The sequence below is a fragment of the Zeus faber genome (assembly GCF_960531495.2).
Source record: "Zeus faber genome assembly, chromosome: 3".
Classification (NCBI taxonomy): Eukaryota; Metazoa; Chordata; class Actinopteri; order Zeiformes; family Zeidae; genus Zeus; species Zeus faber.
The window spans coordinates 13011643-13083731 of record NC_137190.1 but is presented as its reverse complement, the minus strand read 5'-3'; the positions used below and the strand labels follow the sequence as shown (position 1 = coordinate 13083731).

At 44.0% G+C, this 72089-nt stretch overlaps 2 protein-coding genes across 2 annotated transcripts; both read left to right on the top strand.

Annotated features, from left to right (window-relative positions):
- Positions 1-844: 844 nt before the first annotated feature.
- fbxo22 (F-box protein 22) lies at positions 845-7492 on the top strand. Its single transcript, XM_079997627.1, has 7 exons — positions 845-977; positions 1187-1319; positions 1738-1825; positions 2666-2764; positions 3337-3489; positions 3579-3744; positions 5459-7492. Exons 1-7 carry the CDS (start codon positions 847-849, stop codon positions 5850-5852), a joined length of 1164 nt encoding a protein of 387 aa, XP_079853753.1. The 5' UTR covers positions 845-846; the 3' UTR covers positions 5853-7492.
- Positions 7493-22145: 14653 nt separating this feature from the next.
- On the top strand, positions 22146-63125 carry LOC307228361 (transmembrane protein 266-like; the record flags this gene model as incomplete). Its single annotated transcript, XM_079997999.1, is given in 10 exon segments — positions 22146-22333; positions 46808-46962; positions 48115-48188; positions 49704-49760; positions 50451-50589; positions 56654-56764; positions 56767-56768; positions 58786-59020; positions 62276-62338; positions 62428-63125. Coding segments are annotated over 10 exon segments (1722 nt in total).
- Positions 63126-72089: the final 8964 nt, after the last annotated feature.

Below are 72089 nucleotides of genomic sequence, written 5' to 3'. Positions count from 1 at the left end.
TAGAGGTTACTTCTCGCGAGATTTAGTAAATTGTGGCACAGGCTGCATCAGAACGCTGCCCAACACCAATCCTCAGTTCTCTGCACCGGCTTCCACCGTCACAGAATTGATTTTAAGAAACCGCTGCTGGGTTAAATCTCTCAATGGCTTAATGCCAAAATACATCATGGTTTTGCCCTTACGATATGAACCATTCAGACATGTTGACTCGTCTGGGATGGGTCTGTTAACTGGGCCTAGGGAGGAGACTGAAGCAGCATTTAGTTCAATGCCTTTTTTTTTTTTTTTGGGACAAACTCAGAATTGAGACTTCACGAATGCTCACTGCTTTAAAATCCCGACTCTGAATGTTTGTTTATGCCCCTTCCATGCAGTGAATAATCAGCCTGTTTTGTTTTTTTTTTGTTTTTGTTTTTTAATTGCACTCTGACCTTATTGTTTTTTTCGGTTTCTTAGATATTTGATTCTCATCCCTTTCTCATCCTAACAACCAAAGCATAGTTGCGGGTTTGCGTCGGGCTGTTTTTTAAATTGCACTTGAGCGCCTTTTTTTTTTTTTTGTTTGTTTTTAGATTTTAATTCCTCTACTTGTATCCTCCTTGGCTTTTATGTCTTGGGCGAATCCCTTTTTTTGAATTTCCCCTTTGTGCGTCCGACGTGACCGACAAAACAAGCTCGCCTCGTCCAGCGCCGCCATGATCCTCCTGGAGGCCGCTCGAAAACGCCCGCACCCGCCGCGAGGGGGCGCTGCGGCCGGCGACCAGGGGTGAAAGGTCACGGGCCGACAGCCTCCCTGGCATCCGCGGGTGCGACTCGAGGAAGTCGGGGGGGGGGGAGAAATAAAACATGGATGAAAGTCCCAACTGCTCGGCGTCTTCCCCGGATGGCAAGGTCGAGTACATACTCAGCAATGTGGCCGAGGTGGTCGAGAGGATCCTGCTGTTCGTGCCGACCAAATCCCTGCTCCGCGTCCAGAGGTAACGTCCCGCTGCAGCGGCTTGTTGTTAGCATTGGCGTTAGCAACAGCCGGTGAGCTAAAGCCGGCTACATGCTAACCCGCGCTCCGCGGCCGCCGTGTTACTGTGAGCGCCTTGTTGCCGCCGCCGCCGCCGCCGGCGTTGTTGCTTTCGCATGTCACGCCGACGTTCCCGGTTAACCGCCTGTGCCCCCCCCCCCCCTCCTCCAGTGTGTGCAGGCTGTGGAGGAACTGTGCCCGCAGAGTGCTGAGGACCCAGCAGAGGCTCACCTGGGTGTCCGCCTGCGGTCCGTCCAGCTCCGGGGTCCATGCCCTGTGCAGCAGCCTGGCCCAGGAGGTGGAGGTAAACCGCTGCAACCCGGCTCGATAACCGGGTGTTTCGAACGCTTTGTTCCCCGAATGTGGTCGAAAAAAAAAAAAAAAAAAAAGTACTCGAAACGCGTTCCGTCGGGGTACGCTTCAGCAACCAGCCGAGTGTCGGCGCGGAGCAGCGGTATTGAGAAAATATTCAATGAATTCTAAACGTGACGTGGCGCTTAGTACGAAATATTGATTTATATACAACAAGCAAATTATGTTCATACTCATTCACTGCATGTACAGTAGCAGAGTGTGAACCTATATTACATTGCACATTTGGAGAGAGCTATACTCATCTGTGTCCCCATAAAATGGGTTTATCTTTGATTAAAATGTTGAATGTGAATATGTGGAACAAATTAAATAAAGATTTTAACGTCCTTGTTGCTTGTTATTTTCAGAAAGTGTTTCTTCTTCCTAAAACTGTTCTGGCAATGGTAGACTGCGACGCCTTCAACGGACATGCATATTGCTACAGGCAAAACAAAGGTACGCCTGTGTTGGATGATGCTGTGTTCCATCCCAATACCGAAGGGTCGAATGTTAAAAAAAACAAACATATATTCCAAATTGCCACGCCCCTCTTCTGTGTGAAGGCTGGACCATTTTTATTCACTAATAAGATTTTTTTTTAAAAAACGGCAATGTCTGATGCCGTTAGCCTTGAAGCAGTTATTAAATTTGGTGGAAATCCCTTTGCATGTGACACATCAATCCAGACCGCAATGGTAGTACCTTAAAAAGGTTAACAGCAGCAAAATAGTATTGTAGTTTTTTAGGAACTAAAAAAGAAATGGAAACATTGGTGCATGCAACAATGCATTCTTTATTTCAGACATGGTATTTTTCCTGTTTGCAAAGCCGCCAGGCGGTACTTCGTCGATAGTTCTACATCTGAGCATTTTAGGCATTCTTGGCTTAATAATATCAGGGTTTGTTTGGAAAAAACTGAGAAATATTTACATTAATTGCAAGTACAGAAAAACTGATATTGATATATGCGTACAGATCATATGTAAGTTTGCACACGGCCCCTGTATTTATTTTATTAGTAGCGAAAAAGTAATTCAATATTTCAAAGGCACTTACGTACATTGCAGTAGTGTTACGCCAATTTAAAATGCACATATGAAACCGTTTCCCTAATCTAAGGAGACTATAACTAAGTGGTTATGTAAAGGAAATGTCCCCTCTCTTATTGCAAACACCTGCAGCTTCTATCGAAACTGTAGTTGTATTATCTTGAATTGTTGTTTTATTATCTGTATACTTGATGATTCGGTGATGTTGATGAACTGATGTTAACGCGTTTTCTCTTCAACCCTGAAGCCAAAAAGAGTCGGCACAGTCCAGACACGGTGGAGGAACTGAACCTGCTCTTCCCTAAAGGCTGTAACATTATGGGCATCGCAGCTCCGGGAATCGTCTGTGAGTTGTTTTCCTGTCGGTCGTCACGGTTCCTCCTGCGAGCAGCAGAGTCACATGTCTGAGGACGTTCTGCTTAGCCAAGCAGAGTTCAAAACTGTTTCTTACATTATGTCACATCCATTAAAAAGTCATATTAGTTCAATGACAAGAAGGCAAAATATACCTATTTGCATGTCCATGTTGGGATATGATTATTTCTTTATCATATTTGGATTTATTCTTGCTCCCTTTCCCACTGACTTTAAAACTAAATAAATAAATAAATAAATAAAAGCTCTCAAATAAATAAAATATGGTTTGAACCTTCTTCAAGATTTGATCAGAATGGATGTGAATGATCTAATCTGGAATACAGCTTTTTTTGTTTTGTTTTTACCAAATATCTTCATGGAAACATATCAAACTGATTTATTCCACAGAAGATATGTAAACATATGCTACAATACGACTGCACAAGTTTAATACAAACTAATATCCATCACAAGGACAAAAGTAAAGACTGGGTATGAGTTAAGCTGGACCTATTCATCTAGAAATTGTATTATTCATTTTTGGATATATTCTCTCTGCAGTGACCCCCAGCGGCTCCTATTCGGGCCTCTCGCAGGAGCACCAGGAAGGGGAGGCGGGGTACGCCATCATGTTCCCCAGCATGGAGGGCGTCCAGATCAGCTCCTTCCACTTCTGCAAGAAGACAATCTCCCAAACCAGCCTCCAAGAAGCAGGCGGGTGCTCAGGACTTGTTTTATAGCTTTTAAGCATGACTGTATTTCACTAACCCTTCCCTCCCCTCCCTCCTCCCTGCTGTCTCCAGGTCTGGTGGACAACCCAGAGCTGCGCGTGGTGCTGATGTTTGTTTACGAGGCGTACAAGTCCGGGGCAGCCCGCTTCCTCAACCAGGTGCTGGAGCCGCTCGCCAAGAGCAAAGCGCTCATCGCCGGAGGACTCGTGGAGAGCGTGTTCTCTCCGCCGAGACAATGGTGATTCATCATCCGTCTGATTTGTCGTTGTTTTATTTAGTGTTGCATGGGATGGGGCGGGCGGTGTTGGCAAAATCAGATATTACAATGTTTCTTTGAATACCTCAGTATTGATACTTTGGCGATAGTGGGGGATAGCAGTTGGCGCTGTCCCAAAATATTCACAGAGGAAATATTTAGTTAACAACCATCGTTAGTGATGTGGCCGATACGAGCGTTGGTCTGAACAGCTGGAACAGTCTGAAGCTGAGAGTTACTTTACTGTAATGTAGCCTTAATTGCAACGTTGGGCTTATATTACATTGACCAAAATCCCAGACAATATCTAGCCTCGTATCACAATATCAATATTGTAATGATATATTGCACTTTTTGAGTTAAAAATATTTAGCTTGACTTCCCTAAGCATAGTTTTATATTATATTGCATGGGTTACGTAAAATCAATAGTCAATGATATGGTAGTCAATGAATAAATAAATACAGTCAATAATAGGCAAGGCCATAATCAAGAGAACAATCCTTGTTTTCCAGGCAACCTGTTTCATGAAAATACACATAAATGTCTAGCTTTAACTTTGCATAGTACAGAAGAAATCAGAAAGATGAGACCCTAAGGAATAATTTGAGATGCAGCTTGACACTATACCTGAAAGAAAAATGACAATGTTCTATTTTTTAATTACGCCTGATAAAATTGATATTTTGAGCGTAAAGGGGCTTTGAACATTATACTCATGCCTATTGACGACCATTCCCATGCTCAATTATGTGTGATTAGTTGCTGCACCAAGTTGTGGGTTGATACCATTACAGAGTTACAGAGTATTGGTTCAACTTTGAGCCATTTTTGACCAATCGAGAGTGGATGGAGGGGGTGATTATCCCAGAGGTCACAATAGGTCATTTTATACAATAAGTTAAAGTTAAAAAAATAAAAAAATGCTGTCATCACATTGAAATGGTAACTGGGAGGCCATATTTCATCACACATGAATGCAATCTGGCTGTTTGGATTCGTTTGAGTCTCAGCTTTGTAGCCACACCCGATTTCTACAATTCCATGACTGTTTAGGTACCACAGTGTGAAGAAAAAAAAAAAAAAGGGTGAAAATAAAATCTTTTCAGTGCATGGCGAACAAGGTGTGTTTAGGACCCTGGCGCTTATATAACCTTTGTAGCTGACATGGCAGGCATGGCGGTAAAGGTGAGACTCTTGCTGTTCTAATGAGCCCAATTTCATTCCGATATATTTCCGGTAATGGCCGGAACCTTAAACTCATCTTAAAAACTGAGCTTGTCAAACACGGGCGGCACTGGGGACCCGCTGGCGGGTCTGTCGGGCTTACCGGGTTAACCTGCGATTTGTCATATTATATTATTAATGTCGCCCACTCGGCATCCACTGCAGCTTGATCGCACTGGAAGGGGGATTCCTCCCTCTGTGGACCCTTCTCAAGGTCCCCCCCCCCGTGGCTTTCTGCCCGGGTGGTGCTCAGTGGTGTTCTGCCCGGGTGGTGCTAAGACGAGGGGATGCTGTTGATTTCTGTGTGAAGGGGTGTGAAGCCCTCTGAGACTGGACGGTGATTAAGGCCTGTAAAAATAGGCGTGACTATTCCGGGAGTTAAATCGACCCATTTTGTCCTACGATTCTCCTCTCCTTCCTACGCGTCTCTGTTTTACCTGTCGTTCTCACTCCCTCCCCCCCCCCGCAGCTGTAGCCACGGTGCGTACGGGGTGGTGGGGCTGACGCTGAGCGGCCCCAGGGTGCAGGGGGCGTCGGTGCTGCTGGAGCAGGACGTCAGCAGCCCCAAGGAGGCGGAGGCCACCATCCGCCGCCTGAAGGCCGCCAAGCTGCCCGAGGGCAACACGCTGGGCTTCATGTTCGCCTGCGTGGGGCGCGGCCAGAACTACTACAACAACCAGAGCAACGTGGAGGCGGACGCCTTCCGCAAGGTCTTCCCCAACACGCCGCTCTTCGGCCTGTTCGGCAACGGCGAGATCGGCTGCGACCGCATCGTGAAGGACGACTACACGCTGTGCGACGCCGACACGGACAGCCTGCAGCACGAGTACACCACCGTCATGACGCTGGTGCACCTGGGGTGACCGCCGGGCGCCCGGAGCGACGGAGACGGGAGGAGAATACTGACCACGGAATTCTGGGAAAGTGTGTGACTGGCCTTTTGTCCAACTTCCAAGTAACGCCCCGACTCCTGCTACGAAACGGCAGGAGAACGGTCCGAGCCGCGACAACGTTGGAGAAGACGGCTCTTCACCGAGAAGACTGAAAACAAAGCCTTGACTTTTCAGCTCAGTTTTATTTTCTTTTTTGCAATGTTCTGAAAATCCATCACATATAAAATAGCAGTCTTGTATATATGTATATAAATATATATATTCCCCCCCAAATTTATGCACATTCATATCTTCCGTTGTCGACCCTGTGGGCTGTCGGCTTTGCAGTTATGTTAATTGAAGTTTTTATTCATTCAGTAATCAACGGGTGGTGGTGGTGGTGGTGCCCCCCCGCCCGTTTGGAAAGTTACAGCCGCCTTGATTTAAAGCTCGTCTCCTCTGCGGAGGCACGTCAACATCATTTTGATAAACATGATCCAATACCTAGTTGGGCCTAAGTAATAAAACTGTAATGAGCTCCACGCGGTGGGTTCAGCTGGGTGGGGCTTTCTCGAGGACTCGGGGGTTTTAATTCTCGCGCGTTTCCTATTCCTCCCCACGGTCCTGCCCGCTCCGCCCTAACGGAAGACTGCCGCTAAACTTCCCTTTTCAGGTTGCGCTCCGGGGAGGAAAAAAACAAAACACACTCGAATCAAATTAGTAGTTTAAACTTCCAATCAGTATTAGTTGAAGAGAAACTCGTCAGCGAGTGGTAAACAGACCCGGCTATTGTCTGTTGACAGTGTGTGGGGAGCGGCCCGTCTACAAAATTAGAACAAATTCTCTCGAGTCGACTGGAAGTGATGTGAAATCCGTTTTTAACGGGCTGATTTTATTCCCTAACAGGGGTTTCCAAACGCTGAGCGAGAATACCAGGAAAACCAGGTCCACGCTTTGTCATCTATTACATTTCAGACATTGCGGAGGAATATCTGTGGGGGGGGGGGGGGGCTTTGAGAGCCCTGGTTTCCTTGTGCTGCGTTTGTCGCCTGTTTGACCCGTGAGTTGGAGTCATGTTGAGATTCAAGAGGTGCCTTTTTGTTTTTATTTATAAAACAGTTTCCCTCTGTCAAACGCTGTTGGGTGTCCAGCGTTTATATTCAGACCAGACATAATTGTGACGTTTCTTTTTTTCCCCCCATTCTCTTGTGAACATACGTTTTTTTTAATTTTTATTTTTTATTTTATTTTTTATCTTTTGGAGATAAATGTGCAATTTGAAAAAAGTTTTTGATTAGTTGATTTTGAAATTGATCGCACAACAGGAAGCGTTTCCAACCTGGGAAAGCTGTTGCAGCACCCGCCAGCTCTGGTCGGCTCCTTTGTTGTAGTTTTAAATGGCAAATTATTTACCATCAGAAAGGTACTTCTGGATGCGAGAGCTTAGACTTCTTTCATAGTATTTCAACTTTAAGATGTTCCATCTTCAAATTTCTCGCTTGATTGAGCAACCAGTTTTTTTTAATTAGTTTTTTTTTTTTTTATGTACATGCACTTTTGTGTAGGATGTGCCAAATCATATCTCTTCTGAATTGATCATGTTTTAATTTTCTCAATAAACTGCAAAAAAAGACCCCCAAAATGAGACGGATCTTTATTTTCCTCTTCTAAAATCCCGCTGGGGCACAGAGTTGTCCCTAAATCACTGCTTCCCTTGTATCAGCCGGTGTTTTGCTTGGAATAATGGATTCAGATCACCCATCTTCTGTTCGGCGCACACCCCCAGCATCCAGGAGGAGCCGCTGCGGAGTGATGGATGCGGCTCCGGCCAAACACTGGCTCTTCCCGCTGAATGACACGCGGTGCAGCCAATTGCTGGGAAGGCAAATTACACTGCCATAGTAGGCCAAATTTTTTTTTTTCCCATTTTTTTGTTTTTTGTTTTTTTTGTTATCATTTGAAGAAGCCATTAAAAACTCATGAGGAAGCGGGGACGCTGATAGATCTGTAAGGGTAATACGCGCACACACACACCAACACACACACGGAGCGTCATCTTCACGCTGCTGCGTCGTGACCGAAACGATGCAAATGTCACTCAGTCTCCGGCTTCATCACGTCCACGATGATTTGATGGCGTTTGGCTGAGAGAGGGAGAGAGAGAGAGAGAGAGAGAGGGAGAGAGGGAAGGAGAAGAGAGAAAAAAAAAAAAAAGCAAGCAGCCTCCTCTCTCTCCGTCCCCAGACCGCTGCAGGAGGACCGAGCTCCGCTCCAGGACCCAGGACAGCTCCTCCCGCAGGGATCCCCCGCTGGGAAAGCCCCCGCTGCGTGGAGGCAGGCTGCGGCCAGGGACACCCAGGGCCACCACGGATGGACCCGCACCCGGACCTGCCGGAGCGCCGGGCTTCCGTCCGACCCGATCGGAGCTGAGCCGCGCGGCGAGCCCGCACCGGAGGCTCCGCACTGGAATGCTGAGGAGGAGGCTGAGAACCAGGAGCCGGACCTCTACCCATCTCCACCAGGAACCACAGGAGCTCGGTCCGTCTCCCACCATCATCTGCAAGGAGCCGCAGGAGGCACGACCCCCCAACATGTAAATCCCGCACAGGTAAAGGTAATGTCCCAAAATTCACTATTCTGACTGATAAGTGATTCTATTACCTGGTGCCCTGTCCTTATTTGGTGTTGCCTTCTTGAAGGGCAGAGCAAATAAACTTAGTTCAGATCTGTGCAAATATCACCCCAGGTGCAGACATGACAGCCTTCCAACTTTTCTGTTTTCATCTGCATTTGGTTCATTTCGGTTTTCTCCCATGCAAACTAGTTAGCGTTTTATTTTTTTTGCATGCATGAATTTGCTGCTTGCATGCATGTGCACATGTATGTGTACTGTACATGTGTGTGCACATGCTTTAAAGTTTTTTTTCTCTCTTCTCTGCATCACATTGTAAAGTTATAACGTTTTCCTTGCGTCCCTACTCCTTGGAAGGAATCCTCCTCGGTCTGTGTGTGTGTGTGTGTGTGTGTGTGTGTGTGTGTGTGTTCAGTGTGTGCAACAATGTGCTTTACTATGCGTGTGAAGAGACTTGATTAAAAGCTTAAGAACCATATCAAGAGTTCATTATAAGTGACTTGATGGAGTTACTTTCTTCCCCATCTGGTAAAGTTAGGTCTCTTGGAACATCGAAAAACACCATTTTATCAATCCAATTTTTGCAGTACAATGCATTAATTTTCTTTTTGCATCAAAATTGCCATGATGTACAGTTTGCTAAACAACAAAAAAAAAAAGAAATAGCTGACTATGTCATCGAAAACCTCAATTAAAAGTCATTGAAAAGGTCCCATTGATGACTTGGAGCTTGGGACGCGAAATAATTTCAACCGGAAAGTACATGAGGTGAACTATGTATGCACATGTTCCACCACCCGATGGTTTTCAGTTCTTAGTCTTAGTTTAGTATTTACAGTAGTACAGTGGTAGATTTTTCAGTGTTATGTACCGTGCAGTAATTTTTGATCTGCCGGCCTTCATTGAATATAAACTTCCTCCAGGTTCAACATGAGAACGGTGTCTCTCCGGTGGAACAGTCAACCGCAGCAGTAAGAGGCAGGAAAGCGACGACACACACACACACGCACACACCTCCGAACCTCCGCCCAGTGCTCCATCATCAGCACCATGGCCAGCGCTGAGTAAGTGGAACCCAACCAACAAAACTATATGATGTTTCCACTTCCATCCCTCATTTCCCGTCCACACCACCGTGATCATTTATTATTTCAACTTGCTGTGTGAGTGTGGGCTTTGTTTGTGACGCCGGGACGAGGTGAAATAACTTCAGAGGGATTTGTGTCCGAAATTATGAATTTGGAGCCTTATATGGTGTGTATAATCAATCAGGAATCCATAATAACTTTGTAAAAAAAAAAATCAATAAAATAAGTATGGTAATTATTGGATTTTTTTTAGCTCCAGCAATTGTTTTTATTTTGTTTACCTCTAATGCTACACTACATTATTTATATTATTTATATGATAAATAATTGAATATAAACAATAAATAAAACATTTATATATATCATTATAGTTCATAGTTTTGTTCATTCATGTTATAATGTGATTAATACGTGGTTATCGGTGGGGAAAATCCTGAAAACTCTTTGTTCAGTGATGGAAACATTCGGCAAGTACTCTCTTCTATACTTCCCTCCGTCTTCATCCTTAAACCTTCACCTTACAACGGATTCCCCTCTTCTTCTTCTTCTTCTTCTTCTCCTCATCTTGTCCTTCATACTTTCTACGAGCACAGATGCTCCAACGCCAAATGTCAGGCGCACACACACGCACACACAGACGTGTGCAGCACGTTCTCCTTGAATTACACCTTCATGTCATGATAAAGTTGTAGATTCCAGGTGAATGTTGGACACAGCGCTGGCTGAGGACGTGTAGAGAAGCTGAGAGGACGTTTCAGGACGGTGTGAGGATGATGGAGTCACCCCTGTCCATCCCTGCCAGCTCCATCCCTCCCACTCAAACCTTCTGAGTTATTCGTTTTCTGCGTGAGAGTTGCAGAATTAAACAAAGAGATGAAAAGTGAAAGTTTTTAAAATAAAATGAGGGAGGATTTCGACTGGTTAAAAGTGTAATGAGGGAGGATTTAGACTGGTTTTATGTGAAATGACAGTTGATTCTGACTGGTTTCAGGTGATATGAGGGAGGAATTTGACTGGTTTTAGGGGCAATTAAGGTGGATTTAAACTGGTTTTAGGTGAAATGAGTCAGGATTTAGACTGGTTATAGGTGAAATGAGGGAGGATTTAGACTGGTTATAGGTGAAATATGGTTTGATTTCAACTGATTTTAGGTGAAATGAGGGAGGATTTAAACTGGTTTTAGGTGAAATGAGGGTGGATTTAGACTGGTTTTAGGGGAAATGGGGCAGGATTTCGACTGGTTTCAGGTGAAATGAGGGAGGATTTAGACTGGTTTTAGGGGAAATCAAGGTAGATTTTGACTGTTTTTTAGGTGAAATGAGGGTGGATTTAGACTGGTTAAAGGTAAAATGAGGGAGGATTTAGACTGGTTTTAGGGGAAATGAGTGAGGATTTAGACTGGTTTTCAGTGAAATGAGGGTGGATTTAGACTGGTTTTAGGTGAAAAAAGGGAGGATTTAGACTGGTTATAGGTGAAATATGGTTTGATTTCAACTGATTTTAGGTGAAATGAGGGAGGATTTAAACTGGTTTTAGGTGAAATGAGGGTGGATTTAGACTGGTTTTAGGGGAAATGGGGCAGGATTTCGACTGGTTTCAGGTGAAATGAGGGAGGATTTAGACTGGTTTTAGGGGAAATCAAGGTAGATTTTGACTGTTTTTTAGGTGAAATGAGGGTGGATTTAGACTGGTTAAAGGTAAAATGAGGGTTGATTTCGACTGGTTTTAGGTGAAATGGGGGAGGATTTCGACTGGTTTTAGGTGAAATGAGGGTGGACTTAGACTGGTTTTAGGTGAAATGAGGGTGGATTTGGACTGTTTTATGTGGAAATGGGGAAGGATTTAGACTGGTTTCAGGTGATATGAGGGAGGATTTTGACTGGTTTTAGGGGAATTAAGGTGTATTTAGACTGGTTTTTAGGTGAAATGAGGTTTAATTTCAACTGGTTTAAGGTGAAATGAGGGAGGATTTGGACTGTTTTTTGGGGAAATGGGGCAGGATTTAGACTGGTTTCAGGTGATATGAGGGAGGATTTTGACTGGTTTTAGGGGAATTAAGGTGGATTTAGATTGGTTTTCAGTGAAATGAGGGTGGATTTAGAATGGTTTTAGGTGAAATGAGGGAGGATTTAGACTGGTTTTAGGTTATATGAGGGAGGATTTTGACTGGTTTTAGGGGAAATTAAGGTGGATTTAGACTGGTTTTAGGTGAAAAAAGGGAGGATTTTGACTGGTTTTAGGTGAAATGAGGGCGGATTTAGACTGGTTTTAGGTGAAATGAGGCCGTATTTGGACTGTTCGACTGTTATTTGGTGAAAATGAGGGTGGATTTAGACTGGATTTAGCTGAAATTAGGTCGGATTTATGATAATAAATCTTATAATTCTTAAAATGGATAATGCTGAGGATTGAATCTTAGGGTTTATTTTTTACCCCGTTTAGATCAGAGGTATGATGATTTATGAGGGCAGTGATGTCCAAACAGCCCAAAATCCATCCATCGTTGGTTAATTTTAGATCATACAACAATGAGGTTTTTTTTGTTTAGGTTATTAAGTGTTACATTGCTCAAGTGTTTCGACCATCTTTAAAATAATAAATCTTAAAATTTCTTAAATAATGAAACAATATTGCTTCAAGGGCAACAAATGTTTAGAAAACCATCAATCGGCAAATTCAATACTGTATTATTATTGTTATGCCATGTTGCATTAATTGTAAATACTCTATATTATACATCTTACTTAGTGTATATATATATATATATATATATAGTCACACTTAAACATTATTTATTCATTTATTTGTTTGTTAGTTTGTTATTTGTTAATTTATTTATTTTTACCATTTACTGTATGTTCTTTCTGAGAACTGAGAGCCACTGACAAATTCCTTGTCTTTGTCATCATATAATAAAGGCTGATTCTGAAGTAAAAGCGTAACAAAGAATTCAAAATAAAAGCGTCGGAGGAAGATTATTTCTAAATGTAAGCGACCACACATTCTTATTATGGTCTTATCGAGTCTTGAATGTATTTTCTTCATGTTAGGACGCTTTAGGAAGCTGAAGAAGTTAAAAAGCATCTCAAGGTGAGTTCGATTTTCACAGCAGAAGCAAACATCAGACACATCCACAGTAACTGCTGCTGATAATGAAACCCCTTTCTGAGGTTCTGAGGGTCATCTTGCAGGTGGAACGATCTCATTTGGGTTACGCCCAAAGTGTTTTATGAAGTGTCTTTGGGGCGTTTCATTTCTCTCAAGCTTCCATCGTTCCATCAAAGCTTTATTGGCACGGCATGTGTTGGCTGTCAAGCTGTCACCCGCAGACCGTGGCTTGACCACGCCCCCTCGTCTGCCACAGACTTGGTTGAGATCTCGTTGGAACCAGGACGTTTCGGACGTCTTGTGGTTCAGGCTGGATCAATAGCAAGGTGCATTCGGAGCAGGAATTTGTGGGGGAAAAAAACATTGCAAATTTAGCGGAGGTTGAAGAACGTTGCCGCACCTTGATTAGTTTGATGAGCAGGGCGCATTGTGACATCGTCATCCAGTTTGTTATTTATGTGCAGGTTGTGTCTCTGGGGGCTTTCCCATAGGGGGGCGATGCACTGCGGTCTAGACTCTGTTGGTGTGTATTGGTGGCTTCGCGCAGGATCTGTGCCAGGTCGAGAGAAGAGGGAGCCGATGCTGCGTTCCATCGGAACTCGGGAAATTGTAACTCGTGTTGGCAGGAATTAATGCTGCGTTCCATGGGAACTCGGAAAATTGTTAGTGGCTTGATAGGAAGTGATGCTGCGTTTCAGGGGAACCCAGAAAACTGTCATTTGTGACTAATGCGACTAACAAAAGGCTTTGGACATGGTGGTCTTGCATGAGCGGTTGGTCGCTGATGAGTCGCGGTTCCAGGTTACTACTTAAATATGGTAGTGAAATGGGAATAATTCATAATAAAATTGCTTGTAGAAATGGGCTGATCAGCCATTGATCAGTCAGTTGACAGATCATTGATCACTACCAGGAAACAAAGCTCTATACAGTGGATGCGCCCTCTCTCTCGAAGCCGCCATAGGTTGATGTTTCCCCCCTGTCGACGTGGAAGGAGTTGATGCCACAATATACATCCATTGGTTGATTCTGCTGGACCACTATTTTTATGGGAAATTCGGTTTTGAATACTGCAGACAATGTCTCAGACAACATTCATTGAAATACTCTTTTAGAATTTTTTTTACTTCATTTTGAATAACATTTTAAAGAACTGCAACTAGTCAAAAAAAGAGCCACATGCGGCTCGCGAGCCGCGGGTTGAGTGTCACTGGTCTCCTCGTAGGAAACGCTGTGCAGTCCACGGGGTGCAAGGCGCTGGATTCAAATGACTTGCGAGAGACGAAGCCCGGACTTATTTCTTCGAATGTTGAAAACGCCCCGGTCCTCAAACTAATCAAGTCGCCTCAACGTTCTTCTACTTCCGGTAATATTGCGACAGATTTGAACTCATTTCATTTCACGACATCGGAGACGTCCCGGTTTATACGAGGCCTCAACCACGTCTGTGCGTTCTGCGGTTGCCGTGTTTCAGATACCTCTAGCCAGAAAAATGCCATGAAGATTTATAATAATAGAAATCCGAGCAAATACCAAACAGGGAACAAACAGTGGAATAGACGATAAATAATATAGATAAAATAGGCAAGAGACTCACTCACTCACTCACTCACTCACTCACTCACTCACTCACCCCTTCTCTCTCTCTCGCTCTCTCTTTCACTCACTCACTCTCTCTCGCTCTCTCTCTCTCTCTCTCTCTCTCACTCACTCACTCACCCCCTTTCTTTCTCTCTCTCTCTCTCGCTCTCTCTCTCTTTCATTCACTCACTCACTCAGTCACTGTCGCTCACTTACTCACTCTCTCCCTCGCTCTCTTGCTCTCTCTCTCTCTCTCTCTCTCTCTCTCCACTCACTCACTCACTCACTCACTCACTCTCTCGCTCTCTCGCTCTCTTTGTCTCTCTCTCTCATTCACTCACTCACTCACCCCCCCCTCTCTCTGTCTGTCTCTCTCTCTCTCTCTCTCTCTCTCTCTGTCTGTCTCTGTCTCTCTCTCTCTGTCTGTCTCTCTCTCTCTCGCTCTCTCTCGCTCTCTCTCTGTCTCTCCCTCTGTCTCTCTCTGTGTCTCTCTCTCTCTCTTTAAAAATCAAAAAATCTCTCTCAGTCTCTCTCTGTCTCTCTCTCTCTCTCTGTCTGTCTCTGTCTCTCTCTCTCTGTCTGTCTCTCTCTCTCTCTCGCTCTCTCTCTCTGTCTGTCTCTGTCTCTCTCTCTCTGTCTGTCTCTCTCTCTCTCTCTCTCTCTCTCTGTCTGTCTCTGTCTCTCTCTCTCTGTCTGTCTCTCTCTCTCTCGCTCTCTCTCTCTGTCTCTCCCTCTGTCTCTCTCTCTGTCTCTCTCTCTCTGTCTCTCCCTCTCTCTCTCTCTCTCTCCCTCTCTCTCTCTCTCTCTCTCTCCATCCTGTTCTCTAGCTAATAACTGTAAAGGTCAACAGAGCAGTCACACTCGGGTCCAGACTCTCCGCTCCGCAGGACGTTAATTAAAGATAAGTTTGCTCTGTAAAATTAATACGCACTTATTGTGCCTTTTGGGCGTCGTTAATATCCAGTGTTATTAAAATCTGATTTTTTTTTTTTTTTTTCAAGTTGTTGCAGCAGGAGAGCACTAAGGAGGAATTGTAGGACAGAATTATTTGATGGCATTTTGAAAATCAACAGAAAACTGCCTTCACAATAATAATGTATTTTATAAACCTATAAATAAATCAACTAAAGTAAATGGTTTAACTGACCTCAATTGTAGGGGATATATAATGAAATGAATTGTGTGTAGTGGGCTACACATTTTTGTTGTAATTGTAACGTATCTTTGTGGTAACTGGAAGGGAACCCAAAAACATGAAAATAATGAAAATATTTCAAAACACATGTATAAATACATAGTCCTTGTGTTATGTTTTTGCTTATGGTTATTGTTACCAGTAATTATAATTCAGGAAGTGTGTTCACATTGATATCTCTGAAATGTCTATAAATTCCGACAGTGATGTAATTGGGTTTTAATTTTGTAGATGTGAGTTGTCCCCGGGAAGCGTATATATTTATGACATTTAATTCGCTGCACTTCGTTTAATCCAATTGTCTTCTGGGAATGCCTTACTTATTTTTTTCAAACATAATAAAGCTTAATAGTAATAAAATAATACCTGTCACTTTGTAACTTTGTATGGTTAAGAGTTTGTATGTTATATTCATTTAGTTAAAGCAAAAACATGTACAATTTCTACCTTAAAATAACAACCTCAGAACCATTTCGATGGTACACTGAGAATGTACCATTCTCCATAAAAATCAGTGTACCATCGAAATGATACCTGTTTTTGCATAACGTAACTTTGGTGTTTGGGTACAAAACAACGGGACAAGTGTGTGTTGCCTGGTAAAATGTATAAAAAAAATTATAAATTAGAATCTTGCCGTTTAAATGTCCGGTAATAATGCTCATACAAAACGCAGCTGCTCCACCTCCCCGTCGGCAAGACGGGCCAGTGGTGCGCCCGGCACCAGCACCTCAGCGCGCCGGCCCTCACTTTCATTACGCCACGGGGTTGGTTTCACCCTCTGACTCGCGCGTGCGAGCCGATCTGCCAGGCCGAGCACATCTGGTACCTACACCGGTAGCAGGGGGCCCGTCGGAGGGAGCCGTGGACTGAGTGCGAGGTCCATGCAAGCGACGAGGTCCATGCAAGGGACGCTGTCACCTAGGTGTACATTATATTTGCGTTTGTAACATAGACTGTTATTGAAACGTGACCGATAAGGTTCATATTTATCCGGTAAAATAATTGATTTTCAGACACAAGGACCGAGTTTTTACGACAGTGGTGTGAAAAGTGCAATTGCACTCAGAAACTGAAGGGGCGCCAAATCCCAAAAGTTGCTTCGCGCCGCTACAGTCGTGACTGTATCTGAGGAGCATGCCCTTTCGGGGCTGGACCCCAAATAATGTTATACTATAATAATATTCTATGATAATAATACAAAATGTGATTCTATGTCCAGGATAAGTTATTCAGGAGGAATGTGGCTGACTGTTACAGAGTCTACTACATCTTATAGATTTCCAGACTTCAAGACAAAAATTAAGTCTTTTCCTTATTGTGCCGGTACCTGCACTTCCTTTTGTTTATATTAACTACTCAAAAGGCCTTTGCTGTTTTTTTTTTTTCGTTTTTTTAATTCGTTTTAATTCCTTCCTTTGATGCCTTTCTGCATCATTCACACACCACGTCTCTGGAAGTGAGGACAGACAGAGGATGTGATGTCACTGGAAGATATAGAATCTAAACGGCATGATGTAAGCTGCTGAGCAGGTAACACTAACGCACGGTGAAGCCGGGGTCCAGCAGCTGGAGGAAACATCTGCTCTCGGGGAACCGTCGGGCACGTCAGGCCTCAGTCCCAGATCACCTTTCTCAAAAACCTGAACCTATAAAGCTCCACGGAAGCTCTCTGGGTTCACTCTAAATATGTTCAATTTATCGCTTGTTACAAAAGGAGACGAGAATCTGGCGAGAACATACATCACGATACAGACGTCACAGCTGGATATATCAATATAATTCAATGCTAATCGCGCGGAGAGGCAGTTTGACTGTTATAAATTGAGATATCTTCAAAAATGCAATACAACACATACAATGCAGCGTTATAATATTCAAATACATCATCATGGAGCCACCATTTAAGTTCCGTTGTTAGAGGTGGTTGTTCTATTCTATTCTATCCTATTCTATTCTTCTATATTTTCCTTGTGTTTTATTCTATTTGGTTCTATTTTATTGAATTCCCTTCGAATTTATTTGATTCTGTTCTATTCTGCTATATTCCTTTCCCTTCTATTCTATTCCATTCTATTCTATTTTACTTCTATTCTATTCTATTCTATTATATTCCCTTCTGTTTTACTTCTATTCTATTCTATTCAATTCCCTTCTATTCTATTGTGTTATATTTTATTTCGTTTTGTTGCCATTCTGCCCTACCCTGTTGTTCTATTCTGTTCTATTTTATTATTTTCTATTCTATTCCATTCCCATCAATTCCATTCTACTCTGTTGTACTCTATTCTATTCTATTCTATTTTATACCAGTGTTGGAAGTTTTGGAAATATGCATCAATATAAATCAGTATAATGTATGGAAAAGTATTAATTTACATATATGTTGTTTTTTTTACCAGAAAGGGTAAACGATAAGATCGGTCTGATTTCTGATTTTTGCTATACTTTAGCCGATTTTAAGCATTACGCGAAGATTTAAATTACAGATTGCCCCTGCAATCAAATTTAATGTTTTTCATTCCCGAAATAAACAAAGCCTAATCTCTCATTCGGCACCAAAGTATGTTGTCCATGATTTGGGAGAGGTCACCGCTCAAACATCGCCCTGACGATGACGCTCCGAATTCACTTCCAACCACTTTGAAGTCGCTCGGACTGTTTCAACCTCATTCAGACGTCTGAGCGCTGACTTCGCTCCGTAGTTCAATTTCCATCGATCGCGTGGAGGTAATATGTGCCGCGCTACTACCTCCACGCCCAGGAAGTGAATAAATTAACTTCCCCTTCACAGCATTTCCCTCCGCCCCCCCCCCTTTTATCAGTTCATCCAGAGGTTGTGCTTTTAAAGGACATTATTCAGTGTTAGTGCCACCAGACACTTCACTTCCATGACCTTCTGTGTTTTTTTTTGGCCGGTGTAAAGCCTTCAGTGAATTCTGTTTCCCGGTGACCTTTTCTGCGACGCCACCATCCACTCTTTCATTTCATCCTTTTTTTTCCCCGCTGAAGGGCAGAGATATGCGTACCGGGTTTTGTTATTTATTTATTTCCCAAGGGCCTTTCCGCCTACTGTAATATAAAATAATTATGGAGATAGTCATGTATACATGCACTTTACATGTGCCTTGACATGCCTTTTCAAAATACATACACACAAGAGTGTGTGTGTTTGTGATTTATAACTTCTATAATAATAATAATCAAATTATTATTATTATTATTATTATTATTATTATTATTATTATTATTATAATGATTATTGTCATTATTATAACAATAATAATAACCATTATCATAATAATAATAATTATAATAATAATAATAAATAATATAATTATTGTTTGTATTTACACCTTTAATACACAACATGCAACTCAAAATGCTTTATTTGCATATGGAAGGAAATCAAATAGTAACAATGAAAAATCAAACAAGTCAAATGCATTTCATTAAAATAAGTAAACATGCTCATCTTCATTTAATCAATTTAGATCCTTGAATGATCACGGTCATTTCTCAGCGAATGACTTTCAACCATTATTACTCAATACATTAAAATAGTCAAGGGCCCTTTTTCAATTGCCACATACATCACATTCCTCCAGTGTATCCAAGTGCATTGTGGGTCGCATGGCACAGGGTCAGTGGCCTTTCTTTAAGTCTCTCCCTGGCGGACGGCCATCACACCGGGGCCCTCGCCGCGGTGCAGCAGTGTGATTGTGCGCTCGGGGGCCCCGGACAGCTTGAGTCTGTCAGCAGCGCTTACGTGTCCCGTCCTGATTGTTTGGGATGAACGCCACGGGGAGGCGGGGCAGGGGGGGGGGGGGGGGGGGGGGGCGGTAGGAGACGCTGCAGGAAAACTGGATTTATCACACACACACACACACACACACACACGCACGCACACACACACACACACACACACTGTGGTTGCTGTCTGAAAACCCATAGTCAGTGTAGACCCATAGTCAATGTATTTATCTAAGTACACGTCCTTAATTATTCTAACCACATGCCCAAATATATATGTCTTGGTTGTACCTTTAAGATCCATCATCAATGCTACAAAAAATATTATTGCAACTTCTACAAATACCGTAGAAAGTACTGAATTAGGTCCGAATCTCTGACAAATGACACGTTGTGCCATATTATTGTCCTGCTGTTCTGCATGTTTCCCTATTTAATCATACGTATCTCCTTATTTGGTCGTCTCCTAATGTCTTGTTGAGGTAAAGGTCAGTCGTGCTGCGTTCAAGTCATGCGGGAATTCCTCCGACTCGTTTGATCTCGGCCAGATCCGTTTTACACCAAGATGGTTTGTGGAAACCTTAATTTACTTTTGTATGAAATAGTTTACTTATATAAATCCTTTATACTGACTTTAGAGGGTAGCGAATTAAAGTAAATAAAACCGAGCATATAGCAGCTGCATGTGATATACTTGAAAAGTACCAGTGATTGTCACAGTTTCAAAATACGGGCATGCATAGTTTGTTTTTCAACAACTTAATGTAATGCCAAACTTTATACCGTACAATGTAACTTTACATGTTACAGTGTTTCTGGCCTACAGACTTTTGACATCTTGAGTCTTACGGAAATATGAGATGTATGAATATAAGTCTATTTCTTTAGATAATTTGTTGAAAATATACTTCTTCCACACATTCCATTTCAGGCCTCTAGGCTGTTGTAGGCTATTTCTGTATCGGTGACTTCCAGTGGGAGGAATCCAAGTAAAGGAGTAGGAGGAGCAGTATTTGCGACTTAAAAGCTGAGGTGAGGTTGTATTTGAGAGTTGGAGGCCTCTAGTAACCGCTCCTTACAATGGAAGCCTGAATAACTGGGTGACAAAGTAAAAACTACACATAGGCAAATAGACGGGCAGGTATTTATAGGGGAATGCAGATTAACATCAACTTCAATGACATAAAATACCTCGTCCCAAACTCAGTGAGGAGAGAACAGAGGGCAATGTTTATTGTGCTCCTTGGGCTTGGGACGTGGATAAGGACTGATATGAGGCTTGGGCGGTGTTTTTACAAAACTTGGATCCCTTTCTTACAGAGTGCACCGGCGTACTGTGACATCCTGATACTCCTGTTCTGAATCTGGAATTTCCCCACAGGATTAATAACGTGATATCTATACTGTACAAAAGAGGCTTGGCACATCGGGGGTAAATGTAAAATGTATTTTGGAGAGTGAATCTATAGGCACTACAGTTGATTTAGGCTCTACTACAGTGAATGTGGTAGTCATTATAGTAGATATAGTAGATTTTGGCTCTACTGCAGTGACTATGATAGATATTATACTGAAGTAGATTTAGGCTCTTTTATAGAGATTATAGTAGATTTGGGCTCTACTATAGAGACTATGGTATTGATTATAGTAGATTTAGGCTCTACTATAGAGACTATAGTATATTGAGGTTCTACTATAGAGACTATGGTGTTGATTATAGTAGATTTAGGCTCTACTATAGAGACTATGGTATTGATTAAAGCAGATTTACTACTTTCCTTTCCTTCTTTTTCCTTGTGTCTAATCTCACCCTTCCTCTCCCCCTCCTCTTTCTCCTCCCCCTTCCGCTCCTCGTGCTTGAGTTTCTTGACGTTTGAAGGAGAGTGGGCCATCCACTCAGCTGAAAAAAAAAACCCCTGAAAAAAACCCAGAAAAAAAAAGCGACGTCACAGCAGACATGATACACCAGCATCTGCTGTGCTCTAAAAATACTCCCCACTGGGCACGCTCAGTCCGTCTGCAGCTGCACTCCACGGAGGGACGCGCTTCTTTCCACCTCCGCGCTTTACCGCCACGGCCCAGCTTTTATTTTTTGACACAACCGGGCCCCGTGGGTTACATGCTACGGGCGCACAATACACTGGCTTTGTGTTATTGTTATTGTGCTATTACAGGAACACTAAGCGAAGAAGCGTAGGGCGTAGCTATAAAGCTTTTGGTTTGAGGGGGGAAAAAACTAGAATTTCTGTGACCAATTTGTAAGTCATTACTTACTTACCCCGATGGTCTGTAACGCGGGGGGGGGGGGATCCCATAAATGTGAGTCATGCACAGTAATTAAAACGTATCGATCAAACGTCCGGCGCTCCGGATTGATTATATGATAAACAGGTGGGACGAGGCGAAGCGGGAGAACGTTGATGTGACATTTCTTTCATTACGTTTAATTATGGAGCGTTTTAAAATGCAGGCTTTAAAGCATGTGGCCGCATTTAGGTGAAGCAAATATGATGCTTGGTGTAACGCATTAAAATGATCTGAACGCGGCTCCATATATTCTTCATTTATTCAATAATTTCCATAAAATGTATTTATTGTATTAATTAGTTGTTTTATTTCTGTATTTTTGTATTAATTTACTTATTTATATATTCATTTTTTTGTTTCTATATGTATTAATTATTTACATTTTTAAGTATTATATTTATTAGTTATTACATGTATTTATTGTTTATTAATTTACTTTGTTCATTATTACCTTAATTACTGGGGGAGGATGGGTTATAAACCGTTAAAATACATTTGTCTTTCCATTCCTTTGTGTGTGTTTGTGCATGTGTGCGTGCGTGTGCGTGTGTGTGTGTGCGCGTGCGTGCGTGTGCGTTTTCAAATATGTCGGCGCATGGTGTGTGTATGCAAGCAGAGAGATGGAGCACGCCGGGCTGTCGGAGCTGGAGATCATCTCACAGCCGGTGGAGGACGAGAGCCCCCGCCTGGCCCCTCCGCTCCACCTGGTGAGCTTCGGCTACAGGGACCTTCCCCTGACGGCGCTGGACCTGTCGCTGGCCGGCTCCCAGCTCCTCTCCAACGCGGACGAGGACGAGAGCAGAGAAGGGTGAGCGGTGTTTGTCTTGGTTTCGCTGTGGTTCACCGTCGGAGAAAGCGTCTTCGCAGACAACGGGACGACCACAGCTCAGCGTCGAATTGTTCTTTTGCGATGGACGAGACTCCGCCCAAATTCATGGCCTAGTTTCTCAAAAATAATAGATTCACGGATTTTAAAAGGAAAAATCTGACATTTCAGGGAAATGATTGAATTAAGCTTTTCAAGCACACAGGGTCGTTATACGTCTTCCCTTCTCCGAACGTAAGCATGGAGCATCCTGCAACGGTGGTTGCCTTCATGCCAAAATACACTCCCTCTTCACCGTATGAGGAACACCTGTTCACCTACTTATTCGTGCAGTGAATCAACCAATCAAGTGGCAGCGATGCAACGCATAACATCATGCAGATACGGGTCAGCAGCTTCAGCGAGTGTAACTCGTTGTATGTTTTGACTCCGCCCTCTCCACGTCCACTGAGTTCGTGGGGATCGACAGACAGCGCCACACCAGCTCTGTTCCATTTTTACCAAACTCCGTTAGTCTGTCATCTGCAGAGGGTTTTTTTTTTGTTGGCGGTTTTTGACATTTTCTTACGTTGACATGACAAGCTTATTCAAACTGGGCAAACTTATTCTCATTCTAGGCCATGAGAAATTTTGCGCCCAATTAGCCGACCGTGTCTTGTGTATTGGCCTAAGTTCTGCAATTCACGGCAAATTTTTTATTCGTATTTCTATATTCGGGGATGGTAGCTCAGGCGGTAGAGCTGGTGGTCTAGTGATCTAAAGGTTGCTGGTTCGATCCCAGGCTCCTCCTGCTAGCATGCTGTAGTGTCCTTGAGCAAGACACTTAACCCCCAATTGCTCCTGATGTCTGCGTCCGTCGGTGTTTGAACAATTGTAAGTCGCTTTGGATAAAAGCGTCTGCTAAATGACTAAATGTAATGTAATGTAAATGTAATATTCATTTCATGGCAAATTGTCATGGGTCAAATTGTGCCAGATTTTTACTTCCTCCGATCTGCTCGGGAGTCCGTGCCGGCGGCACCGATCGCGAAACACAAGTATTAAACATGTTCTGTATTTAGGATCTGATATCCTGTAGTGCGGGGCGGGGCTCTCTGTCACGCGGGAAAGGCCGAGAGCTGACTGAAACGGAACAATTCAAACGCAACAGCAGCCACGGCGGCAAATGTGAAGCATCACTAGTTCTAGCCCGTCATCCCCCAATGTTAACCCGCCCCAGATTTCTGGTTTTGAGAGCGGGGACTCCTCCGTGTCAGATGTCGCCCGGCTTCATGAGATCAGGACTCTGGCTGTGAATGAACGGAATCTGTTGGCGGTCGCTCTCCACACGCTAGGGGGGCAAATCTGTGAAACTGATCATTGTGGGCGGACAAAGGGGCGTGGTCAAGCACCGGCTGCGGACGACAGCACGGTTCCCTTTCCCGCGGCCGCCAAGCTGCCTCGAATCGGCCCAATCAGCGCCGCGCTCATTTCATGATGATTATTCTAAAAATGACGATGATGATGATGATGATGATGATGATGATAATAATCGTCATCTCGGGCGCAGGAGGAACGGCTTTCCGCTGCTGGGCTGCCGACGAGCCCCTGCGCCGACTCCCTCTGCAAGGCAGACAGACATTAAGAAAGCTCCCTGCCTCGTTCGGACGCGCTGATTGGTCGGATTTGAGGCAGCTTGGCGGCCGCGGAAAAGGGAACCGCGCCGCCGTCCGCAGCCGGTGCTTGACCACGCCCCTTTGTCCGCCGCAATCATGACATCTCTCATTACGTCTCATGTTTCCAACGTCTGTTAAGATTTGAAAAAATCTTGTGGTGTGGGCCAGGCTTGTAGACTTGTGCGGAATGGACGGAGCAAATATCTCGGACTCGGGATCCCAATTCCTTTTCGGAAATGTTTCGCTCGTCAACCCCGGTTACGTAACGTAATGTCGCCGTACGGCGGTGTGGTCGTGTTACAGCTGTCCTTCTGATGAGACAAAAAACACGGTTTTCTTTTTTTGATTTTTTTCTTCTGCTCAGCTCTCCACATCCTGTCCCACGATAATGACTCAAAGCTGGTCTGAGGTTGGAGAGCCCAGTGGGACACACATAAACACCATAAGCTACGATACACAGTCCAACACACACACGCACACACACACACACGCGCGCGCGGACACACACACGCCGCGCTGTTTGACACCGAATCAGGCCTCAGTCCATTGGTTCTCCCTCCACGTGGTGAAGCAGATGGATTCCTCGGACCAACGTGGCCAAAGTCACGGTGAAGCCGTCACAGCCGGCTCTCAGCTCCCAAAACGACACCGTCACCTGTCTGAGAACGGTGGAGTCGCTGTCGATTTTAGGCGTTGGTCCTCTATCGAGTTGGCGTCCAAAACGAGGCGTCGGGCCGATCGCCGTCGGGTTCCAAGGAAACTCAAAATGTCTAAATGAGACTTGTTTCCCGACATTCCGCATTTTGGTCGTTTTGGTTGGTTCCTGTTACCGTGCTTGGGATTGTCACTGTTTTAATTTTCAGACATTAGACATATTCGACATATTAGACATTACTGCAGAATGCTGGCAGAGGGAGAAGTCAAAATCCTAGATTCCTCATTTCAGTTTTCCTGAAATTCCATTCCATCCCACCACTCGTAAGCTCCAGATTGTACACATGTTGTTCTATCTCCACTTAACTTTAAACGGCGAAACCAATCCCCTGGATCCACTGCGTTCACCTCCCTCACTTTGCAGCAGCAGTCCTCCTACAGTAGAAGATAAGGGCCGAGTTTCAATGGCTCCAAGTGGAAATAATTGGTGGGTTCTTGAGTTCGGAGTAAACCTGAAGCCGTGCACAGTGGGTTTGTCTAATTTCATTTGACGTTTCCCCGGGAGGAAGCAATTTTAGGAAATACAGCCGCCCCGGGAATGTTGCTTTTTCGGCGGGAAACACAGGACACACCCTCGTTTGGTTCCTCAATGTGGCGCGATTGTGAAGCGAAGTTACAAAAATATCAAGTCAATTATAATCAACATAATTAATAACTAATAATAATTAAAATATAATTAAAAGTAACATTTCCAAAAGGTCGTCCATAGCTCCATCACTACTTTGGTTGTAGCCGGTTGGGTCTGCTGTGCAAGCTTTAATACAAACTAAGACGTAACTTTTTGGATTCCAGGAGGTTCCTAAAAATGGAACGCCCTCACTGCGTTCCAAGGTGACAGGAAGTATCCTCACAAACGACACGTACCCATAACAACGAGAGCGCCTGCCGTGTCCGCGCACGCCATCCTCCTCTGTTGTTTCAGCCAATCTGTCACATTTCAAGTCGAGACTGGGGGCCAGTAAACGAGGCTTAAAGTTCATTTCAAAGCACTGAGAAGCAGCTATTCTGAGCCCCCCGGTGAAGAAAAGGGAAAACCAGTCCCGACGTTATGTCTTCATCATCACAATGGTATGGATGCAGAAGGAGCCCGTTAATAGGGACGTGTCAGTCACTCAGGGGGGCCTCCCGCGCCCCGCGCTGGTTTTTTTTTTTTTTGGGTTGGTTTTTTTTTCGCGGATTTCAGCAACAATGGGATTTGAATCATTGCATTTGTGCTTCCGCCTCCTCATCACCCCATCGATCCGCCTCTCCTGGACGGACAGCCACTGGAGGGAAAGAGCAGACACCAGAGTCATGCATCAGCATCTATCCAGCGGGTCGTACTCCAGTGTTCCCTCTGTGCAATCGCCATGGTGCTTTATGTATTAAGATAAGAAAAGATAAGATAAGGTAAGATAAAATGTTTTTAATCCCCAGGGGGGCAACCCGAGGGGTTTCAGCGGCGCAACAAACAAGAAACGAGATACATAAAGCCGAGCACTACAGAATAGAACATTTCAAGATTCAAGATTCAAGAGGTTTATATGTCACATACAAATACATACTTTCATACGTATATGCAATGAAATGTCTTTGCAACGCACCCGGAGATTATGCACAATAGTTAGTAAACCGAACATAAATTGGACCATAACCGGACATGTACTGTCCACTATATATTCACAGATCGACATGAATAAAAATATTTTAAAAATAAGAAGTAACTTTTCACTCTGCTTGTCCAGCAGGGCAAGCATTTATGTCGTCGTCTTTTGAATAAGTTATTACATTTTATTTCAACTACTCTTTGCAATTGCCGCGGTACGTTCAAAAAAGTGTCACCTTATCGACAATTGGTTACCAGTAGGAAGCGGCGCAACTTCCACATTTCCAGTCTCGCGCGCAAATGCACGATTCGCAGCAACTTTCTTCCCAGTACGACACGCAAAGGCGATGAGTTGTGAGTTTCCCCTCTTCAAAAAGATGGAATGTTTCTGAAGGCTTTAGACGTTTGCCCCATTGGGCTGCACGTAAACACAGTGAGAAGCGGCAGCAGAGCGGCAAAGCCTCCCGATCGTGAAGCGCTCAGCGAGTTTGCGCCACGCAGGGTTATAAATGACGGGAACACACATTTTAATAGCGCCTGGCTTGAAAAATGGCCCAACCTATCTTTTTGGAAGTCCCGATTTGGAAAACCGGAGAAGGTTTTTTTTTTTTTTTTTTTTTTTTTTTTTTTTGCATCTGAACGCATCCGACAAGAACAGAACGAGCAGCTGCTGAACTCAGCTTTAGTGGAAGGGGACAGGGGGAAATGAGCCTTGTTTTCACGGGCACCCGGAATGATGAAGTGGAGTCTGGAGAAGCGGAGACGGCGGCGACGGGGCGGCGGTCCGACGGCGCCGGGGCGGTGATGCGATGGAAGCGGAGTCCGTCAGCCGCTCCGCCACGTCTTCACCGGGAAAGTGGGAAGACGTAGCCTGCGTTAGGCGGCTCATTGGCTGCCCGAGGGACTGACGGAGCGTCCCGTAAACGGGGAGGCGGGGGGGATCAGGCCGGGAGCGTTTGTCACCGGGAAGCCGGGATGTCACAAAGCACCGTGCAGGTGTTCTGTCAACACGCCGGCGGGTCATCGACCGAGGCGCTGACAAAAGTAATTTTGTCGGAGGCGTTTTTTTTTATATATATCACTGTCAGGCAACATTTGTACTGTAACCGAAACATATTCAAGGCGCTTATCGGTTACAATTCTTTGTTTAAAAATTCCCATATTTGATATTTATCCCGTATTTGTTTCGCCGGCACCATATCAGAAACAGCCGTTCAGTGTATTTGCATTATGTGTGTGCTGCTCCCTATGCTGTCCGCCAACGTCGGTGGCGGGCCCCGCCACACCTTACCCGGCAACAGTGCGCTGATCCGGCTCGCGAGAAGTGAACTGTAACTGTGTTGAATTTGGCAAAGCAGGGTAGTCGCAGATTTGAACGGAATGGTGGCCCTTGTAATGTGATCCATCCAACGCAGACAGGGAACACAGAATATTATGGATTCCTGCTTTAATATTTGACCATCATGTCAAATTTGTACAAATTCTCCGGCTAGAGTCCAAGGTCTAATAAGTACGATGTATCCACAATGTAAGACATGGTGAGAATAGTTTGGTTCGGTTACGGGTAATTACAGCTGAAGTAGGTTAATAAATCAGACGCCGCGTCGGGAGGTTAATTAACCCAAACCACTCGTCGCAAAACCAATTAAGACCTAGAGACTTACAGTAACTGCATTGTCACAGGTTTAAGATGAGAGCGGTCTGAGTTACCACACGTGGACCAAGCAGACGAGTGCCTTCCCTGCCGTGAACGTTGAGATGGGTTCCATTTGCGCCGTCCCCGGACGTCCCTGAACCTCACACCTTTCCCTTGAAAGATTAAAGATGATCGTCGTCTTTTTTCTCAATTCAGTGAAACCCCAACCAAACTAACGCCCACGTCCAGCTCCAAACAACAGATGGTAGAAGGGCCGGAATCATTTTGGGCGCATCTTTACACCAAAAAAAAACAACAAAAAAAACACCATCCCTGCTCTATTCTTTTCTATTTTTCCACCACTCTTTTATTTTACCTTTATTTTTTCAGATTTCGTCCTTAATGTGCAGGGGTTCGTGCTGTAACAGTTTGCTGTGCTGTGACGCAGCACCGCTGCCCGCCACGCTTGCATATCGCCGACGCCGGTGGGGCGAGGGAGGAGATGACCTTTTCTCTTATCTCTCCGTCCGATGCGCCGACCCTCCTCCCTCGCGCGGGGATGGGGAAAAAAAAAACAAACAAACAAAAAAAAAAAAAACCCCCAACAACATCAACATTTGTGACACACATTCAAATTGAAAGCGGAGGCACAGGGACGCGTGATTTGAGAGGAGGAGCGATTTCAAAGAGAGGAGGAGGAGGAGGAGGAAGAAGAGGAGGAAGGGCGGGCGGTGTAGTGATTGTTATCTAATGGTTTGTCATCATGCTTCACTTCATATTCCACTTTGTGCTGTCGCTGTGCATCAGGACCCCCGGTGCTCCTGCAAGTCCACGCAGGCTCTCCTCCCACTCCTTTTTCTCCCACTGAGCTCATCCATTTTGCCGTTCTGTTCCCCCCCCCGCCCCCCCCCTCCTTTTCCTATTTAATTCCGTCACCTCGTCTCTTCCACTTTGTGAGCTCCCTCTCCCACCCCCCCCCCCCCCCAAACGCAAACCTATCTTTCATTTCGTATGCGTCGCCTGTCTGCGTCTCAAAATCGCACTCGCGCCACTACGTCGGCCGTGGGTAGAACCGCCGGAGTCCGCCCCGAGGAGTTTGTTGAGAAGGGCCCGAAATGAATTGTGTCAGAGACTTATTTTTGAGAAGTAAACGAATTCGAGACCAATCATTCAGATTCGGATCCAATCGTGTTTTGTCACAAGTTTGGAAATATCTGAGCGCATCCCGGACGGGCCCTCGATTGGACGCAGGAAAATGGGATTTTAAGGTTTTTCTCACGTGGTTTTACGACTCTCCACAGATGTGAACCAGACTTCTGGTTTGCTGTTGTTTGTCGAATTCAGTGTCAAGCCGGCTCCAGCCCCACATCCCGGCGGGGAAGGCCGAGGCGAGGTGGAACGGTTGGATGTTTTCAGCCGCCTCCTCCTCCCACCGCCTCGATTGTTGCCTAATGTAGTGTTTGTCCGTCATTTTCCGTGGAGTATGCAGCCGACATTGGGATATGTAACCTTTCACTTTTAAGTAGGATCGACAACGCCACTTAGCGACGGTGGCTTCCGGGTCATAGTGTGTCGAAAATATTTGCGCGCATATTCAACCCTCGACCCGGTGTGGAAATCAGAGGATGGGAGCGTTTCACGGGCAGAGGCTCCTCCTCCTCCTCCTCTTCCTACTCTTCCTCCTCCTCTTCCTCCTCTACCACCTCTTCCTCCTCTTCCTCCTCCTCCTCCGCTTCCTCCTCCTCCTCCTCCACCTCCTCCTCCACCCCCCCGCGCCTCCTCTTCCTCCTCCTCCTCCGCTTCCTCCTCCTCCTCCTCCTCCTCCGCTTCCTCCTCCTCCTCCTCCACTCCCCCCCCCGCGCCTCCTCCTCCTCCTCTTCCTCCTCCTCGTCCTCTTCCTCCTCCCCCTCCTCCTCCCCTTCCTCCTCTTCCTCCTCCTCCCGCTGCGTCGCTGGTTGCCTAATGTGGCGTTTTTTTTCCTCTCTCCCGGCAGAGAGAAGTGGGCGACATTGTGGGAGGTGGTTGTTCTCGCCGGCGTTAGGGGGCAGTTGCAGTGTTAGCAGTTTTTGGCTCGCTGGTAAGTGGAATGTGGTTATTAATAGAGTTGGGTCCATCCATCTTCCTGTCGAGGAAAAACGCTGGGAGGACCAAGGTGGCGTGGCGCTCCTGTTCAGCACTTTCACGGCTTAACCCCCCCCCCCCCCCCCTTGCTGCTTGTTTGTTTGATACTTCTTTTATTTTTATTTTTTTTTTTTTAATTTATTTTTTAACCTCAGTTAGGTTATTTTTACGGGACTGTTAGAATGTGTACTTGATACTTGTGTAGGACGCTACTACAGTAGTCTGTGACTTTTGTGAAAAAGGAATGTAGGCTGGTGTGAAGCTGTGTTGATTGCTGCAGATTGATTATCTACCATGCAGGGTGCAACCAGACAGGAGGGTTGGCAGCGTCAAAGCTGAGCTCTTCCTGAGCAATTCCACTTCCATGCATTTTGTAACTGGTTGAACGCAAATTTAAAAATGTTCTTAGACTAGGATAGACGGACAGACAGACAAGCAGACAGACAGACAGATAGACAGATAGATAGATAGACAGGTAGATAGACGTATAGATAGACGGATAGATAGATAGATAGATAGATAGATAGATAGATAGACGATAGATAGATAGACGATAGATAGATAGATAGATAGATAGACGATAGATAGATAGACGATAGATAGATAGATAGATAGATAGATAGATAGACAGACAGATAGATAGATAGATAGATAGAAAGATAGATAGATAGATAGATAGATAGATAGATAGATAGACGATAGATAGATAGATAGATAGACGATAGATAGATAGATAGATAGACAGATAGACGATAGATGGATAGATAGACGATAGATAGATAGATAGATAGATAGATAGATAGATAGACGATAGATAGATAGATAGATAGATAGACGATAGATAGATAGATAGATAGATAGATAGATGGATAGATAGACAGATAGATAGACGATAGATAGATAGATAGATAGATAGACGATAGATAGATAAATAGATAGATAGATAGACAGACAAACAGACAGACAGACAGACAAATAGGAAGAAAAAAATTGCGATATACAATTAACCAAAAAATGTACTGAAAAATAGAAAATACACAATTAACCTTAAATTTAACAATGAACAATAAAAAAAACCCCAGACAGATACTTTATTCATTGCAGTGTCACAGCAGCTCTCATAAAAAAATGCAATAATAACTAATTTAATAATAATAAAAATAGACATAAATGGCACTGTAATAAATTGTAATGTGCAATAAACAACCTAAACCTAAAAAAACCCGTAAATAAACAATAACCCTCTAACAATAAACAATAAACCTACTTCAACAAATCACACTATGTCATAACTACTAATCAAAATCATATTGAAATCAAAGTCATCAAACATTTAGGCTAAATAATTATGACTTGCTTTTAAGTGTTGGGTAAACTAGTAATGTTCTACTTCCCCAGCAGCAGTTCTTCTCATTCCCATTAAAGACTGTGCATTGTCTTTTTGTTGTTTATTTAAATATTAAGGAACACAACAGACTAATGGACAGAAGTGACAAATAATCTCTGGGGCTTGAACTTGAACATAATGAGACCTGGACAAATCCTCTCAAGTTCTTTTCTCTCCAGTTTCTTCTTCTTATTTTTGGCAACACCGTGCGCTTCAACATCCTGTAATTTGCATCATTTTGGAAAAACTGAGTCATGAGCGCCTTCCGCCCCCTGCGACGGCATTACTACTATGGAGCACCTGAGCAACACACGTGATGTCACCTCCAAACCAAGTGATGACGGTGCGGTTGCCAGACCCAGAAGCAGAATCAGATCCAAGGACACTGATCTGGCTGCTCCCAAAATGTGAGGAGGCCACGGCAGGGTGCCAGGAGCCAGAGCCAGATGGTTTATCTCACTCTATGGCTGTGTCAGAACAGGGAACGGGGGGGGGAAGAACATTTCCTACGCAGTGTTAATCGGTGTGAACAGGATTGTGATTGATCATTTTCTTTATTGATCATTTTATGCCACTATCATAGTAAAGTAGTGTAATAATACATATCCACCATACAAAATGATGATGATGATGATGATGTTATAATCGTGACAACTCTAACAACAACAGTAATAATAATAATAATAATAATAATAATAATAATAATAATAACAACAACAACAGTAATAATAATAATAATAATAATAACAACAACAGTAATAATAATAATAATAATAATAATAATTATAATAATAATAACAATAATAATAATAATCATTATTGTTATTATTATTATTATTATTATTATTATTATTATTATTAATAATAATAATAATAATAATAATAATAATAATAATAATAATAATTAATAACAATATTATTATCGCTATTATAATAATTATTATTAGGGCAAGCAAAGAGTTATCCTAGATGTAACCAAAAAATTGGCCTTGCCACCTTTAAGTTACATTGTTAATTGTTGTGATTTTTAACACATTTTAATGATTTTCTTTATTTTCTAAAACCAAAATAAAAATAGAACTTCAGCTCACACCTCGATCTCCTCTTGAGTTCCCTCCTCTTGGGTTTTTTTGTGAGATTTTTCATTTTGCTTTTCTAATTAAGCCGTACCCCAGGAAGCTTGAGTGGCCACTTGAGTTTTTCGTGAATTTCTCACTTGCTCTTCCTAATTAAGCGGAAGCCCCCAAAACACCAAGGCCACGCCAAATAAAACAATGTTGATAACTTGCTTTCCACCGTGTCTGGTCTTCACCGTCAAACCCCACTGTTCCTCCTTCGTTCGGAGGAAGGTGAAGGGGCCAAACGCTCTCTCTTTGCACCCCAGTCCCGCTAAGTCGTGTAAAGCGTTCTCTGTGGGCTTTGGCCCCGTCCAGCTCATTTGGTTTGACTTAATTAGATCGCAGACAGAGTTGAGAGTCGGGCTGGGATGGAACTGTCTCCTCGTTATCACCGGCCTTCTTTAATCCCTCCGCCACAGGGATGGCTGCACGCCTCAATATAACACGCCAGCCAAGATGGTCGTTGGGGGTCAAATAGCTGTTTTGGTGTCTTTTGGGATGGTTACCACTTTTGACATTTGATATTGCCTCGGGTATAACTAAGGTGGAAATACATTTTATATATATATATATATATATATATATATAAATTGCTTAGTTATAGTCTAGAGAGATGTAGATGTATGCGTTGTGTTGGATTGTCAAATCATCACACAGATCCACACTCTCCTTGGCCTCATCAATTGACCTATTAAAGACCCTTTAAGATGAATGTTAAACTTATTTATACTTAATGGTTTGCTGCGGTTACAAGGTTAATATTACGGTGGGGGGGAAGCAGAGAGGTTACGTTGGGGCCAGGATGTGGTACAGTGGGATGTTCGTTATGAGGATGGAAGGATGGGATGCAGAGCTGTTTCTACCCTCTCCTGTCCTTCCATACATCTATTAGTCCATCCACATGTGAACGTTGTTGACCCAAAGAAGTTGAGGGGACAGATGGAGAGGAGAACTTTGTCTTCTTCAACACTGTTACGAGGCCCGGGCTTCTAGAAGGAGGGTCTATCTCCCCCTCGGGTATGCATTTACAGTATTTACATCTAAGGATACCTGTCATATGATGTTACTGATGATGCCAACTCAGCATCCACTGCAGCCTGGTCATTCCAACCAGGTTATTCCAACCTGGTCATCCACTACAGCCTGGTCTTTACAACCTGGTCATCCACTGCAGCCCGGTCTTTCCAGCCTGGTCATCCCCTGCAGCCGGGTCATTCCAGTCTAGTCATTCCTGCCTGGCCATCCACTGCAGCCTGGTCATTCCAGCCCGGTCATCCACTGCAGCTTGGTCACCCACTGCAGCCTGGTCTTTCCAGCCTGGTCATCTCACCATGGTCATCCACTCCAACCTGGTCATGCACTGCAGCCTGATCGTTCCAGCCTGGTCATCCACTTCAGCCTGATCCTTCCAGCCTGGTCATCCACTTCAGCCTGGTCATTCCAGCCTGGACATGCCAACCTTCCAGTCCAGTGCAGTCTGGCCCTGTCAACCTGGCCATCCACTGCAGCCTGGTCATCCGCTGCAGCCTGGTCCTTCCAGCCTTGACCTCCAAACCTGTCAATCCAGTGCAATCTGGTCCTTCCAGCCTGGTCATCCACTGCAGCCTGGTCATTCCTCCTTCTGTCATACTTTCTCAAGGTTTCTTCCTTTTTTTTTCTTTAAAGCATTTTCTGTGAGTTCTCTGAGTTCTTCCTTGCTTTGAAGGGGTTAAGACCAGTAGTTGCTGTTGATTTCTATGTGAAATGTGAAGCCTGTGAAGCCCTTTGAGACTCTGCTGTGATTAAGGCCTATATACTGTAGAACTTGACTTGAGTTGAAAAGGGACACGATATTCTCCATTAGAACATCTCTCCCTATCTGTCTTTACCATGACCGTGAGCAATGTGATTGGGATGAAGTCTCAGCCTACCTCTACTAATGTATTGATAAAATTAGGTTTGGATTGATACGCTCTATAATCAAATTTAAAGGTGTTCCTCTTGTTGTTTTGCATGTGGTCTGGAATCTCTGTCGAAATGTAATTTGTGGTCAACCTTTTTCGAAAGTATTTAAGGAGGTTTGGGATGTTTAAAGCTAAATAACCTTTTTTGATTGCAGAATGTACTATGATGTTTTTATTCCTTCACCATTACCTACCATTACCCAACATATACAAGTACTGAGCAGATGAGGTTCGAATCAGGTTATTAGATTTGAACTTAGTCTCTTGCAGATCACTGATTTCCTCCATCAAATTGACATGAATTATATATTATATTTTGCTTGATAACTTCAACCGAAGTGGAAACTCTTATTACCGAACAGATGTTCAATCGTCTTATTTGTTCCCTGCAATGTAGTGCACAACATATCCAAACTCAGTTTATACGGATGTTTTATTTGAGAAAAAGCAGTTAGCCTCATTTTAAGACTAACATGGACATTTACATCGAAAAATATTTGATTTTGCTCAATTCTCCTGGGTTTACTGAATTAAGAATGTATTCATGTTTAAATATCATTATTGAATCAATATTTGTTGGCACAACTCAAAAGTCAATATAATATAATATTCATATATTATATTAAATAAAACAGTATCATATTTAATATGAATGTATTCTTATAAACAATATAAAATGGGATTCATGTGGGAAAAAAAGGAAAATTTAAATGCATTCGAAGAAGAAGAAGAATCTTTAATTGTCACGCAACACACCACACTACAACACATGCATACACACACAAAGAAAAAATAAAAAAATAATTGTGACATTAGTAACCATAGCATGTGAGGGAAAAATGTCAAAAGTTCTTAACTTTTGAATTTGAACTTTTTTAGTTGATAACTATATATATATATATATATATATATATTTATTTATTTATATAGTAATGTTATATATAAAATATATAAATGTTTGGTTAATCTCTCAGGTAAAAAAGCAAAACAAAATGCCAATCCTTTGTATATCTATATATTTTTCATTTCTGCTGAGATCTATAGTGTCTACACCTTATTTGAGCGTGATCAGCGGTGCAGAGAGGGGGATGAGGAGCCTTTCAGATGTTCAATTAATTACCTGCATCCCGACAACACACAGGAAACTCAGCAGATATTTTGTGCTTAGCAGGTAGTCTCCTCCTTCCACGCTCACTTTAGCATGAAGCTGTGTGTGTGTGTGTGTGTGTGTGTGTGTGTGTGTGTGTGTGTGTGTGTGTGTGTGTGTGTGTGTGTGTGTGGAGATTAAATCTGAAACCTCCTGGACACACATTTGTTTCTGGGGAAATATAAAATAAGGTGTTTGTAAGTGTTAAGTAGATACTGTATATTTGTTATAGATAGATAGAGAGATGGACGGATGGACGGATGGATGGATGGATGGATGGATGGATGGATGGATGGATGGATAGATGGATGGATGGATGGATGGATGGATAGATAGATAGATAGATAGATACATAGATGGATGGATAGATAGATGGATGGATAGATGGATAGACGGACGGACGGACGGACGGACAGATAGATAGATGGACGGACGGAAGGACAGATAGATAGATAGATAAACAGATGGATGATGGATAGATAGACATAGACAGATGGAAGGAAGGATGGATGGATGGATGGATGGATAGATAGAAAGATAGATTGATGATGGATGGATGAATTGTAGAAAGAAATTGAATTTTTTAGAAGATAGGATAAAAACAAAAATAAAAATAAATAAATAATAATAAACTCAAAAATAAACCAAAAAATGTGGCAATATTGCTGAAACAGCCTGCACCGGAAGTAACTTTATAACCTTTATTTCACTATCAAATTGGGATAGTAAGCAGTATTTTTACAGTGAATTTATTTTTATCTATTGATTTAAAATGGTGTAAACAGGTTTATACGAGATTGATTTATACTCATATACTAAAAAGAGACCGCTGAGAAGAATATAATTAAAACCAAGAGTGAATACAGGGATTGTTGTTCGGGCCTGGAAGAAGCTTTATTTCTTGCACTTCTCCATAAAGATGCCTAATTTAAACCAGAATGGTAAAAAAAAAACTAAATATACCGTACATCAGGTGAAAATCATTAGTGTTAAAAATCAATCACGATGCGTCTTTCCGCAGCACGAGGTGTCTCCTCCACTTCGATTTATACCTCGCTTCAGAGGGTTTGTAAAATCAGCAAAAATGACCTTGTCTCCTCTCCTCCCTCGCCGTCTCTGTTTTCGGAGCGGGTGTGAATTAGTTCTGTTGGGAAGGGTCACATTGTTCACACGGTGTTGACGTCTCCGTATAAAACCTGTCAGGATGATTCCAGCATTGCACCTCGCGTCCCCAGAATAGTCATTCCTCATCTCTAAACACCTGGACAGCTAACGAACACGAGGACGCCAAAAATAAAAGATTGGCCCCGGAGGATTTAACGGATGAATCTTCTTTGTCACAAGGAATCTGCTCTTGGATCCGGAGAGGTTTTGTCAGAGGCAGATTTTTTTTTTTCTTCCATTGTTGAGAAGTAATAGGAGTATGAATTATGGTTCATCACACAGGATCGCCCATTTTTGGGATTCTTGGGATACACACTATAAGATCCAAGACTTAAGGCTCCAACCAAACTGAGGTTCTTTCAGGAGTCCCAGACTAATCTGGGTCTGATCACAAGAGTTTCGGCACATCTCCAATCAAGATTTGCGCCTTCCTTTTCTAAAGATCTTTTAAAAATTAAAAAAAAAAAATTGTGTGGGACTTGGGAAATCCTAGTGAAAGTCCCCTGGTGTATACTCCCACAGGACTGTGATTGGCGGAGTTGATTGCACTTGGGGGAAAAAATAAATAATTATATATAATAGTAATAATAATAATAATAACAATAATAATAATAATAATAATAATAATTATTATTATTATTATTATTATCTGTTATTTTTAGTATTATAATTGTTTTTTTTTGTTCAAAATGTTTTGTTCCGATTTTTATTATTATTTTTCTCCTCCGCATTTTCCTGCTGAAAGTGCCTGGCGCACAGCAACCGCCGCACCCACAGACACGAATTGTTGTATAAATGTTGTTGCAGTCCAGACATTTTGTGGTCCAAGTTTTATCCGCATCGGCCTATACTTGGAGCTGGAATTAGTGAAAAACTGTTTATCTGAAGGACGCGGAGCCGACATAACGGAAGTAGAAAAGGGACCTGGGTTGGCGGAGCTGGGCGCGCTGGGGTGTTGGAGGGTGGCGCTTTGTGACGTCATCATCCAATGTGTTCTATATACTGTATATATGTATATATATGACGTCTTGTCGTTCGAGTGGATGTTTCAGACGTCGTGTCGTTCCCTTTGTGTCTCGGAACTCATTCGCATCCAGCCACTTTCGAGTGTGACACCTAGACAGACAACTTGAGCCGATGCTGCGTTTAAAAGAAACCCGAAAAACTGCAACTGGTGCGCCGTATTACAAAACCGTGAAAACTACAATTGCTCAAAGAAGACGTTTTCGCACCGCAGGAAGTTCTATGAACCTTTGGAGGAACTGGCCCTTTGGTTTGTGTCCTCACTCCGTGATCCAGCAACGATCGTAATTGTTAAAAAAAACATTCTCGAGGGATATTTAAACCGAACGACAGAAGAGGAACATCCAGTGGCCTAAGTGCACGTTAATCGGTCGAACACGTGAGCATGAGAAATACCCATACCCAAAAAAAACCAAAAAAAATTAGATACTTAATTTAAAGTAAACATGTTTCTTTATACATCATTTATTTAAAAAACATTAAATGTACGTTGAAAAAAACCCACCGCCCCGACCTCGCAGTGGACACGACGGACCGGGAGCGACCCTCCATCACGACAGGTTTTCCTCAGTGCGACCAGTCCAAGTAGCATCGCCCTGGGCGGCGAACGGCCCGGAGCCAGAGGAGAACACAATGGATCACCGTTACAGCACAGCACAGACCTCGTATCACAGTCCGTAAAATCGACGCTGAGCCTCATATATCAGCCTCCGAGAGTACGGCTGTATTAACACAAGCATCGCGGTGAGTCATAGCAATGACAGACCCTGGTTTACAGCTACACGCTGTTGGCTGCTTTTCGTAACTTGTGCTGCGTTTCACAGAACCCGGAAAACTGTAATACTTACCTAAAACGACTAAACTGGACCTTGTGTGACCTACCTGCAGCTATATTTATTATTATTATTATTGTCATTATTATTTATATGAATACATTATTATTTTATTAATAATGCATGTATTATTCATATTAATAAAATATATTAATATACCAGCAGAATTGTCTTTATTAATATTAATATTAACATTAATAAAGACAATTCTGATAATTAAATATAATCATTAAAAAAACTCTTAACTTTATCTTTCATTATCATTTCTCCTTTAAATTACTTCCAAATGCAACTAGGCAGGACAGCATGTGTCGCATGGTGCTGTGTTTTTACAGTTGTTTCTTAAAAATTGTTTAATTTCCAACCTCTCTGCTTCGCGGCTGCTGAAGTGTTTTATCAAGCAGGACAATCACGGCGTTGTCTGATGATCTTTACGTTCGGTCGCTCGCTTGTTCTCCTCCGCTGCTCAGTCGGCACGCTGCTATCGATTACTTCTCCTGATTTAATCTCCCTCCCCTGTTCCCTTGTCCAGCTCCACTCAATCTGTCTGACAGTGGGAAGCGCTGACAGCTAAATCAACCTGCTTAACACCGAGCAACGGCATGAAGAAAAGAAAGGAGGGAGGGAGGGAGGAGATGGGGAAGATAGTCAGAGAGAGAGAGAGAGAGAGGGAGGAAACATCAAGCCAAGGCATAAATACAGATTGTATTGATAGAGAATGAAAACATATTACATATCCTATTCACAAAAAAATAAAAATAATAATTGACACATTTTTACGTATAAAAAGAGTAAATTCCCTTGTGTGCAAAATTAGGGTTTCCCCAAAACACGTGAGATTAAAATGCGTTAAACGCAAAAAGTATCTTGACGCCATTTTACTGTCGATAGTCTAATACGGAAGAAAGGATTTAAAGTAGATTTTTCTTCATAATCTTAAAATGCAACATTGAAAAAGGGAAGGGGGAAAGAAGGACGATGGTCAAGGTCGAAAAAGACCACGCCTGGGGAGGAATGCCAATATCGGCGGCACAAGCCCTCCAAACAAGAGGCAGCGACGGAGGCTTCTGTGGGGTTGGAACCCGTGTCCTTGCCAGGGACCCCGCTGGTGCTGAGGACGCTTTGGACTGGTGGTCCAGGGCGGTCCTCTCCATCTTAAATAAAAGGGGCTGGAGGGCAACTTCCAAATATCTGGGCGATCACGCCCCTCAAACTCCCTGGAAAAATCTTACCTAAGCCAGAAGGGAGACTCCAGCCCATAGTCCAACCTCCAGGAGGAACGTTGCCGATTTTGATTAGCTTGCAGATCATTGAGGGGCTCACGCTCTGCGATAGGGTCTAGGATGAGGAAGTCAGAGTAGAGCCAATGCTCCTCCACGTCGAGAGAGGAGAAGAGTCCGTTGAGATGGTTTTGCGATCTGGCAAGGCTTCCCCCTTTGGAGGTGTCCCGGGGATGTCTGCCTAGGAGGTGACAACGGGGCAGATCCAGGGGTCAGGGGGCATTATATATACTGTATATCAGAGGCGCCACCCTGCATCCACCTTGCAGCAGTCACTTAGTCCAATTAATGCTCTGCATGGTCGTATAGCAGTCAAGAACCTTGAAGCCATGGCATGGCGCCCATTAGTCCAGGACGATGAGGCCTCCACAGCCACAACTCAACAAATTCAAAACTGGTTTCACGGGTGCAGACAACCATCTTCCATGGCCTCTCTAACCACAACCATGAACATGTATGGGATGTTTTCTAGAAGTTCACCATAAAGTTCTGGGTTTCTACCTCTTTCATTCCTCGGCGAACGTTACGCTTTCATTCCAAAAGTCGTCTTCAAGAACGATAGCAATGTCTTTCAATTATGGAAAGACAGTGGTTGCTATGTTTAGACTTGTATTTGATTTTTGGACAACCTAACGTGAAAGAGGAAATACAGCCCCAGGCACTGATGTTTACCCCGACAGCCTCTGCCGACCCTAAATGAAACATGAACTACCAGTGATCCAGCAAAAGGAATAATTCAAGCTGTACATGATGAGTGATGGAGTTCCAGTGGTTTGTTCCATTTGACCACCCTAGCGCCTTGACATGGTGGCAGTCATCTGCCGAGGGGTCGGCTGGATGGGGTCCGCCTCCATGCTAATCGAAGCGAATGGTCTGAAGTAGATTTCCAACTCCTTCACTCCTACCTTCTTTGCCACCTCCTCAAAGAACCAGAGCCTTCCTCCTGAAGAATGGTACAGTATCCCACTTCCCACAGTTTTGGTCTCATATAACAGCATTCTAAGAATGGTAGCTGTTCTGAAGACTAAGGCCGTCCCAACTCCTTAATTACCTATTGGAAGGTGTTTCTGTTATTTTGTTATTATGCCACTACAAATACTGTTTGTATTTGTAGTGGCATGGTGGTCTACCGGTTCCATTCACCTGATGTGCATCGTGACCCAGTAACTCTTTTTTTTTTAAGTCTGGAACAAAAATAAACAACCCTAATAATTCAGAATTTTAATGGAGTCAAAGGTAATTTTAAAGGTAGTTGTCTGACCTTGTCCGCTGAACCTTCTTGTCTACCGGTGACTTGAGCCAGGTGGTTCTGTCAGGGTGTCCGGGCCGGAGGAACACGACTCCCCTAACGTTCTGCTATTTTAATAAGGCTCATTAACATAGCGCATGTGTCACCGGCCGCTCCCGACTGCGTCCCCGCTGGGCCGGGCTGGGGTGGTCACGGCATGAATTAAGGACACACATGCTTGAATTTAATCCATTGGAGCTCTTTATCATCTAGGATAATATTTTTGTATCCTCAAATGGTTCTTGGCCTAAATACTCCCTTTAAAGCACTTTCCCACAAAAAAAACGTTCTTGGAGCCATTTAAAATGGTTGCGCTGGACAAGGTAGTGTTACACCGATTCTGCTTTTTGTCGCTTTGTTGTTTTTGCTCTGCAACTCGGAAAAAGCTATGAATTTTGTAGTAGTTATTGGGCCGTACTTGGCAATTTAGAGGGGAAAAAAGGCGACCACAGGAGATAATAGAAAAAAGTGGGCGGCAGTGTTTTGACTTTTTTTTTACTTTGATATTGAGATAGAGTAACATACAGTATATGCACCATATACAGTATAAAGCATATATGATCAATTCTATTATACATTTCCATATTGCAAGATAGATTGATAGATAGATGGATGGATTGATGGATGGATAGATAGATAGATGGATGGATAGACAGATAGATAGATAGATAGATGGATGGATAGACAATGGATGGATGGATGGATGGACAGATGGATAGATAGCTGGATATATGATGGATAGATGGTTGGATGGATAGATAGATAGATAGATAGATAGATAGATAGATAGATAGATAGATAGATAGATACTGTAGATAGATAGATAGATAGATAGATAGATACTGTAGATAGATAGATAGATAGATGATGGATAGATGGTTGGATAGATAGACAGAGACAGACAGACAGAGAGACAGACAGACAGACAGACAGACGGATAGATGATGGATAGATGATGGATAGATGGTTGGATAGATAGATGGATGGATAGTTTGATGGATAGATCGATATATAGATGATGGATAGATCGATGGATGATGGATGGATGGATGGATAGATAGATAGATAGATAGATAGATAGATAGATAGATAGATAGATAGATACGTAGATGGATGATAGATGGATAGATGATGGATGGATAGATGATAGATGGATAGATAGATAGATAGATAGATGATGGATGGATAGATGATAGATGGATGGATAGATACGTAGAGATAGATAGATAGATAGATAGATAGATAGATAGATAGATAGATAGATAGATACTTAGATGGATGATAGTTAGATAGATGGATGGATAGATGGATGGATAGATAGATAGATAGATAGATAGATAGATAGATAGATAGATAGATAGATAGATAGATAGATAGATAGATAGATAGATACGTAGATGGATGATAGTTAGATAGATAGATGATGGATGGATAGATGATAGATGGATAGATACGTAGAGATAGATAGATAGATAGATAGATAGATAGATACGTAGATGGATGATAGTTAGATAGATGGATGGATAGATGGATGGATAGATAGATAGATAGATAGATAGATAGATAGATAGATAGGTACGTAGATGGATGATAGTTAGATAGATAGATGATGGATGGCTGGATGATAGATGGATAGATACGTAGAGATAGATAGATAGATAGATAGATAGATAGATAGATACGTAGATGGATGATAGTTAGATAGATAGATGATGGCTGGATGGATGATAGATGGATAGATACGTAGAGATAGATAGATTGATAGATAGATAGATAGATAGATAGATACGTAGGTGGATGATAGATAGATGGATGGATAGATGGATGGATAGATAGATGGATAGATACGTAGAGATAGATAGATAGATAGATAGATAGATAGATAGATAGATAGATAGATAGATAAATAGATAGATAGTGCACGCCGTCTGCAGGATTCCTTGCAGACGGCGTGCAGTCAGTCTGGCATGGAGCGCAGCGTTCAGCGGGTCTTGCTGGGACTCTGGTCGACCAGATTCTCCACCATCTGGGATGTGCACGCATGTGCCTCCCCGCTCAAAGCCAAGAAGATGATTGCTAACAGCGTGATTATGCCTTTATTAGATTAGCCTTAGATTGCTTACAGGCTTGCGGCTCTTACGATGCCAACTGGAGTTACCGCTTCCCCCTGCGATGCCAACGGGAGGGTGAAATGTTTACACGACTTCGGCTCAAATCACTGCCCTCGTTGCCACGTTCATATTATACACAGCGTCGTGTCTGAGCTGCGAGTCAGAATCAGAATGGGTTTATTCCACAAGGTGCATTTAATTTAATAAATCAAATTAAAAGGTAAGTGAAAAATAAAGAAAAAAATACAAATTAATAAATATAGAGATTGCCTATATACACAAATTGGTGAAAAGTAGGAAACAGATATACAGGAGTTTAGAAATCGCATTCACTTTAACGCACACATGGTTTCATCTGTTAAGATGAATGAATTTGAGAGCAATGACCCGAACTGTCTTAACTAATAACTCAGCGTGTGAGGTTGTCGGGCTGGGCCGGGCTCCTGTGTGTAGCACAAGGGGATTAATCATCACATCACATGTGTTGATGTTTGTCATGAAATGCGCACACATATCCAGCCTCTTTTCCTCTTACTACTGTCACGGCTGGGCAGAGGCAGCCGCGTCATCATCAAGGCTGGACGACGCTTCTGCGCCTGCACGTAAGCCGCCGCGCCGCGCGGAGACGCTCGTGCAGCCTTTACACTTGTCCTGCACACATCACATTTCGGCAACAACAACGTGCAGAAGACAAGGCGGAAATCCCTTTATTTTTATCTTTTTATTTTTTTTGTATTCGAAAACTTTGGACCCCACAAATATGGATCTGCAAACAAAAATCCCCTTTCCAACCGCATCCGCGAGGCGCCTCTTCCGTCTGCTGCGTCTTCCTTCCGGTCCGACGGGAGGTCGGAAAATTCATGCGGTCAGCCTGTTTGACGCGGCTGTTGAGATTTGGGTGGTGTACGCGTCGTCTCCTCCCATAACCACCCCCCCCGGCTGCGTAGCTCCGCGGGGACGTGCACCTGCAGAGAAGCATAAACCAGGCTTAAGGAGGTGACACATAGGAGGCTACGCCCCCAGCCCCCAGCCCCCACCAGGTCCTTTTCCTCAAGGAGGAGGCAAGGAGATGCGCTCTCAACCACAGAGCGAGCGAGCGGAGCACTGGCCCCCGTGCTCCGATATACATGGATGTCATTTTCGAGACAGATGGTGCAGCTGTTTAGTCCTCCATCTGGAGAGACCTCTTTAAAGTCATCTCTCCAGATGTTCCCTGGGTGTGGCTTCGGAAGGCGCTGAAGCAAGGTGATTGACGTGCTCGCTCAAAATTCTTCCCCCCGGGGAAACGACATTAAAACTTTTGTTTTGTTCCTCACCATGACATCATCCTATAGCACAGTATAGTGTCATCATCCAGGAGATCTTCAGGGTTCAGAGGTGTGTGGTATTCATTTTTTTTTTTTTTACCGAAATGAGAAAAGCTAGACCATAGAAAGTAGATCATTAAGATAATATCTCAAGGTGGGTCTGAACTTTCCAAAAAAAAAGCGCACCTCGGCAAGACGTCGCGACGGTTCACTACCAACGTGCCCGGTTACTGGTTAGTATCGACTATTACTCATGTTGGAAAAACCAAATGACGGCGTGACCGTCTCAGCAACACGCCAGGGAGACGAAGACGCGCTCGGGGCAGCAGAGCGCTTCCGCCGGCGTCCGCCCCCCCCCACGCCAGGGCACGGGGAGGCGGAGGAGGTGGCGGGCGGGGCCAACTTTCCACTCCAGCTGGAGAGCCACCGTCAGCCACGGGAACAGTTGGTCCGCGGCACCAGGAAACCTTGAAATTGAACAGGCTTCGTGTCGTGTTAGGCAAAACAAAGCGACAGCCTTAAAGGCCGCCTATGACGCTTTTCCTTATTGCCTGTCATATATCTGAGATGTATTTATTGTATTTTATTTTACTCGGGGCCTCGGGAGGGTGGCTCCGCCCACTAAAACAGCCTGCACGTTATAATGGCCCAAATGCATAAGCTGAGTGGAATTTTCAGCCAAAAACCTGTTTTTTGGGGACCTCAGAGACCTATATAAACTTGTGTGAAGAGGAGAATGATAGTTCCTCTTTAATGTCTTTAACACTAGCAAGGAAAACGCTGTTTTAAGGCGCTACAAAATTGGCCGTTTTCCTCTGATCCTGGTCCGGGTTCATCTCATTTTCACCCAGCTAGATCATCTTCCTTATCATCATTTCCACATTTCATATTTGGGAACACAATTTTGAAACATATGTGTTGAACAGTCACTAAAAAAAAAAAAAACAAGCCGGTACGATTTATCTCTTCCTATATGTACCTTTAATGATTCCTCGGTGCCTCTTTTGCCTCAACCCGGGGAACTTTCCCGGTCGGCAGCCTCCTCCATAGTGCATCCCTTCATGGCCCCGAGAAAAGAGACTCCATTACTATTCCGGTCACAGATGTGGCCGATGGAGAAGTCGACGGCTCACAGAGCTTCACTGTCCCTTTCTCTCCCAATGCATCCCCGGCCACAATAATCCCTTTGGTCGGAGCCTCTCCACCTCCACCAAAACTCCGCTCGGGTGGAGCAGATGCCGCTTTTTTTTTTTTTTCTTCTCACGACTCACACACCACCCCCTGTTGGCTGCCGGGGAGAATAACTACAAAAAATGTCCGCAAATAGAAATGGAAAAATAAATAAATAAATAAAAAATCATCCGTTCACTCAAACGTCCACAGGAGCGTGTTATGTTCACGCCACACAGTGTGTTTGTCTGTTTATGAGGAAAATATTAAAACAAAAGCAGAAGATGGATTTGAATAACGTTTTATGGACAAGTCCCTTTGGCCCGAAACAAAAACACATTTTGATGCAGGAATTTTTAAAATTAATTTTCTGCTTTGCATATTGAACGGTTAACAATAAGGATAAGTTGTGGGTTCGTCGCGAAGAATCTCCTGACTGCCGAAACTGGGGTGAAAATGCTGTGATTATTGAGGTTCATATTAAGTTGGTGTTGGATTGAATAACTTTGATCACCTTTTTGCAAACAATTGATTCTGCATGCAAGCTGGGGAAAGCAAGCTTTTCTTTAGCAATAACAAAAGACAAAGGGAACTACAAAATTGCATACGGCATTAGGGGATAGGACATTTTCTGTGACGTTATTCAAAATCAACACCTGCTGGAAAAACATCAACATATTTCTTATTTAGATCTAATCTTAGATATGAGTTTGATTGAGATGTCTTTCATGACCTAGAAAGGGTAAGATGTTGAAGTAAAGAAACAATTTATCACAAGGAAGGACGTCCTTAGCCATGAGCCAGGGGCCGTGCATTCTATTAAAAAAACAACGTCGATTTTGAGTTTTGAGTCCGTGACGGACACGGAGAAAGAGGAAAAGCCGTACCCGTACACAAAACGAGTGCGAGTTCCACAAAGTTCCACACCAGGTGATTTGAGATCGGTGTCCGCCTCCTGTCCCCCGTCTCCTCAGGTCGAACTGGCTGAAGCCGTGCTGCGGCCGCCAGGTCGCCCTGTGGCAGGTCTGCCTGCTCAGCGCTGGCTTCAACTGCATCCTGGTGGCCTGCGTGGTCCTGGTGGTGCTCTTCCTGGCCCTGGAGCTGCTCATAGACACCAAGCTCCTGCAATGTAAGCCATTTCTGTTTGTTTAAATTTTCTTTACCTTCGTTCTTGAAGCTGTGGGGGTCTTTTTTGGATGTCTGTGCATTCCATTTGGACAGGGGAGAGTGAAAGCGAAAAGTACTTGGGTATAGATGTATGAAGATTTATGGAAGTCTATGAAGAACCTTGAAGATCTGTGACGATCTATGATAATCGACTGTATGAAGAACCATGAAGATCTATTACGAACCATGAAGATCTATGAAGATCTTTGAAGAGCTATGACAATCTATGAAAGTCTATGACGATCTGTGATTTGGTGTTTGAAGAGCCGTCTGTCCAGACCACCCCTGGACCCCAATTGCACCGACCACTCTCCCGAGGATCTCCGTCCCCCCGGTACTCGTCTCTACTTTTATCTGATAAGGATCTGTGAGTGTCTCTGTCCTTTCCCTCTCGCAGTCTCTCCCTCCTCCTCCTCCTCCTCCTCCCGACTTCTTGTTGCCAGTCAGAGAGCGGCTCCTGGCAGGAGGTGGCAAACAGCCGTGATGGAAAGTGATGGAGGGAGTTGATAATGAACCGAGTCTCTTGTCGATGGTAGAAGCCGCTTGTCCCCATCGATTACCAGATGAAACCCAGGGCTTTAATGATAACGGAGTCTCGCTCGGGGTAACCGCAGGGACCCGGGTCACTTCAGATGTATTGCAATCCGGCACACTTTGGTCGCCGTCAGTCCCACAAGATGAATAGTCAGAGGAGTCGGCAAAAGGGGAGGGAGTGAGGGACAGCGCGACAGCAAAACAAATGTACAGAGACGTCGGGTGGCAGGGAAGATGGAGCGGTACAAGTTGGCACCGTGAATGAACGGATGAACTCTTGAGATGCGAGGACGGATTAACCGCCGGTGGACGGACTGTAAGGGCCGGGACGCCGAGAGGGGATGGGGACAATTTATTTGAGCGAAGGAAAACTGACCCAGGCGCAGAAAGGGAAAAGGAGGCTTCTCTCCCCGGGGGAAGCCGAGTGTGAACGATGAAAGCGTGCGTCGCGTGAATCATCATTTGGAATGAATTGTGGTCCGTAGGAAGATTAAAAGTCCTCAGTACGTATTATTTCTGAGCTTGTTGTCGTTAGAGCTTGCAAGTTGACGTTTTTTTGGGCCCCGCGTTCTTTCCACAGTCGCCAATGCTTTCCAGTTTGCCAGCATCATCCACTGGATCAGCCTCATCATCCTCTCCCTCTTCTTCTCAGAGGTAAGACATGAACCTTACGTCCATTGACGGAAACGGAAACGCCACATTAAACAATTACAAGTGCACCCTGCAGTTGGGAGATATTTGCACTTTGGTACGTGAGTTTTCGAGAAAAATGAGGCGTTCCAAAGAGGCCAGGTAGCCAGAGCATCAAATTGCAGGTGCATCAGTCGCAAAAAAGGTGCAGAATGATTGAACGTGTGAAGGGAAGGAATCAAACATCATGACATCATACGCCAGCTGGATGGACAAACTGCATCTGCGAAGAGAGTCGGTGGTAGCGAGTTGAAGTACTATTTATAGTAGATAAATGCCATAAAAGCACACCCTCCGAAATTTGCACAAAGTCAAATTCACGTCTCTGTTTGTGACCCGGTCTCAACAAATACTACATGTTGTGAGCTTCACCCGCCTGGAATTTATGGCGGGGCTGCCATTTTCAATCAATCAATCAATCAATCAATCAAAGAACAATTTTGATTTTAATTGTGGAAAAACAGATGTAATTAGAAGTGCGACATATAATTTCACGTACTTTTGACACTACAAGGTCTGATGACCGAACAATTTTGAAGAACCCCCCCCCAAAAAAAACCTAAAGTGAAAAGAGGAAATATCACCGCCCGGGCGTCGACTTTTTACCCTGACAGCTTGCGGTGCCTCGCCCAACTAAATCAAACCGCGAAGCGCCCGGCGAAGCGGCGGCGGTCGGAGGAATCCGTCAACGCGGGGTGGGCGGCGGCGGCGGCAGAGTCACGGCGATACGATCCATCTCAGCGCGGCGCGGGAGCCGCCCCGCCAGGGGGGGGCTGGCCGGGGCGGACCCGCTCCGTCTCCGCACCGATCAGGAGATCAAGCCCCCACCGGCTCTGATCCCTGACACGCGCTTTCCTTTGAGGAATTATCAGCGCCGGCACTTTTACACGACCCCCACCCCCGGGCTGAGTGGAGCGGAAACCAATGGCACCTACGCGACGACGGGGCCTCTCCGCCCGCCGCATTCGCTCGGTGCGGACGCAGATCCGGATAGGGGCGTGGTTGGATCGCATGCGCGCGTGGTGCGATTTACCTGTGAACGGTCGTTGTCCAGGGCAAAGGATTGTAGCTACAATTGTCAGGACAAGATGTCCAAATCGGTGTATTAGAAAGGTATCGTTGCGAGCTTTAGCGATTTGTTCTATTTTCCACTGTTTTCAAATCTGACGGACACTGGGAGCTGTTTCCCCGACTTCATAACTCTAACGGTACGGCAACAGGAATCCTAGTGGTCATGCGGGGAACTGCAGCCAGATGTGCTGCCAGTTTTGTGGGGGGGGGGGGGGGGGGGGGGGGGAGTTTTTTAAAACCGTCAATGATGAATTTCTTCGAATATTTCCATAAAGTTCATCTTCGCACATCATGGCAAAGAGCAAGTGGAATCGAACTGACAATATGTTCCACGATTCCAGTTATTCTAATGCGAGATGCCGTGCCCTCCATGAAATAACTTGTATTGTCTCATTTCTGACCTGACAGACTGTTTTCAGGATTGTCGTGCTGGGGATCTGGGACTATATTGAGAACAAAGTTGAGGTAGGACCCCCCCCCCCGTCTCACCCTAAACAAACAACACGTGAAAATATGATTTGACTCAAAGCTGGAAAGGAGAACTCAGCCCTTTGGGTTGCATGGGACAGCGTGGCGTCCGTAATGATCCTTTACCTTCTGTCGCCAGTGCACCCACCCTCAAAGTAATAATGCTAATGCTTTTATTTGGGTCAACTTCAATACATTTTACCACCGATTCCAGCGTCGGAATTGTAAAGTCTCTCGTGATTTTTGTAAAAAATGCTCCTTTATTACTTTCCATACCTGGAAGTTCCATCGGTGTGCTTTACCGCAAAAAAAAGTCATCACACGAGGCTTAAAAAAGAGCTGAAATGATAAAATAGGAATATAAAAACACATATATAAACACAAAATTTCCGTCTGTCTCCTGCTCATTTTTCATATCAAACTTGAAATAGGGACTCATTGGTTTTTTTTTTGTATGCGTGTATTATGTATGAATACATGCATGTTTAGTTGCACGCCTCTTCCAACCGTACATATGGATCAATACGTGTATGAGTTTATGTATGTGTGTGTGTGTGCGTGCGTGCGTGCGTGCGTTTGTGTTTGCGTGCCTGCCTGTATGTTATACCTCACTCAGGTTTAATATGTGTATGAGTTTAACACGTGTGTGTGTGTGTGTGTGTGTGTTATTTTTCCCGCTCACCTCAGGTGTTCGACGGGGCCGTCATCGTGCTGTCCCTGGCCCCCATGGTGGCGTCCACCGTGGCCAACGGGCCCAGCAGCCCCTGGGACGCCATCAGCCTCATCATCACGCTGCGGATCTGGAGGGTCAAGAGGATCATCGACGGTGAGGGCCCGAGCTTTGACGTCGCCGGGAAGTTGCTTTGCTCCGTAGATGTTTTCTCTCTCTCTCTCTCTCTCTCTCTCTCTCTCTCTCTCTCTTTCCAATTGGATTTCACCAGGCTGCAGAATCGGATCCACCATCACAGTCTGTTTATTCGGCCAAGTGCCTTTCCATATGCGGTGTGAGTGAGGAGCGGTGCATTGCTGTACAGAAAATGAGAATTAAAAAAAAAAAACAAGACAGCTGAATCTACGAAAAAATTGCCCCGGAAAATAGATTAAAAAAAAAAAAAACATAAACGTGAAATAAAACACAGCATTAGATTATGCTTTAGCAGATGCTTTTTGTCGAAAAGCGACTTACGGTTATTGTCTTCCCTGCCACCCGACGTCTTGTAGGGGTTTAGTGTCTTGCTCAAGGACACTACAGCCTTCTATCAGGAGATACCAGGGATTGAACCGACAACCTTCAGATTCCTGGACGACCCCCGGTCTACCTCTTGAGCTACTGCCCCCTAAAAATAAAAAATAAATATGTATATATATTTGAATATGAGTATAAGTAATAAATAATAATAATAATAATAATGATAATAATATACATTCAAACCTAGATTTATGACTTGTGACTTTTGATTTGACTCACGATTAATGTTGATTTCTAGCCTGACCGGGGAGAACAATGTCATCGGTGTCCAAACTGAAGCGCAGCTCTGTTGTTGATCCGCTCGCTCGTGTCATCGCCATGGGGGAGGTGGGGGGGGGGGAGACTTCGCGCGAGGGACGCGGCCCTTCCCGAAGCAGAGCGCCGCCATTATTAATTCTCAAGGAGCGTAATTGTGGGCGAAGTTCCATCACCGGCGCCCGATCACCCTCGCGGCCGGCCCCTGTGCGGCGGCCGAGGGGGGGCCCCCCCCCCCGTTGTCTCTGTGATTACACAAATTATTTGCTATTCAGAACAATATGGCTATTGATCAGCTCTCCGCCGGCCTAACGGGTATTGATCTGACGGGGGCGGGGGCCGCTCGAGCGGAGTCACAGAGGCCGCAATGAATATAGAGGCTGTTCTCCGCTATGCTAATGGGGGAGGGATCGATCTTTGACCCCCCGGCCCCCCGCCCGCCCCACCGGGCCCCCCCGCGCCCGCCGGCCCTCAGCTGCACCGACCACACAGGAAGTCACTGTGCGTCCTGTGTTCACGTGTAGAAGCGATGGGGAGCAGCGGAGTGCACCCCGCCATGGTTTACGCTACGAAACCCCCTTTCTCCGGAATCCTGTTATTTGCACGATGTGGAGCGTTACCGTCATTTTCCATTTTTTTCTGTTGTCATTGTTTCGTTTATAGGGATTACGAGTCTTCTAAAGATTAAAAAAAATCAATAATAAACAAATAAAAAATACAATTAAAAAAACAAAAAACTTTTTGCACTTTTTTTTCAAATGAAGAGAGGAGTGCCTTTTCTCCATAACCCTATTATTTGACATTACAATATCAAATTTCTGGTGAAATCGATTACAATTCTTAAAATATTAATATGTATAACATATTTCAACATGACATAATATATTAAAATATGAATTTTTTAAATATTTTGTGTCTACTTTTCATTTATTTACCTGGTAGAATTGATTCATTTGTTATTTATCCGTCGGTATTTTCGACCCTAAACTATGGATTAAATGGTGCTTTGTATCCAACGCCGATTCTCGCCTGAGGGAGTCGTTTACGTTTTTCTTTTTTCTCCCAGCAGTAATGACGAGACATGGCGCTGCAGACAGCCGTATATTTACAAAAATATAAAAATTTAAAAATAAAAATAAACGAAAAAAATGGTTGTCGGTGAAGGTTTTTGCTGCAGCATCACTTTCTGGAGAGAACGGACGCTTTTTAACATTCACCCCGAGCGTCGGGACTCTACACGCCCCACACACACACACACACACACACACACACACACACACACACACACACACACACACACACACACACACACACACACACACACACACACACACACACACACACACACCCCACACTCCACTGCAGCCTGTTAGGTCTGATCTGTGTGAGCGATTAGCCTCACACACACACGCACACACGCACACACACGCACGCACACACACACACACACACACACACACACACACGCACGCACACAGCCGAGCAGCCAGCTCCATTACTCCTTGAGAGAGGTTGAGTACTGTACCCAACGAAATGACCTCTAAAGGGATTTTTGTGACGCTCCCAGCGTCTCCTCTCAGGGAGGGAACGCGCTCGCGGCAAATTGAAAATCAGACCCGACCGCGTCACGGGTGAGACGCGGAGCCCACGAAGCGCACGCCTCCCCCGGGGGGGCCCAGCGCCGGGGGGGGGCCCAGCGCCGGGGGGGGGCCCAGCGCCGGGGGGGGGCCCAGCGCCGGGGGGGCCCAGCGCCGGGGGGGGGCCCAGCGCCGGGGGGGCCCAGCGCCGGGGGGGGGCCCAGCGCCGGGGGGGCCCAGCGCCGGGGGGGCCCAGCGCCGGGGGGGGGCCCAGCGCCGGGGGGGGCCCAGCGCCGGGGGGGCCCAGCGCCGGGGGGGGCCCAGCGCACGGCGACTGGATCCAGGACATTTTGTCGGCGTTGACAAGCGGCGGGTTTTGACAGCTCGGGCCGTCCCCCCCCCCCCCCCCCCCCCCCCCGCTCCTTCAGCGCCAATCAGCAAACTCAATAAAAATATGAATATTAAGTCAATGTTACTGTTCGTTTCCACGCGGGGTTGTTTTTTGTTTGTTTTGTTGTTGTTTTTTTGCCGACATTTATTTAACTGATTCCTTTCTAGATTTATTTTTCTTTTGTCAACTTTTGTCAACTTTTGGGCTTATGTTTTTTATTATCAGGGTTTGTTGTGCATTACCATCATTTTATTATCTTCAAGTTCATCTTTGTGCTCTTTGTTTGGGTTATTTGATCTCTTATTGCATATTACTATAGAACTCATATAACTATATATATATATATATATATATATATATATATATATATATATATATATATGTATATATATATATATATATATATATATATAGTAATATAGTTATATATATATATATATATAGTTATATATATATATATATAGTTATATATATATATATAGTTATATATATATATATATATAGTTATATATATATATATAGTTATATATATATATATAGTTATATAGTTATATATATATAGTTATATATATATATATAAAACTATATATATATATATATATATATAGTTATATATATATATAAAACTATATATAAAACTATATATATATAGTTTTATATATATATATAACTATATATATATATATATATATATAGTTATATATATAGTTTTATATATAGTTTTATATATATATATATATAACTATATATATATATATATATATATATATATACATATATATAGTTATATATATATATAAAACTATATATATATATATATATCTATATATAGTTTTATATATAGTTTTATATATATATATAACTCTCTATATATATATATATATATATATATATAAAACTATATATAAAACTATATATGTATATATATATATATATATATATAGTTTTATATATAGTTTTATAAACTCTATACTAAAACTATATATAAAACTATATATATATATATATATATATATATATATATATATATATATATATATAGTTTTATATATAGTTTTATATATATATATATAACTCTATATATATATATATATATATATATATATATATATATATATATATATATAACTATATATATATGAACATATAACTAATATTCTATCATGACTAATATTCTATAATAACTAATATTCCATAATTATAGTGAATGTTATATTGTACAGGTGTGGATGTACTGGTTGACTTTCCTCCTCCTTTCTTTCCTTCCTTCCTTCCTTCCTTCCTTCCTTCCCTCTTCCTTCCTCCCTTCTGTCCTTCCTTCCCTATTTCTTAATTTCCTTCCTTCCTTCCTTCCGTCCTCCCTTTCGTCTTTCTTTCCTCCTTCCTTCCTTTCCTATTTCCTTCTGTCCTTCCCTCCTTCCTTCCTCCCTTATTTCTTTCCTCCTTCCTTCCTTCCTTCCTTCCTTCCTTTTTTCATTCCCTATTTCTTCCCTTCCTTCTTTCTTTCCTCCTTCCTCCTTCCTTCCTTTTCTATTTCTTTATTTCCTTCTTCCTTCTTTCCTTCCTTATTTCTTTCCTTCCTTCCTTCCTTCCTTCCTTCCTTCCTTCCTTCCTTCCTTCCTTCCTTCCTTCCTTCCTCCTTCCCTCATTACTTCCTTCCTTCCCTCTTACTCCCTTCCTTTCTTTCTTTCCTCCCTCCTTCCTTCCTCCTTTCCTTATTTCTTTCCTCCTTCCTTCCTTATTTCTTTCTTTCATTCCTTCCTTATTTCTTTCTTTCCTCCTTCCTTTCTTCTTTATTTCTTTCTTTCATTCCTTCCTTATTTCTTTCTTTCCTTCTTCCTTCCTGCCTTCCTTTCTTCCTCCTTCCTTTCTTCCCCCATGACCTCCTTCCTTCCTTCCTTATTTCTTTCTTTCATTCCTTCCTTACTTCTTTCTTTCCTTCTTCCTTCCTGCCTTCCTTTCTTCCCTCATGACCCCCTTCCTTCCGTCCTTCCTTCCTTCCTTCCTTCCTTTCTTTCTTTCTTTCTCCCTTCCTTCCTCCCTCCCTTCTCTCCTTCCTTCCTTCCTTCCTCCCACCCTTCTGTCCTTCCTTCCTTCCTTCCTTCTGTCCTTCCTTCCTTCCTCCCTCCCTTCTGTCCTTCCTTCCTTCCTTCCTTCCTTCCTTCCTTCCTTCCTCCCTCCTTTATTTCTTTCCTCCTTCTTTCCTTCCATCCTTCCTTATTTCTTTATTTCCTTCTTCCTTCCTTCCTTCATTATTTCTTTCCTCCCTCCTTCCTTCCTTTCTTCCTTATTTTTTTCCTTCCTTCCTTCCTTATTGTTTTCTTTCCTTCTTCCTTCTATTCTTCCCTCATTCCCTCCTTCCTTTCTTCATCTCTTCCCTCATTCCTTCCTTCCTTCCCTCATCACTCCCTTCCTTCCTTTCTTACTCCCTTCCTTCCTTCTTTCCTTCCTTTCTTCCCTCTTCCTTCCTCCCCCCTTTCTTTCTTTCCTTCTTTCATTCTTTCCTTCTTCCTCCTTTCTTCCTTCCTTCCTTATTTCTTTCTTTCCTCCCTCCTTCCTTCCTTCTTTCATATTTATTTCATCCTTCCTTCCTTATTTCTTTCTTTCATTCCTTCCTTATTTCTTTCTTTCCTTCTTTCTTCCTGCCTTCCTTTCTTCCTCCCTTCCTTTCTTCCCCCACGACCTCCTTCCTTCCTTCCCTCCTTCCTTCCTCCCTGCCTTACTTCCTGCCTTCTTTCTTTCTTTCCTTCCTTCCTTCCTTCCTTCCCCCTTTCTTTCCTTCCTTCTTTCTTTCTTTCCTTCTTCCTCCTTTCCTTCTTTCCTTTCTTTCTTCCTTCCTTCCTGCCTTATTTTTTTCTTTCCTTCTTCCTTCCCTACTTCCTTACTTCTTTCCTCCCTCCTTCCTTCCTTATTTTCTTTCTTTCCTTCCTTCCTTATTTCTTTCCTCCTTCCTTCCTTCCTTATTTCTTTCTTTCATTCCTTCCTTATTTCTTTCTTTCCTTCTTCCTTCCTGCCTTCCTTTCTTCCTCCCTTCCTTTCTAGCCCTCATGACCTCCTTCCTTCCTTCCTTCTTTCTTTCTTTCTTTCTTTCTTTCTTTCCCTTCTTTCTTCTTCCTTCCTTCCTGTCTTCCTTCCTGCCTTACTTGTTTCTTCCTTCCTTCCTTCCTTTCTTCCTTCCTTCCGTCCTTCCTGCCTTCCTTCCTTCCTTCCTTCCATCCTTCCCTGCCCTCCTTCCTTCCTTCCCTTCCTTCCTTCCTTCCTTCCGTCCTTCCTGCCTTCCTTCCTTCCTTCCTTCCATCCTTCCTGCCCCTCCTTCCTTCCTTCCTTTCCTTCCTTCCTTCCTTCCTTCCTCCCTTCCATCCTTCCTGCCTTCCTTCCTTCCTTCCTCCTCCTCCACTTCCTCCATCTCCATCCTCAGCCTACGTGTTGCAGGTGAAGGTGGAGATGGAGCTGGAGATCCAGGAGTGTGAGAAGACCAAGGCTGTGAGGGAAGAGCAGCTTGAGCGTCTCACGCAGATCTGCCAGGAACAGGCGTGAGTCAAATAACAAAACAAACACCCGTCATCTGACTTTACACTTATACAATAATTATCCATTCAAGTTATAGTTACAGTGCATTCACCGTACTTTGTAGACGAGTTAGAGAGAAAAGGGTGTGACCACTGTTAATAAGCCTAACTTTAGGTTAATTGATATTGCCTTTTTTTTTTTTTTTGTCGCACAATTTTACATAAATTTCACTTTTAATTTCAATCTCACATTGTCTGGAGGTCCAGGGTGGCTTTCAATGTCCAGTGAATTTTATTGAGAATCTGTCCACTGTGCACTCAGCAGGGATTATGTTAATATATTTTAAATATCCTCGGTTTCTAACTACGATGCATAACATGTATATGCAGAACAATGTACATAGTTGGTTCATATGGTCAGTTCATTTATGGAGCCTGTAGTTTATACTGTGAGTCTACACTGTATATGCACGTAGTAATCTGGTATTTGAATGAGGAAAACAGCTTTAGCCGTGGTATGATTACACTATGATGAATAAAAAGTCACCCACCCCTAAAATCCAGTCAGAACCAGGCCAGATAGTGTGCATTCTCTGATCCTTCTTCATGCACACTACAGATCACAGAACCCGTTATTTAATTTTACAAATAGGCACAAATGTTAAGTTACAAGTTGTAACAGCCACCAGCGATAAGTTATAATATCATAATCATAATATAATATAATCTAAAAAGAAGAATAGAACAAGCCAAACACTGCCGTTCCTTTACCTACCAGCAGGGGGCAGCAAAGCCTTACATATATAATTTATTTTCTCCAACATCAAATGAAGTTTCATCAGTGCCTCACACAGTTATACAGCCCGAGCCTGATAAAGGTTTCCCAGCAAATAGTCAGAATCCATTGTCACATGTTAATATACAATGCAAATATTTATGGTACATTTAAATCCCCACACGTTATGAGAAACGTTAAGAAATAAAACCTGCTTTCGGCTTCTCCCGACTAAACAATTTGTAACTCTCTTCATTGAAACAGTGACGTTTATACTCAGTTCACCAGGCTGTGGTAGGTTATTTTGTCGACGGTCTTTCAATAACTTATTCCCAAGTCCTAAAAATCAATGCAGAGAGAGAGAGAGAGAGGGGCCATAAATGTATGTCAATAAGGCCCGTTGTAGGAAACGCACAGGACATGATGGGATGCTTAAAGTACGACTGGAAACACTCGATCTGGTGTTTCCTCAACACACAAAATGAAATATTGATCCACAACAATTGAGAAGCTTCTAATGGGACGTCGTTTTCAAGGCCACCGCTAAAGCTCTCCATGCAGCTCTGATCTGAGTCCAGCACCCTGGGACAAAAGCCTTTATTTCACTTATTTTTAAAGGGTGTGGGGAGCCAATGGATACACTAGTGGAAATAGATCTTGATTCATTTTGTATATAATCCATTTTGAGCTCCCTGCAGACTCTTTGTTATAATAAACATAATAATAAAAAATAAACACATCCGGAATTTCCCCTGTTTTTTTGATGGTGTCTGTCTGTTTACCTCTCGTGGTACTTTGTCCACACTTCCTCCGCTCTTCACCTGCCTCCGTCACCTCTTCACCCTACTCTTGTCCTTTGTTCCATCCTCTCCTTATCTCCTCTCTCTCATCCCTTTGTCTGTTCACCCTCCGCAACCCTCGATTCTTTCTGTCCTCCTTTTCTCTCGCTGACTTCCCCCGATCCTTCTTTCGCCTCCTGACGCTCTTCCTGTTTGTTTACACTCCGAAAACCCCTTCCTTCCTCTTATCCTCACCCCCCACCCCCTCCACGCACACACACGCACGCACGCGCACACACACACACACCGTACACACACACACACACACACACACACACACACACACACACACACACACACACACACACACACACACACACACACACACACACACACACACACACACACACACACACACACACACACATACACACACACACACATGCACACACACACACACCCCCAAACACACACGTGGCTCCTCCAGTTTGAGATCCGGCAGCTGAGGGCCCACCTGGCCCAGCAGGACCTGGACCTGGCGGCGGAGCGGGAGGCAGCCCTGCAGATCCACCACCACCCCTGGGGCGGCAAAGCGGGCGGCGGTGGCGGCGGAAGTGGCGGCGGCGGCAGCGGCGGCTTCCAGGTGGTGGAGGGTTCGACGCCCGGGGAGTCCGACGACGAGGGCGGACAGAGGAACCTCAGGGACCCGCTCACCTCCACAGGTAATTTAGGACTTTCCCCTAGGTTGGGTGTGGGGAGTGGTGTAAAGCTGGAGGTGGGTCTAGAATAAGTTTAATAATAATAACAATAATAATAATTTAAAAATTTCATACAACAGGGCACATCAGAGTGCTCTACATTAGGCATTAAATCTATTACAGAGAAGCAAAGAAGAATAAACCCATTGAAATAAAAGGCTAAAAACTGATAAAAAAAACCACAATAAAATCACAGAGATGTATTATGGTTTAAGTGCATATTACAAACAGGCCTACACACTTAAAGAAACATGATGGAGTGTTGGATGCAGTTTTTGAGACGGCGGTGGATGCAGTTTTTGAGACTGTTGGATGCAGTATTTGAGACAGCATTGGATACAACGGTTGATGCAACGTTTGATGCGGCGTTGGACGCGGCGTTGTTGCTTGAACCCCATGACAGACTGCGGAGGCGCTGCACCGTGTCCTATGTGCATAATTACGTGGGACACAAAGTCCCGCGCGGTGTAAGACCAGGTGGAGTGGATGCCGGAGCAGTGTTGACTAATGTGGAGCAGGAGCCCTGGAGCAAGGTGGAGGCCAGCCTCTTAGCCCCTCCGCGCTCGCACACAACACCCGCCTGACCGCAGGCGCTTCACGATCAATATGGGGGCAGAAAAGCTTTTAGGATGTGGTGAATCCGGGGGAAAACAAGCATGTTCTCCCACACCACGTCAGCTTTCATGGCCGTCTGTCTTTAGCCGACTATCTCCCCGATCGCCGCCTCGTCCCCCGGGTCGCCCCGCCGAGTCGCCCCGCGCCGCTCGGGCTATTTCAGGTATAAAGTGCTCTGTGCATTGGGCCTTGTCGCGAGCAGAGAGTGGGTCCCTGTGAACATCTGTTCCCCTTCACCTGCAAATCACAATGGCCACCGAGGGGCTGCACGGTAGCCACACCAGCGCCCCGGGGGACGGAGGGAAATCTGGCTCTGAGGGACGAGGAGAGATTAAAAAAACAAATGCAGGCAAGACGGGGGACATGCACTTAGGCCAGAGGCTCACTGGGCCAACAGCAGGACCACGAATCTGAACGAATTATCTGTGCAGATGAGCATTTTAGCAACGTGTTGAGACGCCCCCCGTTTCATGGTATTCATTCATTCATTCATTGATCCATTCATTCATTCTTTCATTCATCCTTACCGATGCAACAGGCTGCTACATTTGTTTGTCAAGGTTGAAACTTACACGAGGTTCACACAACCCAAGGAAATAAATAGGCAATTCACCTTTTTTTTGCACTTGAAAAAAGAGAGGGAATGTTGACGTATAGGATTGGTGTCGTCTTTATTAATTAATGATAATAATCGCCACTTTATGAATCCCTGCGGGGAGATTCTCTCTCACGCCCTCTAATTAGGGCGACCTCCTCCGTCATATGGCGGTACGGGTATCTTGATCATCGATCCCTAGTTACACCCAGGTTTGGGTTCAAGCCCCCGAAATCCCCGTAGGCCAGTCCCTCCGTGGGCCGCCTGAGAGTGAGAGAGATCAGAGAGATCCGCGTCGCCCACTTTGATGATGCACCAGCCCTGGTGACCAAAGGGGCCGACGATGTCGACTTATTTCCTCTGTTGAAATCGATTCTACAGCCTGTTCAATATAGACATTCGTGAAACACCGACTGCCTGAATCCATCGCGGCATCCTCACAGCGGTGGCCTGCCGGCAACAAACCTTTCACTTGCTCTTAAAATAGCTTTGTTTTAGTGTTACACTACCCTAAAGTATCTATCCACTATGCTTATAAGCGGTGTTATCAAGGGCTGGTGTGTTTGTATGTGCGTGGATGGGGCGGGGGCGGCGCAGTATCCGCGGGCTGGTTGTGGTGGGCTGGTCTGGGTAAAAAAGTCCGGGGACAGTTTTTAGTCCCAGTCTGTCCCTGTCCTACTGTATGAAAAGTAGAGTAGATTTCCATCAAATGTCATGGTGTTCCAAGTACATTCAGCTTAAAGCATTTTTTACGATATGTTTGTTGAGGTTTCAAGATTTAAAAAAAAAAAAAAAGAAAAAAGTTCAAATGAAATCAGATTTTAATCATCATTTTTTCTTTACAAGTTTTTTTTTTTTTTTTAAGATTACATAAAAAATGATTAAATGAAAAAAGTCTCAATACAGTATACATACCTACAACAGAAAAAAATGAAATTAACTAAAATGGATAGATTATGATTAATAATCAAAACATATATTTTTTTAACTTTTGGGACTCACACTTCCTCATACTTCCTCATACTTCCCATTCCTCCATGTCTAAAATATGGACTGAAATGACACTCGCATGTCACCTCCCCATTTCCACGGGTGCCCGACGGCGCGCACGCCGGGGAGAGCCTCTTTACGCCGGCCGGACGGCCCATTCTCCTTTCTGAGACTCATGCGTTATTAATCGGGGAGCGATTGTCTCGGCCTTGTTTTAGTGAGTGCAATGCTTCCTCTCCAGGGGTGGCTCCGGGATTAATATTTTAAACCGAAAAATAAATGAAATTACCCGTCAGAGTCTCCCTGGCGGGTCCCCCGGGGCGGAGGCGAGGGAGGGCAGGCACTCAGGGTACTTTGGGCTCTGGCTCAGCCGGCGGACACCAGGCTCAGGACCAATGAAGCAGCAGAGGAGCCATCCAGCGTGCTTTTTAGGGGCTGGTGCACTGGAGGGATACGGCCGCCCCGAACAAAGAGCTCCCGCTCTCTCTCCCCCTCGCTCTCTCTCTTTCCCCCTCTCTCGCCCTCACAGACTGTCTCTGTCCCAGTTTGCCCCGTATGGGCCGAGGCGCGGCAGATATACTGTGAAACGCTCCTGGTTTTTAAGAGGCCGATGTGAGAAGAGTCTTACCCGTTCGTGTGGAATGCGACATCATTGTGTTGCCGCAATCTCCCTTCGGTCGCGACTCGGGGGGGGGGGGGGTCTTTTATCCTCTCGAAAACCAGCATCCAAATAATCCCGTGCCCTCGCCATGTCTAGCTCCTCTTCCCCAGTGCCACCAGAGGTAAGGGGAGAGGCGGAAAGGGGAACTCAAACTTATAGGGGTACCAAAAAAATGTAGGGCCCGGCTACCACATAGCACATAGAAACACGAATGAAAGGACTGTGAAGATTTTGTGGAATTATATAATATAGAGAAGTTATTATTAACTTTGTGACATTAATATAAAGAGTCTCTACAAAATTGTTCTTCTTTCCTTAACATAATACCAAAAGAAATGTCCCTTTCCTTTGAACCCAGATCCCGTCGTACGTGATGACATGAACAACTACATCAGCCAGTACTACAGCGAGGCCGGCAGCGGTTAGCACCATGATCTTTCATTTGACATGATCTTTTTATGAACTTCGCACGGCTTCAAGTTCTGTTGCGCTTCAACTTCCCTCCTCCAGACGCGGGCACCTCCGCCTCCGCCTCAGGCCCCCGACTCATCACCACGGCGGCCATCGACGTGCACCTCCCGACCAAGCCGAACCCCCCCTTGCCCTCCCACCCCCTGCTGGCCGTGGAGCGCCTGTGCAGCAGCAGCAGCAGCGGCAGCGAGAGCCGGACCCGCCGTCCCGGCAGCCTGAGCAGCCGCCACCCGGGCTCCTCCACCGCCACGGACGGCAGCAGCAGCAGCAGCAACAGCAGCGTCATGGGCCTGGACCTGGGCCTCGGCTACGCCGCCCAGCGCTCCCTCCGCCCTCCTCCCCCTATTCCTCCCCCTGCTCCTCCCGCCTCGGCTCCGGCCTCTTCCTCCTCCTCCTGCGCGGACCCCAGCGCGGTGATGCAGGAGCTGCTCTCCTCGCTCTCCGAGGACCCCCGCCTGGGCCAGAAGGGCCTGGCGGTGAACCCCGTCAACCTGAAGCTGCCCAGCCCCACCTGCTCGGCCAACGCCAGCCCCGAGCTGGAGCACCGGATCAACATCTACAACCGCAGGAACCAGGCGGAGCGGCGGCGGGCGGCGGGCGCCGGCCGGGGCTGCGTGCTGCTGCAGACCAAGCCGCTTATCCACCTGCAGGGCGGCGCCGCCGAGCCCTCGCTGGAGGAGAAGTACCGGCTCCTGGGCCCGGCCGACACCCCGCTGGGACGCATGCATGACGCATAGGAACATCATCTAGGAGGTTTTTTTAAAAACTGGTTAACAGGTTCCGACAGCTTTTTATTTCCTTTTATTTTTCAGGTGTGCGAATCCAACTCTTTCGGTTGCGGTTTGACACAAGCCCCCTTCTGAAATGCTTCTGAAGGTAAAAAAAAAACCGAAATGACATTACGGACCTGAGCTCGGCCGAACCCCCCCCCCCCCCCCCAGAAAAGTGTTTTAAATAGCACAACAAAGACTGCGACTTCCGTGTCGTTGAGACACAATTCTCATCAGGAATTCCCACTTTTAATAGGTCCCAAAAGTACCCACCTGAAACCAGCAGGGGGCGTCGTTCAGGTCAATACTGAGCAGAGCTTCTTATTCTCAATCCTGGTTCATCCACCAAGAGACTGTTCCGCGTTCTTTTAGCTCCCAGCCGTGATCGTATTTTTGAGAGTGGCCTCTTTGCTTTTTTCCCTTTCCTTTTTATTTGTATTAACAGCTTTTTAACATTTGTTTGTGCGCGTGTCTTTTTCCTCCCATTATCAACAACAGGGTATCTAGACTGGTTGAGCCATCCTAACAACAGCCTTTCTGACCAATGCCTTTTAAGAACTTTTAAGAGACTCAGATATTCGGTTTGATGACTGAAAACTCAGATATTTTGAACCACGGACCACGTTGTTTGTTTAGCAGTACATTTTAAGACGTTTTGCGACGGAGGCATATGTGCGGTGACATGTAACAGTTTGTGAGTGGATTATCAAAAGTGAACATGAGATTGGAAAGCTTGTAGCATGAACCTTTAAGACGTGTGCCCTGAAATGGCAAAATCTAATCCTTTGCACTTTAATGTTTACAGACGGTTTCGTAAACTTATTATGGAGTGATTTGTCGGCAAAAGTAGGATTTGTCATTTGAATAAAAAGAAAAAAAAAAAAAGCTTCTGATTTACTGACAAATGTAACTTACGATTATTTCAAGCTGTTGAAAAGTAATTAAGTTCTGTAATAATGCGATCATTTGAAAAAAAACAATGGAATATTTTTAAAGAAATTATTGAAAGATTGGTAAAATACGAGTGTCCCACTGTGATCTTTGCTTTCGCCACCGCATAACATAACGCATCACACCGGTATTGCATTACTGCCAGCGCAGCTATTTGCATAACGCTCAGAAACCTGTTAATTATTTAGGGTTATTAACATTGGAGGAACCTGTCACAACAACGGTTAATTGGTGCGGTCGTTTCGAACGCCGAGCGAGGAAAATGAAATCCCCCTCTCTCGTCTTAATTATTATTTTAAATATAAACTACTGTACCATTTTGTTACTTGTCAACCTCTTACGTCTGTTGATTTGTTGATCGCTGTTACTGCGGCAACGGAGCCGTCGACAAACCATGAGTGTCTTCCGTTACGGGGACATTTGTTTATGTACATTTTTCCCATACTGACGAGGAAAATCGAACAAAATCAAACAGTGTACTTGTGACCAGCGGAGTCAGCATAGATGGTGATTTAATTGTGATCTTCTTTTCCATCACGAGAAGACCCACTGTGAGAGAATGCAGATAGAAAGCAGAGGAATATATTTTTCAACGAGATTCAATTCAGGGAAATAAACGTAGATATCGTAATCGTCTTATTAAGATGAACAAAACAACACAAAACAAAAAAGGTCCAGAATGCTTTCCGAGCCTGTGCGGGAGTAAGGATGTGTCCTTGCCTAGTAATTACAATTACCCTTGAAGAGGATTTTATTTTTGTAAACCCCCTCGACCACGATGCGGATTTGTCTTTCGCTCTCTTTCTTAAGGAAAGGAAAGAGGAGGCATCTCTGGGGGCCGAGGACATTTCGATTGTTTTGAACACCTGAAACACAATTTTCCTGCAATCTAGAGCTCCCAAGTGGGAGACAACGACCTTGACTGCAACACTGACCTTGTTACGGTCGACCAGGATGTCCCTCTCACAGCACTGCAATGTTTTCTCTATCGCGGGGGCCCTCTGGAGCAGTGGTTCCCAAACTTTTTTTCTTTAGTACTGTACCCCCTCTAAGATCATTTCTGATCAGAAAGAAAAGAAAATAACATAAATAATGTACTCGTATGTTGTATGTGGTTTTGTTTTTAACTAAAACTCAATCATAGACAACCAATATTTTTTAACACAGGATTTTTGAGTACCCCAGTTTGAGAAAGACTGCTCTAGAGATGTCACTGCAGGAGGACGTGACGGTTCGATGCCAAGTGAGATTTTTTTAAAGGCAGCGTTTAAGAGCGCCTTGAGCTCTGGGAGGACTCCGGGGTTGGACGCTGAGCGAGCTTTTGAAAGGGGGTGCGTTTTAAAAAGGGTGCCGGGAGAACAGGAGCGCGAGCGTGGCGGTGACCTGCTGGCGGGCTCGTTCAGCTGCCGCCTTCCAGCGCGCCCTGCCCCGGGGTTCGAGGTCCAGAGTTTTCCCTCCCAGGAGGAGGACGGAGGAGACGGAGCCAGGCCTTGTAAAGCCTCAGCGGCTTCAGCCGTTCAGCTCCTGTAGAAGGCTTTTGAAAGGGGGCACCCCGAGGGCAGGTTTTTAAAAAAGTACCCGGAGATCAGGGCTATGCGTAGAGGTGACCCGGTGGCACGACGGTTCACTGACACCGAACCACCCTGTTTTTTTTGTTTTTTTTGCCTCCAAGTCATGCTCCTTCAATCGTACGATTGGAGGAGACGACCCAGCTTCGCAAGACCCAGCGGCCCGAAGGGATAAGACGCTGTAGGAGGACTTCAGGGTTCGAGAGCTTGAAAGGCGGCAGCCCGAGGGCGCGTTTAAAGGCGCCCGGTGGCATGAGGGACCCGGTCGATGGCTGCGGATGTCGGGCGGGTGGTCGGTTCGACTCCCTATCTGCCCCGGTAGCCGTATCGCAACAACAGAAAATCACAATAAACATCTACTGCAACACATTTGGCACGCACAGTTGGCAGCATTTTAAACGTGATGTGTTACCACCACCTGGAGTGCGTTTTAACATACTTTATGACGTTTCTGACATGTAACATCAATATTGAGGTCCAACTGCTAAAGTTTCAGTCATAATCATTAATGCCTCATGTGGAGAATTGTAATATTAAGAGGGTGAGGTTCCAGCTTTCAGTGAACTCCGTCTTTGCATCAGCAGTGAGCTCTGAGACGCCGCAGCAACACACAGCTTTCTCTCAGAAAACCCCCGAGAGTCATCGCTCCCTGAGGCTGGGGGGCTGCCCGAGCCCCCCCGCCCCACACACACCCACCACAGCGGGATTTGTTGGCGATCCGTCTACCGGGGAAGAGAGGGGGTCGAACCGGCCACCCGCCCGCATTCCACAGCGATCGACGGGGTCTGCGATTACAACACCATCATGCTGCTGGGTCGCCTTCACACTCGAGCCGGGTACCCGGGCGCTTTTAGATGCGCCCTCGAGGTGCCGCCTTTCAAAGGCTCACCTGGCATCGAACCCTCAAGTCCTCCTTACAGCGGCTTATCTCTCTGAGTAGCTGGGTCTTACAAAGTTTGGTTGTTCCCTCCGGTCATTTGATTAAAGGAACAGGACTCGGATGGAATAAACAAGACTTGCACCAGTGACGGCAGTACTGAAAGGTAGCATCTCAACCATCATGCCACCAGGCCACCTCCACGCACGGCAACCGTCTCTGGGCCCTTTTAAACGTGCCCTCGGGGTGCAGCCTTTCAAAACTCCCCTGGGCATCGAACATCGGCCCTCGATAATGTCCTCGATAATGTTTCTCTAGTGTAGGGGCACTGTGGAGTACACTTGTTTTCTCCAACTTTTACTTTGCGGCTATTTTGTATGTTGACAATTTTTGGGGGATTTAACGTTACTTGTCGGTAGTAAAGCACCAACCTCACCATGAAAAATTCTTCTTACATATAAATGCACTTGGCGGAATAAAGTCATTCTGATTTTGATGCTGACCTCCAGGGCACTTTACACCGTTTTCTCTGCACCTAGGGGCACCTAGAGGCCAATGTAAAGAAAACATTATTTTTCTCTTAATAATGTGGTACGGAATTTATTTTCAATCCATAATGAGTCCAACAGTCACGCTAATTTACTATGCAGTGGTTAAAAATGAATAACAGTGTGGGGTGAAAGGCTATTTGTAGGTTTAAACATACAAAGTTGTTTCACATCAAAATACAAGGCACATAATAGTTCTACAGAATATATGTGACAGTGGTTACACAGATACAGATATATAACTCCTCCAGCGCTTCATTACTGAAGAAATATTGCGAAAGAAAATATAGACATATAACATAATATGAACATAAATACCGGTATATGACAAGTAAGTTAGAAAAACATAAAATATAAAAACAAGTAAAGGTTGTTTTCCTGTTTCTTTTTTTCCCCAGGAGAACAACCTGGCCAACCGCGGCGCTCCACAGTCTTAATTGTATTGCAGTTATGTGAGAAGCGAGCGCGCATGTAAGGTGATAACAATGTGAAACCTGCTACCTTTTACTGCAGCCACCACTTCGATAGTGTTCCCCGCGATGCCCACGAGCCGTCCACCTGCACACGCGCCCACACACACCGGCGATGCATAAGTAATGACGCGTGGCCCGACAAATAAATGACGCCGCCGGGCTTTCACCACAACACAATGCAAGGCCCTTTGAGCGAGGGTGCCAGACCTTGGCCTGGCACTATCAGTCTCAGCCATTACGGTCACGACACTCAAGTGCGGAGATGCCAGCGCTGCAAATTATTTAGGGGCAACAAAGCATGTAAATGAATTCAAAGGACGGAAATCAAATCGATGTGAAAGCGCACACCGGCGTTTTTTCAGCCACCGTGCGCCGCGTGGGCTGTGAGAGCTCTCCAGGTGGCTTCCGATGGTTTCAAATTCCACGTGAAATAAAAAAAAAACAACAAAAATAAAACAAAAACTCTTGTTACAAGATCAAAATTGTAAGGCTGCACTAATTTGTCAAATGAATCCGTTCCAGTCAGAATAGCAGCTCTGTTTTCACCAGAACATGCTCAGGTTTCAAAATGAAAGAATTAGTAGTGACGATGAGTCATTTGAGATTAATTTACAGTTTTTCTCAATTTGTTCAAACGTTTTCCCGAAAACACACCTCATATTCTCATAACTCTACTCACAAATCCAAACACACACACAAACAAGAGGCAAAACTCCACAAATCTCCTGCGAAAATGAAACTGTGCATTCAAAATAATGTTATAACTTCTCAAGATGGTTTTTTGCGTCGAAATGACACACACACACACACACACACCATAATATTAATTTACATTTCTAAGAACCAATTAGACACTGATGTGCTCAATGTAAAACACTATGAATGGAAAGCACTCGTACAATGCCTGATCAGGAGACTTATTCCTTTTGCATGTTCAGTGTTAGACTTAGTACGTATGTACAGTCGTCTGTTGTGGCCCAGATTTCATCAGAAATGATGGCTCTCCTTGGTCCTGCTCTTCCTCCTCTCCCTCTTCCTCCACCTCCTCCTCCACCTCCTCCTCTTGCTCTCACTGTGCCTCTGTGTGTGGATAGCGGGAAATGTACGTTCAGCATTTTGATTGGCAGTGTGAACATGGAATGTGAACACAAGGAATTTTATTTATTTTATTTTAAGACTGTGCCAAATGTAGAGAATTGTGGGTAGTGAAAAAAGAAAGTGTGGTTTTGAACTGCAATCTGAATGGAAAGCACATGTAGTATCATCTATACTACGTGTGTACATGTGTAATATTTATATTCTTCAACGTATGGGCTCGCTGGCCAAAACAATAAGTATAAACATTTTCAGTCGACGTGCAGACAGAATGTCCAACTCTAATGCCCCTGTCGCTGCGACTGGGCTCCTGGTCGGTGCTCGATGCAAGACAGACACACAGTCAAAAAATCTTCCTGCCCCGAATCGGACCAATCAGCGGCGCCCGGCCACTAATCCAGCCCGATTCGGGACAGCTGTGCCGCCACTGGAAGGGCGTCGCACTGACGTCTTCATCCGGGGCCTAACCACACCCCCGCCAGTGTGTAAATAATTGAGAAAAACTGTGAAAGATTTGTTCACTACGACCGAATCGTTTGCGAGCTTGCATCACAAACTATTAGTATAATAATAATAATAATAATAATAATAGTAATAATCATAATCATAATCATAATCATAATAATAATAATCATAATAATAATAATAATAATAATTACAGTTTTCCGGGTTCTGTGAAACGCACCACACGCTACAAAAGTTACAAACACTGTGGACTTATGTCCTTGCGTTGCTCTTCTGGTGTTCAGTTTAAATATTCCCGAAGAACGGTGTTTTAAGAATTACGATCGTTCCTGGATGACGCAGTGCGGACACAAAAGAAAAGGTCAGTTCAACCAAAGGTTCTCAGAACTTCCTGCGGTGGGAAAAAGTCTTCTTTGAACGATTATTGTTTCCCGGGGATTTGTAAAACACAGCACAAGTTACAATTTTCCGAGTTGCCTTTAAACGCAGCCCCGGCTCAAGCTGTCTGTCTAGATGTCGTACTCGCAAGTGGCTGGGTGCCAATGACTTCAGAGAGACGAAGCTTGGGCTTATATGCAGTAACTCTGGATGATGATGTCACAAAGCGGCCCGCTCCTGAAACGAATGAAAATAGGGCAGTTTTGCAATAATTTCTTTCAGTGACGGGTGACCGTTTGGTGCCGTGGCGGGCTCGTCTTTTATTTGAAAAAATACGAAAAATGTTGTGGTATTTTTGTGCATAATTACCTTAGACCAGCTTTTATTTTTCCGACGCCTCGCTGGATATTGAACGCATCACTCAGTCGCACATTTCAGTGTTTTCGAGGGACGCGCTGACCAATTTTGAAGGATTTGTTTGTATTACATTTTTCATTAATCCGGCAAAGTTATGTGAGCCACAGATTTCAAATATTAATCAAACTGATCTACTGACATCTAAAAACTAAATATAAACGTAAAAGACGACAGAGTGACCGAGCCCACGGCGCACACTGGACACGGTGCAACTGGACATTGCCAATCTGAATTTGTACATTTATAGTAAATAATATGATGAGATCATAAAGCATCTGACTGTAAATCTCATGTCGTTCATTTTAGAGCGAGACGTGTGACGTGTCAGTTAACCAGAGCAACCGAATATTTCGGGTCAAAGTTGTTCGGTTTTTCACTAATATCTGCTCCGTATGTGGATTGATTTGGATGAAATTCAGACCACGAGATCCTTGTGACATAACGGTTCGAACGACCACTGTGTTCATGGCTTATGCTGAAGTATGTGTGCCAGATAATCTTAGCTGGGTTGGCCATATTTTGGTGTCAGATGTACTGGCTCGTCTGTGTATTAATGTAAATCTGGTCGGGTTTTCCCTAATATCTGCTCCGTATGTGCATTGACTTGGATGAAACTACAACCGCAAGGTGTTTTGAACAGCACGGTTCAAAGAAGACATAAACCTTCTTTGTGTGTTATGCCGAATTTGATGTTCCAGATAGTTTTCAGCTTCAAAATTGTGATTTTTTTTTTCTTGAACAATGACAATAAGGGGCTGCCAAACAATAACAGCCTATGGCTGCACCCCTAAAAAAAAAAAAATAATAAATATATATATATATATATATATATATATATATATATATAATTATTATTATTATTATTATTATTATTATTATTATACGCATTACAGTTCTCCGGATTCTGTGCAATTGCAGCAAGTTACAATTTCCTTATTTTTACAACCACTCAAAGACGAACCGTGGATTTATATGGCGTTGGTTCATGCCAATGAAGCCAATGTTACACAAATGTTCTTCAACTTTCGCTGAGTTTGTAAAGTTTTATCAATAGTTCCTGATACAAATGTAGATTGGTGTGAATCAAACTTGGACGACATGTATGAAACATTCCCAATTGTTGTTTGTGACAAGAACTGGGAAACATTTTGCTTCATTGATTTAATCTCCAATATTGGTGCAGGGTTGTTCTTTCTGCTGGTGCTACAGACAAAATGTCATCAAAGTGCTGCTTTAATGCTTCCTGTACAATTTCAACTGGTTGGAAACATGTGTCCAAAAACATTCATGTTGTGGTTTATCAGTTAATGTTTCATCAATATTTTCATCTTCTGAACTTAAATCCGCATTTTCAATATTATCAATGCACATAGATTCATTAGTGTTATTTTTGGTTTTTGGATCTTCTTCAATTTTGGAAAGAGGTTTATTGCATTAATTGTTACATTTTTCATCCTTATACCACTTGTTATGTATTCTCAAATACGCCACCGCCGACTATCGGCTATTTTTCGGCATCTGGAACAAAAACAAAAACAAACTTTGTAAATACTTTGCATAACAATAATAATAAATACATGTTATTTCATAAACATAATAAATAAATGTAAATAAATGTATTATGGAAGAATTTGTCAATACTTAACACTAAGGTTTTTTTAAAACAACTGTTGGTTTTTTTACGTCAAACCAAACCTTGTCATTGTTATAACTTTTCTTGTTGTATGTAAGTACATGTGCAGTCCCAATGACGATAGGTGACGTCGTGTCTCGTGTGCGTCAATATTTACGCAGGTTTGCGGAGATTTACGATAGTTACGTCGTCGAACTTACATAATTTTACTGTTGACTTTTTCCGTGAATTACATTTGTATTACATTTTCAATACGTTTTGTTTCCATGAAATACAAAAAAACATTGCGGTATTTCTGTGAGTAATTACCATTGCACGGCATCTATTTTTCCGACGCCTCGCTGAATCTTGAACGCATCACTCGGTCATACGTTCGAGTGGACTTGACTCAAGGTGGTCACGAGTTTTTGTGGACGACTGTTTTTCATATTTTTCATGAATCCGGCAAAGTAATGGGGACCAGAGAGATAAACTATCAATCAAACAGATTCACAGACATCTACCAGGTAAGAAGGTACATAAATAC

Excerpts from the sequence above, each read along its gene's own strand:
- fbxo22 (XM_079997627.1), top strand. The coding sequence starts at position 847 with ATGGATGAAAGTCCCAACTGCTCGGCGTCTTCCCCGGATGGCAAGGTC. Across the intron at positions 1,826-2,665 it reads TTGCTACAGGCAAAACAAAG|CCAAAAAGAGTCGGCACAGT; the intron begins GTACGCCTGTGT and ends TCAACCCTGAAG. Across the intron at positions 2,765-3,336 it reads CGCAGCTCCGGGAATCGTCT|TGACCCCCAGCGGCTCCTAT; the intron begins GTGAGTTGTTTT and ends TTCTCTCTGCAG.